The sequence below is a fragment of the Stigmatopora nigra genome, chromosome 6 (assembly GCF_051989575.1).
Source record: "Stigmatopora nigra isolate UIUO_SnigA chromosome 6, RoL_Snig_1.1, whole genome shotgun sequence".
NCBI classification, from domain to species: Eukaryota; Metazoa; Chordata; class Actinopteri; order Syngnathiformes; family Syngnathidae; genus Stigmatopora; species Stigmatopora nigra.
This window is the reverse complement of record NC_135513.1, coordinates 9,720,598-9,791,243: the sequence shown is the minus strand read 5'-3', so window position 1 is coordinate 9,791,243 and position 70,646 is coordinate 9,720,598. Positions and strand designations below refer to the sequence as shown.

Sequence of the window (70,646 nt, the reverse complement as noted above, 5' to 3'; positions counted from 1 at the left end):
TTTTTTATGACGCGACTTGAACTGTAACAGTATCTGTTTTTATTTTTATACATTTATTCAATTACCACCACTAATCTTTAAAAACATGAAAAATGTCAAATTAAGAGGTGAAATTTGCAAATGCATGGTAGTGACTCTTATCAATTTTAACATCTTCACAATGGCACTTTAATGAACAAAACAAAGTTGGGCTCATTTGCCGTTAATGCAGTCAAATGCTTTTTCTCAGTGGGTGCTGCCCAATAATCTGAGGAGAGGAAGGGCACTGGGTCTCTGGAGGGTTACAACTTTAATTGGATGATCTCAAGCTCCCTTTTTCCCAATTCCAAATGTAAACAAGGCCTGTCATGGCACATCTAATGACAAATGAACAAACCTCATAAAAATACCCTTCAGATGTTTCCCCATTTCTTTATTATTATTATTATTACTATTATTTTACATGAGACCAATGAGCCCATCATAACATACTGAGTTATGATAAAAACAAAGAAAGAAAAACATGTAAAATTGTTTGACTTAAATGCAAAGTTGCATCAAGAAGAAAAAAATCCAAAACTAAAGATGAATTGTAATTAATAAAAGTAAACTTAACCAGGAAATTAAAATTGCGTGAGAAAACGTACAATTTTTGGCGATACTTTATTGCTTATTTTTTTATATTTAGTTCTTTATTTTTTGTGATGGTATTATCCATTGCAAAAAAAAGAAATATGTGAATGCTTAATGCATTGTTAATGCTCTTTATAAATGGCCATATATTTAAAATAAATAACATTTTTTCAAGTTTAGGCATCATTTAATGCCTGATAACATAATAGTGAAAAGTTATACTTCCACATTCCAAAAACATGCATGGTAGGCTGATTGAACACTCTAAATTGCCCCTAGGTATGGACTGCATGGTTGGCCACCAATTCAGGATGTCCCCCTCCTCTCGCCCGGACTGGGATAGGCTTCAGCACCCTCCGCGACCCTAATTAGGTTCAGAAAATGAATGCATGAATACCACATTGATGCATTTCAATTTTTGAGTTGGTCTTGAACTCCTTTTGTTCTCGTGTAGTTTTCCCAGTGTGTACAAATGGGCGATTACATCGGGCCTTAAAATCTGTTTCCTTGTACTTCAGCGAATGTGTTGAGTAGCTGAGCTAAAGACTGCTGAGCTAGTGAGTTAGCTTAGCCGACCCTTGGGCCTTTAAAGTTGCTGAGCGCAGCAAGCAAGCATGCACACACACACACACACACACACACATGCACACACACACACACAAGCACACAAACATCGGGCCCTGAAAACACATAAAAAGTTTTCAACCCCCGGACACCGTTGTGTACGAAGGGCTCTATCTCAGCTGAGTAGTTTAACAAGACTTGTATCAACGTCTCAAGGCTGTGAAATACGCAGCTGACACATAAGCACTTGCTCTGAAATGGAAAAAAAAACAAAAAAGGTGCACCATAAAGTTCACGCCGGTGCTCAGTTTATTGGCTCGGGTAGGATCAGAAAGGCAAGGCCAATGGGAGCACATGCACACAGACGGCATATTAATTCACCGCTCTTCGTCAGAACCTCCGCCGCATGTGCTAAAGATGGTAATCCTAAGTCATTTATTAGTGCTGCATCAGCACATTGACTTTTTTTGAAAGCTGCTTGATGCCAACGTTTGCCCCCGAGCCCCCCGCCATCTCGAGAAAAAAAAAAATCCAAAATAAAATTAAATAACATCAGTAACAAAAACACAACATTCACTACTCCAATTTGCAATTCATACACATTTAGGCAAATGTTTAATTCTATTGCTATTATTCAACTCAGTTCATTAATTAAAAAAAAACACAACCAAAAAAAAAAACAGGAGCATTTCTTTATCTGCATTCCCGCCATCTTTTTTGATGAGCTTTCTTCAGGAGTAATTGAGTCCGTTAATTAGACAGAATTAGGCTCTAATTATTCCAAAGGCACAATGCCTAGGGGGTGTATAGCGAGGAAGCAAATGTGCCATATTTCACTGCTTTGCCACCCCAACAGCTTTCACTAAATCCCCCCCTAACTCTCTTTTTGATGTCCTCTACACCGCCACTTTCACAGGAAATGGATTGGATATCAGGCTGCCTCATTCTGCCACTCTTTTGACATTTGCGCTGCCTGATTTCCAGACAGTAAATGCATTTCATTACAATGAGGTGTTTTATTTTCTCCTGCTCGCTCTTTGTGTTATATTAAAGGGGATGGACATCTGTCTTGTTTATGTGCGCTCGCTCAGTGGCAGTCCTTGGCTATATCACGTTTTTATTACTTGAGTTTTAGGTGGCGCTTTGTCACGCTAGGGCCTCGGATTTAAAACACACCAGATGTTTTCTTTATTGCAATATTACAAAGATTACATTTTCATTTCCATTATAAAGGGCATTTATAGATTGTTATAAATCAGTTATTAATGGCAATAGAAGTCATTTGTATATCTTGTCAATAAACTATAAGTGGAGGGCCAAAAAAATCAAAAAAATGAACTTTAATGTACAGTGGAAATATTTAATAATGCTGACCCTATTAGCTGTAAGCCATGGTTGCGCAAAACGGGAGCAATATTTTAAAATGTGATTGCTTACAAGTTTATTTAAAAAAAACTAGATGATACAAGTATTCATTACAATTTTTACGTCACTGAGTTTTTTGTTAGTATGTCAATGCATGCCATATTTTTTATAAAACGTGATATATATTTATCTGTATTTATATATGAATTCGGATAAATAGGTGGCATCTGTTGTTTGTTCCTTATTGTTTAATAATTTTACAAGTTAAATCTGTTTTAATTTCACATGTTTTATGTTTTCATAGGAACTTTTCAAAGAAATTAATCATTTCAATGTTATCCTACCTTACTTCTATTGTCAATTGTTTTAATAATAAATAAAAATGTTCTGGGGTTCTGAAAATACAAAAAAAATGGCTTTCAGTTCATTAAACATTATCACAATTTACACATATAGCTAAATGTTAAATTTAAAAGATTTGTGATACGCCTTCAAGTGCAAAAAATACATTATTATGAGTTTTTCATTGTTGTTTAAAGTTGAATTTTGGGAGAAAAAAAATATTTTTGTATTTTATTCTTGGTTCTGTGTGAAGCAAAAGTCAATTTCCTAGACTAGTGCTTGGTCACACTTATTTGAATGGCTTGGACGAATGTTTGAACTCAAAACCACTCATTTTTAATTATACCAAAAATTGATGAATTGATTGAATTGCTGATTATATATAATACTGTTTCTCTATAACTGTCAAATGTTCACCAGGCGCTGCTGAATATTCCACTGTTTTGAACGGAGAGAGAGAAAAAAAACTCAAATCTGTACAAAAACGATATATAAAGTCATAAAACCTTTCAAACCAGCTGCCCCAGTCAGTGTCTATCATGCAGATGTTCTATTGGAAAGACCACCCAGAAACAACATGGCATTGAGAACCAAATGCCTTAGTGCCGCTAAACATGCCATGATACATCGGCCTGGGCTGCGCTGATCCCAGCCCAGACGATTGAGAGACTGGTGGCTCCTATTGGTTCCCCTCCAAAATTTAATGCTTGTTCCCAGATTGTAACATGAAAAAGCCCTTTAGCTGCTCCTAATGCGCTATGACAAGGAAAAGCAGAAGATTGAGCCATCTCAAGTCACCAGACCTATAATAAAGGGCAGTTATCGGCAGAGGTTGAGAGGTATGCATTAAACGACGTCCAGCACAAGGGTTAAACAAAATCATAATTCTATATAGGAGTGTTAATGGTGATTAGCAAAAGAAATGATCACTCCTCCATAGTCCATCTCGCATTTATTCTTTTGGTTGGTCTTTACTGCTGTCATTCCAACATTCCCTCTTGTTCAAGGGTTAAACTGTCACCCCCTGTGAAAAGCACAATAAACTAAATGTTGTTCAGAGGTGTTTTCCTTTATTTTCTGATGCCAGATGCCACATGTTATATGAAATGCCCTCGTCATATTTTTCATAGTGACAGCATCATGGCTTTCTCTAAGGGGGCACTGCATGCGGTTAGTTTATCCACAAATGTTGTATTACCCTTTGAATGTCTCTAAGTTAAACTGCTACTGACAGCTTATCAGTCAATGTAATGCACAATGCCTCTCTCTATGTGTGCAAACAGGGGAGTAATTCAATATCGCAATGATTCAAGGCAAAAACAGCAAAACGGATTTATTCCACTGAATGGTGGTAAAGAAGGACATTAAAGTTGGGAAGGAGCTAAGAGAAAAATCTTTTAAACGTGTCAGATTTGCACTTGTAATTCAGATGAATATTAAATTATGAAGCAGACAAATGGACAAAAAAAAAGATGTCAATCTGGAGGATGTTACTGATAAGGAGTACCGTATTTTCACGACTTCTTTTAACCCTTCTCCAAAATAGACAGTGTACCTTTTAATACAGTGCGCCTTATATATGGAGAAAATGTCATTCATTGAGGGTGCGCCTTATAATGCGGTGCACCTTATAGTTGTGAAAATAGGGTAAATAGTATTTGTACAATTATTTAGCTCTCTACCAGAAGCTTAATGTTTGCCGTTAATAACATTATATTTCATCTCATTTACAATTTGCAATCAAAAAACTAAAAATCAAATGTAACTCACTGCATTTATTTTTAATGAGACACAGAGAAAGTTACAAATAATAAAGTAAAAGGTATTTAAAATGTTGCGACACCAAACTAAAACTTTATAAGTTGTTACTTTTTCCATGTGTGAGATTAAAAAAAAAATAGCAAAAGAAAGAAAAAAAAAGAATGACTTTTTTTTTTCCCTTCTCCATATCATGTCCTCTTTGTTTGTCCAGTGTGAGGTTGCGTTTGCTTTGCACCTCTCCGAGGCCACGCTCTCTCACAAGTGGGCCGCTTATTGTGCTAGCCATGAAATCCCAGCGCCATAACCTTTGACCTCTTACTAAGCCTTCTCCCAAACAGGTCTGCATAATAAACACAGAGTATCAGGAAGCACATTGGTGTGAAGTTATGCTCACGAGGTTGCACAAGTATTTCCTATTTGCTGCTACAACATGTAATCCAATTCAAAAAAAAGTGACAGTGGACCGAAATAGCGCACAAAAGTCAAGCACACCACATTCCAGGCTTCTCGGTCATTTCCGCATGTGAATTTTTGACATTTTCCTTTTTATCTGCTCCACCTTGGAGTTTACGAGCGGGATCAACATTTTCGGCCCATTGAACGACCTTGTCCCCTGTCACGATTTCGGACTCAAGAGGAAGAAGAGATCAGAATGGGCTGCTCTCGCACCTGTTCTGCCAGATGTACTCACTTCAAGGCTCTGTTATCTATTTTTACATGCAACTTTTGCATCATTTGCAATCTCTGTTTTACCGCTAGCTTGGATTCAAAACAAGCTTGGGAATGTTTTTGAGGTTTTATCTTTGTCCTGAGAGTTCATTAGTGGTATTTCTTTTTTTTTTTTTACAGAACCGCTTCATTTTATTTGTGCTTTAATTGAAATAACATGGCCTAATTTTTTTCAAAATAAAGCGTGGCTTTTGAAGAGCTGTTTGCATTGAAAACTAATCATTGTGTGATTGAATACAAAATGTAATAAGGAAAATATTTACAAACATGAAATAAATATATAGCTTCTAAAATGTTTATTTAATGCTGTTGCTGTTTATGAAGATATAAATTGCAGCCAATAGAGAAAAAATGCAGAGTACAATATACAATAAAACGACACTTCTAGCAGCTTGGTAAGAAAGTGATAAGTGCTTTGGCCTCACAGTTCTGGAGTTGTGGGTTTGATCTCAGATCGGTCCTCACTGTGTGGAGTTTGCATGTTCTCCCTGGGCTTCCGTGGATGTTTTTTAGGTACTTTCCTCCCATATCCCAGAAAGATACGTTGTAGGCTGGTTGAACACTCAATTTCTCTAGGATCTGAGTATGAGTGAGTGTGTATCATTGTCTGTCTCCAGGTGCCCTGATTCAGGGTGTCCCCGCCTGGTGCCCGTAGTGTCCAGCACCCCCTGCGACCCTTGTGAAGTTAGGCAGTTCAGAAAAACATGAATGAATCACAGTTTTTATTCCAAAGTATCCCCAATAAACCCAGATTGGACTTTGTCCTCATAACTTCCAAAATAATGCAGCTAGCTGAACAACATTGTGATAGTTTTATAACAAATGAGTATTGTTGTGGAAAGATACAACCTTTTGGACAGGATGATGAAGCCACAGTAATTATCAACCAAATTAGGCTCTAATTAGAAATACATTTTACTAAATGAATTGATTAATTATTTAAACTGCTCTCCACAGGAGGCAAATTGCTTCTATAGAAACACAGACAACCTGTACTATCTAAGCTGAATTATTACTTAACTATATATTCGATTCCTCCTTTATGTGTGTTTTATATATATATATATATATATATATATATATATATATATATATATATATATATATATATATATATATATATATATATATATATATATATATATATATATATATATATATATATATATATATATATAGATATATATATATATATATATATATAGATATAGATATAGATATATATATATATATATATATATATATATATATATATATATATATATATATATATATATATATATATATATATATATATATATATATATATATATATATATATATATATATATATATATATATATATATATATATATATATATATATATATATATATATATATATATATATATATATATATATATATATATATATATATATATATATATATATATATATATATATATATATATATATATATATATATATATATATATATATATATATATATATATATATATATATATATATGCAGATGTTTGGGAGCAGAGGAGCAAGGTGTGTGGTTTCTGAGAACAGCTGATGAAACACAACCAGCTTCCAAAATTTAGTCAGTGATGAACTCCACATAATAAGATTAGCTCCTTTCCCTTATCCAAACATCTACAAGTGTTTCCGACCTAACCTAAGGCCACCTTTAAATCTCACAAAAATCACATTCCAGGCTGATGTTCTTTTTTTCCTCTTTTGGGTCACTTAAATAATCACAGTAACCAAACAGTGATTTCAAAAAACTGGTTGCAGTGCATGGCCAGGGGGAAAGGAGATACTTTCTTAATACAGCTGCCACCAAAGCATCATTAATTCCCTTGATGAACCTGTAATCTGAGTATCGGTAACCTGTGAACTTGTCAACCAAAGCACACAATTTGCGATTAATCATTCAAAATACGACTTATCTCTTACTTGTAATGCACTAGCGTTGAAGTGCCTTTTTTTTTTCTTGTGGTGGGATATGAGCGTAGTGCAGTCACGGGCGTTAGTGAAGGCATTAACTTAGTGCTGGAGTCAGTCCGTTTCCTGCCACGCAGGGTTACGGTGTCACGACTTGAGCTCTGATTGAGTTACGGTCATGCCGCTTTTCAACACGGCTGCCACTCACTTTTGCCAAGACTCTGCAAAACCAAATAGTCCTTGATGTGGCAATTACACACACAAAGACACGCAGGCACGAACCCTCAAGGTCTTTTTTGAACCCATATGTTTTAAAATTGTTTTCTTCAGCAATGTTATACAAGTGAGAAATGTTATGTATTTACGTATCTTACTATACTTAGCATACTCAAGTTAATGTGGATATATTCACTCCACAGTGTTCTTAATTCTAAGACATTTCAGACAGAAACATTTATGATCCTACAAAACAAGATTACAGAATTTTGAATGTACACTAATACTCTGTTTATTGCGTATCATGTAGACCAGACAACATTGACAATGATAAAAAAAAACACAAAGTAGGATAACCCTATTTTTTTGTATCTGCAAAGCACCCTCCTCCCCCACTTCTTACCCCTTTAAAATGAGTTTCGATTCTGATCACACGGCGTCCAAAGTTCTTATTCAGCCAGTCTTGGGAACACCCGGATGTGTAAGAAGCTGGTCCATCTTGCAAAAACCAAAACTGTACTTTGTAAATGACTGGGAGTTCCACAATTTGTGAATCCTTTGCAGTTATAGTTTAGATTCATAAGATTTTGGATGATTCTTTTAATTATGTCTTCTTCTGTGCCCCTTGTCTCAACTAATTATCTCACTCCATCCATTAATCTCTTATCTATGCGTTGATTAACATCTTGTTTTTTTCTCAAATAGTGTTGACATTAGATTAGTTGGTTTATTGGATCCAGTTATTTAGTACAACTTTGTTTTTTGTTTTTTTGTAACAAATACTTTCTGTTATTTTTTTTCCAGAAAAGCCTGCACTCTTTTTGCCTTTCCTGCTTCCATGCACTTGCTGTCATTGCCTCAACTTCACCATGGAGAGAGGTAATACCTTCCAAATTTGTTGGTACACTTTAGGAACACACCTGTATCTGTATGGCAATTCTGAAGATAAAGGTACCTTAGAGGACACTAATGCACTTCATTTTTTTGTTGTTGTATTTTTTTGGGATACCTTTTGGGAAGAAAACGACATCTGCTCCAGCAATATTTCTAAACAGTGTCTAAACTTGAGTCCAAATCTTGGGCTCGCCAAGTCGTATCATATAAACACAGATAAAAACATCACAGATACAACTCTGTCACGAATAGTGTGGGGTTGGAGGTAATTGGACCCAAATGCAGGTAAGCAGTCAAGGAGTTGAAATCAGTGCTTTTACAAATAACTTTTACAATAACTGAGGCAGGATTCTTCCGAAAATAACTTAGAAATCAATGACAAATTCAAACTTGACGTGGAAAGGCACGGGGGAAACAAGTACATGGAAGTATAAGTAAATATATATATATATATATATATATATATATATATATATATATATATATATATATATATATATATATATATATATATATATATATATATATATATATATATATATATATATATATATATATATATATATATATATATATATATATATATATATATATATATATATATATATATATATATATATATATATATATATATATATATATATATATATATATATATATATATATATATATATATATATATAGTTAAAAATAGAGAACACATTGAAATCATATAAGATGTTACACATCCTTATTTTAATTTGGACCTCTTTACGACCCCTGAGGATGTTATTTTAGTTAACCCCTTAATGCGAGCCCTCTTATTTTGATAAAACATTGAATGGACATGAGTTTAACCATTGATTTGTGACTTAATTCCCAATTCAAATTATCATCCAGGGTCCATACCCAAGGTTGACATGAGTCCTGAGCTTTTGTACGACTAAATTACACTCTGCTTCCTATTAGCTCGACCTCCACATCCCCCAGCCCTGCTCTCTATCCATTTCTATTACACACACATGCACACTTGCCCTCATCTTTCGCCGCCATATACTTCCCTCTTGTTGCAGCACTGGTGCTGATACAAGCAAAAATCTTGCACGCACCATCGCTCCCAGAGCACATACATCCATACACACAAATACACTTCCTCATACGCCTTCTTTCACTGCACCCCTTTGGAAAAGTCAAGCTTAGGTAGGGTAGATCTCCTCGCAATATGCTGTGTTAGCATGGAAGAAATACAGAGCACTGGGAAGCATGGGCTGGGCAAGAAAGAGAAAATAAGAGATGATCATGTTGATTCATGGGCGGCGTTTGTCCTAACTCACCCAAGGTTGTGGCCCTTCTCTCTCAATGAGGATGTAGTGGCCAATAAGTACACTGTGTTAGTGCAAAGATAGAGAGAGTCAAAGAAGAAGAAGAAGAAGAAGAGTGAGAAGAAGTACACAAGGACGAAAAGGCAAAAGGGGACGAGGAGGAGTGGATGGAGTCTGCTATTGTCTCTGCTTCATCAATATCCTCTTATATAAATGTCAACTGTACCATTTCCCTCATCACTGTTTCACCACCCCACTGGCTTTATCCTCTGGTACAAGGGGAGGGACATCACTCTCTGGCGTCTCTTTTTATGGTTTTTCTTCCTTCGCACTCCCTAAATCGCCTAACTCTTTCCCCCCTTTCCAGCCGTTTCTCCAGCGTTCCCTCTTTCCTTCTCTCCGTCAGCTCTTTATCATTCTTTATCTCTCCTTCGCTCTCTCCCTCCTGCCTCTTTGCCTCTCATAGCAATGCGTCACTAGCCTGCCCCCATGAAACAAGTCAATTTTCTGCCAGCTCGGCGGAAGAATAAATCTCCCTGGCTCTGCTCAGAGCGATGGGGATATTTATCTAAGTGGAGTGTGTCCTCCTCGGCTCAACGCCACCGACTTCGCGTCTAAGGCACTTTTCCATAGGGGTAGGAGGGAGAAATTGCTAAGGAGGTAAATGAAAGGAAAGGAAAAGAAAGCAGACTAGCAGAAAAAATGTGGGACAAAGGAGGGAAGAAAGGGGAGCACTTGAAGGTGAAAATATGAAAAAGATGGATTTCTTGGGAAGTGAAGGAGGGAGGCGCCTGCAACAAAGCCTTTAAAGCGGCGCGACAGCGGCGTAAGGAAGGGGGCATTAGTTGAGCCTGCTCGGGCTTAAACGGCAGGAACAGTAGGAGATGTGGATGAATGGCGGCCATCCTCCTCCGGGCCACGTGCTTCCGTTGGAGAGAGGGAGGGCGCTCGGCTTATTGAGCTCCCTCTGAAAAAAAACGGGGATTCTTTACAAAGAAGCGTCGAGCAATGTTCAAAGCCAAAACAATGATTGACTGATGAGCTTGCTGCGTTTTATGACATTTAATTAAGAAAAGAAAAGAAAAGGCGTGGCGGTAAAGCATTTAAAAACAGATGCAATGTTACTCTGATCAGTTGGATAATCAGCATGAGGTGAATATATTCGGGCGACAATTGTATCTCTTAAATTTTTAATGTAGAGTTATATTTTGCAGTGTAACAAGTCAGGAGATTTAAAAAGGCTTGGGGCAGCCGTGGGGTTTTTGTAAAAGGGGGGGGCTTCTCTAGCTACTAGCATTAAAGCAAAGTAAATAGCTGTTGTGTCTCATTACCATTCAATTTAAAAGGAGACTGTTAGTGTAATGAATGGCTGTGTTATTTTCTATGGACTTCTCCCTACCTCAGTATTAAAAGGAATAATTTCATTTTTCATGCTAGATAAAGTCCGAGCTAATAGATCTTTTGCAATTAAAATGGTCACATTTGCTTATGCACAACGGGTGCTGGTGTAATACCATGTTTGTCTCTTAATTACCTACAATAACCATGTGATATATTGAAAATAAAGGTTGATAGTGTACAGAACAAGATGCACAAAAAAGAGAAAAGTCATGGCAGGGAGCATATAATGTGTATCAAGGTATTTTATTTATGTTATTTCCACTTACAAAGATAAAAACTGAAGGAAACATTAAAGAGTCTCTGCAAAAAGTGACTTAATGTGGTGTGTTTGCATGTTGTTTTTTTGTTAGTGTAGCATTATAAATCCAGTGGATCAAAAAGCTATTAGCGTGCTCATTTGAGATATGTGGAAATGTTTTCAATTATATCAAGGTTAAAGGTTGAGAACCCGATTCACCCCTCTAGCCTGGGGTTTTCTCTTGTTTATTTTATCACCAATGGTCATTACCACAGACACATTTATGGATGATTCCATCCAATCCTTTTTGAATTGGCGATAAAATTAATGCTGATTCTGTTGAGTCAGCCATGCGCTTTGCTCAATTGCATTGTTTTTTTTTTGTTCTTTTTTAGCATCTATCAATTCGGTAAGGAAAACTAAAGCAGTTGATGCAATTAAGCTCACTGGATATTTTTATTGAGTCACTGGTTGCCATTGACTCGTTGCCAGTTAACATTTTCAGCGCCATTGACGATCATAGACCTGTAATCAGGGGCCTGATAGCTGTGTCTCCGGAACCATATTTGGCTCTTTTCATACTTTGGTTGCAAATTTTAAACTAGCTAGTGACTTAATAAACATCCAATCCAATTGAGGACTGAATGTGATCATGCTTTCATTCTTTCTATCACCGTCAATGAAGACAAATGAGTTATTTACAGGTGGTATCTCAATTCACACCAGTGCACCATTTTGAGTTTTCAAATAAAATAAAATAAATACTGAATATGTCATGATTTTAAAAGAAAAAGTACGAAGGAATGGGTTGTGCTACAAAAAAACAACAACAATGTTAAGAGAATTTAAAATTTGAGCTTGAATTTTCAGATTTTGAGGGAAAAATTGTTTTGTTGCAAATAAATATTAAACTGGACTTCTGTTCAGTAAAGTCAAAGCTTAAATATTTAGGTTCTAAATATTAATTGAAGAAGTGAGTATAGTCAAAATATCAAGTGATTTATTGGAAAACGAACAAAAACAATTAATAATACTAATATGTCATTGAAAACTCAATGTTTTTAGTAAAATTGACTTCCATTAAGTTGATACGACTGAAAGGTTTAAAGTATTAACTTGCTAAAATGATTTAGAAATTTGCAAAATAGCAATCTACTTGAGAAGTTTTTTGAAAGTTTTTGTTTACAATTTAAAATATACATATAAATATAATATGTCTTAATTTATACATGCTGCACATATTCAACCAGCATTAGGACAGTAATATTTACAGTATGCTGTCACAACATTAGCATGATGAATTCAAACACTTCATTAGAAACAAATGACCCTGTTTTAACACGATTATGGTAAAAACAATAACGACACTGTGTGAGCTATACCAAGATTGATAATACTGCAAAGAGGGGGGACTCAATAATGGTGAGCTTAACCAGGCTTTCCTTAAGGGGGTTTCCTTTGGTATTAGTCAGACAAATCCCTTTGTCAAGCTCTCCCCTTTCCATTTTTATTCATAAGCATTTGGCCCCTAAGAAAGACATCAAACCTGGAATACAACGAGGGGTCAACATCATCTTTGCGCAATGTTAACCTCTGCATTGATGAAGCTAATTCACATTTCCTCAGTCCAGCCTACGGGGGTTCAATAGAAAGGGGGAATTGGAACTCGGGGAGGCAGCAATGTGTGTGTGTGTGTGTGAGTCAATGTGTGTGTGTGTGTGTGAGTGAGCGTACCTCCCTGTGTGTCAGCAACCACTTTGTAGAGAGTGTCCCTCTTGACCCAAGGCCCTCCACATGGGGTTTGTATTGATAGTGTTCAGTGAAAGGAGGGGGAAGTGAATGTTGTCCAAACTGATTGGAATGACAATGGGGGCATATGGTTGTGTGAGTGTTGCTGTATGGTCATGGCAGCCACCATATTCCTCTGTGCAGGGTTGCCAGGTGCTCCTTGAACGGGCCCACTGAGAGCCAACAAATCATATACAAATGCGACAGTCTGGCTCGTGGCTGCTCGTCCCGTTGGGTGGGCTTCTCCTCTTACTCCTCATCTCTTCTGTTTCCAGTTATGTAACTCACTGGCAACGTAACATGAAAGCTAACCTGCAATCATTTACTGTTGTTTTTTTTAAAGAAGCCGCACAAAATACAGATGTCAGCAGCAGCATCCTCTTATGCACAAAGGCCCTTCTCATGAATACTCAGCTCCACCCTAATGACTATTCAATACAGTCTTCAGGCTGTAGATGAACGGCCATTCTGTAGCGGCATCTGCTGTGGGCCCAACTCGCCAGACGTCAGCCTTGTAAGAGGCTAATTGAAAGACAGAGGCCACCTCTCCATGTTTGTTTGTATTTATGCATGTGTGTGGAACTGAAAGAAGAGAAACAAGGGCAACACAAGTGTCAAAGGGAGGAGAGAAAGAAGAACAGCAAGTGATGAGAAGAAGGAGGATCCAAATTCTGGCCCCCACAGAACAAACAGCTGACCTTTTACCGTTTGTTCCCATGCGGCCGCATTAGAAAAGCCCTAAATGGGCTTTGGATGAACTCAAATCTTCATGTCGTTAGCGTGGCCCTATTGGGGGGGGGGAATATATGTTTGAATAAAATAAGATGCAATTGAAAAACGGTGTTGGGTGGCCCAGGTTCGATTCTTGAATCGTGTAGATTGCGTCAAGAAGGGCGTAAAACTTGCGTGCCAATTCTACCGCTTTGCTTTGGCAACCCGTGTGGGAATAAGCCAGAAGTCCAACATTAGCCACACATGAGTTTGACATATGTACTCTATGTTTGAAAAAAATACTTGTGAAAAAAGTGCCATAATTAATACAACAAATACTGTGCGTGTAATGAATAATAATTCCTGATATGCTTTTATTCCAATCTATGGTTCCATCGAGAAAATACATCTGTAATTTTCCTTCTATTAATATAGCAAATTACTTTTCCTGCCTTTCACCTCAAGGCTTCTTTATAGTACTTTGTATGTCTTTGCATCAAACAAATAAAGAAAGGCTGCGCAAACGAAAACTGAAGGATTGCCGTCATAATTCTCCCCAGTTCTCCTCTGGCAGTTTTTACTATCAAAGGCTGTGAATAATCTTTACCATCCAGGCCATCCCAAATAACACAATCCTTCAGCACTAGGGCTTACTGTGCTTTATGGTGAAGTGCAGATGAGGAAGGAAAAACATTGAAATGATGCACTGCTTCTGGGCTTTTGCTGCTGCAGGATAGCATTCAAATAGTCCAGCAGAGAGATTTGTGGGTATTCAAATGTGGAAAACTAAATCGGATGAACGGAATAGTATACATTCAGATGATTAGGTACACCTGAGATACTGAGTCCTGATGTGCCATTCCTGGGGTGTAAATTTTAGATTATAGCGTATGATTTATGACAAGGCTGATTATACATAGACTTGTTAATAAACAGACTACACGCTAAACTGTTCATCAGTCAGTTGTAGAACACACAGAAAGACAGACCACCGTTTTGCACCCACAATCACACCGCCATTGAGCAGGAATCGTTCATTGGTTGTCCGCACCTGATTTCATGACCATTTTAGATTTAATTTTTAGATTTTTTGATATAAATGGATTAAAAGAATCTACAATTGGATCTACAATTACACATTGGGGATCAGGGGGGTTCGTAGGCATACTGTGTCATTTCACTTTTATTCATTCATTCATTTTCAGAATTTCGTACCCTAACAAGGTACATGGGGGTGCTGGAGCCTATTCCAGCGAACTATGGGCCCCAGGAGGGAACCAGCCAAGCTGCATGTTTTTGGGATGTGAGAAAACCCACATAAACACAGGAAGAACATGTCATTTCACTTTATTAAAAAAAAAAAATCTGATGGAATGCACATAATCAAGGTATTTTCTATCTATGGGTACAAATGAATCTAAATGGGTCAACATGCAAAACATTGGTCAATATTGTCCTCTTTTGCATATTGTATGCCATTTTGTTAAATAAAATGGTTTTGAGTCAAAGATCTGAAATATTTCAGCAACAAACAAGACAACATTTCCTTGCAAATGTTTGTAGTTTTAAGAAAATAAATAATGGAGTCTGGTAAATGTGTGCATACTATATTCTTTTTCAATCAATCAAAAACTTGTTTAATGAATCAAACAGTGGCAAAATTAATCTTTGGAACTATCATTATCCAAATAATTGAAATTGTTTTGTCATGAAATTGTTGTTTTACTCCCCTTGTAAGATTTTTTACAAATGTGAATTAAGATTTCTCTCCACTCTTATCCATTCGGTTTTGATCAACATAATTGTGTTTAATTAGATTGTATACTCTTAAATCAGTTGAGGAGTTAGAGAATCATAAGATTACTGCATTATCATTTATCCTACTTTTCTTAAAATGTGGTCGAAAGAAAAATAATACAAAATAAGAATGATAGCAATTTTTTTTAAACTCCATATTGTGGGCTCTAGATAATAATTACAATCAGGATTTCTCATGTTCTTGCTCCACTAACAGAAAACACCAAACCACACCAGCATGGTCAGTTGTTAGTAGCTGGCAGGGCTGAATGAACCATATTGTGTTTATCGTGTCAAAACATTAGTATTAATTATCTTTTGGGTGAAGCTGCTTCAGAAAAAATATACAACAGTGACTTTGTCGTCCACCCAAAAAGCCATGAAAAGGTTTCTTTAAAGAGAGAGTAAGACTACATTATGCACTCCCCATGGGGCAACGTCTGTGCTTCTTGTATTTCTTGGGAGTCTGTGCACCTGTTTGTGCTTTTCCTTACATTGGGGGCGAAATGTCCTGACTTGAAATTTATTGACTGTTGTGTTCAGCTGCATTTTATGTCCCTGTTTATCCTTTCTGCCGCCTTTTAAATGGTTTGAAAGAAATCCGATCAATTTCATGTCACTTTACCATGAAGTGGATTAGTGAAAGAATCTGTATATTCGTTAACTACAAGTATATCATTGTATATGGTTTCCCCCGCGACCCTAATGATGATAAAGCGATTCAGAAAATGAATTAATCTATATAGTTTCTTTTTAACTTATTGTAGAAAAGTAATATTAATTAATTATTTAATTATTACTGGGCCACCTGAGGGTGTAGGGCACAGGTGTCAAAGTGGCGGCCCTGGGGCCAAATTTGGCCCGCCACATCATTTTGGGTGGCCCGAGAAAGTAAATCGTGAGTACCGACTTTCTGTTTTAGGATCAAATTAAAATGAAGATTATAGATGTATATTATATTTTCTGATTTTCCCCCTTTTAAGTCAATAATTGTAATTTCTTAATCATTTTTTCTGTGTTTTTAGTTCAAAAATCATTTTGTAAAATCTAAAAATATATAAAATTATTTTCGGTTTTCTACTATAATATGGAACATAATGATGAAAAGAGATTTTCCTTTACTAAGAAAAAAAAGGTCAAGTAAACATTGTTTTAAATCTATAAAAATTGAATAGTTAAGGCTTTTGCTTTTTCCAGTTCTTTTAATCCATTTATAAAAAGAAAAATCTAAATATTATATCTAAAATGGTCCGGCCCACAACAAATCGAGTTGACGTTAATGCGGCCCGCGACCTAACTCGAGTCTGACACCCTTGGTGTAGGGGTTCCCTTGCCTGATTAGAAGTGTGAAGTTTTTTGTCCTTTTTTTCGTGAGTATTTTTTTTTTATCTAATACATTCAGTGCATAAGACACAGTTAAATATTATTAAGCACATTATATTAATAGGCACCCAATAATGGGATATATAAAATAAATGTAATTATCATGTTTTCGACATCATTATTATATAAAAAATATAAATAGTATACAAAAACAATCAACCCATGGAAATATTTTGAAAGTAAAATGTTCGTAATGTGTTATATAAATGAAAATGTCACCTAATATTTAAAATAGTAGTTTATTAATATCCAGCTCACTGCAAAATAAAAGTTTGTGCCATAATTATGTAAGAATCATTGAAAGAAAGAAAGAAAACAATGCTAAAAATAGATTATTTGTAATTGTTAGAATAAGTATAAACAGAGTACAGGGGTCTTCCTCATGGTGGTTAAAAACCCTGAAATGTTAGAGGTTTAAAGTAATTACTTGCATGTCTATATCATAAATGAGAAAAGGGGTTGGGGGAGTTGAGCATATTGACTTTGGACAAGGGCAATGTAAAGGTTACAGCGGAATCCAAATAAGACGAAAGGTGTGCCGAGAGCTGCAGAGCTCTTACGAGGACTGCAGTTGTGAGCTTCCAGGAGCAGTGCCACTGTACTGCGAGGCAGAAAAAGGCGGGCCATCGGGGATTTGTCAGAGGCCTGTTATTACATCTCCAGTCACATAAAATATGGCCGCCGACTGCCAGATAAATCTAATCTCCTCCAATCACACCGGTCCTCGCGAAGAAAGCGCCCAATGGAGCACCTCAGAGAGTGACCCTCTAGTAATGACGTGTGATTTATACAGTACAGCTTTTATACAGAGAATCACAAGCCAGGCTATTACTCTGTCTCTCTATCTTTGCAATCTGTGCTGTGGTGGGAGTTGAGGAGCCTTTGGGAGAGTGGAGATCTGACACCCAACTTTGGGGTCTCACAAAATGGCTACAATGTGGATTGTTCCCCCTGCAGCTGTCAACTAACAGCCGTCTAAGTCTGCAGTGGGTGCTGCGTCTACTACTTGCATGAGGTCACTAACACATAGCACGATGGAGTTCCGAGCTAACAGACTGCAGTGTGGACGGCCTAAATCAACACCTGGTTGGGAAGAGGCGAAAGAGGCCAAATAGGCCACGCTGTGTATGAGGCGAAACCAGCACTGCGGAAAAATGCTATACAAGAATTACATGACAGTCGAGATCACGTCTCCAAAAGCATCTGATTGACACTAAGGGTCAGTGCAGGGAATTGAGTGATATTGCAGTCTCATGCTGACAACTGAGGAGCTATAAATACATAGGATAATAGTGAGGCAGTTCATAGCATATATATATGCTTACATTTGACATAAATGTATGTTTTATCATTTTTTTTATTTGATTGTACAATAAATAATGACATATCAAAATAAGCTTATATATGAATATATATGGATACGTGCTTACATTTTACATACATATATGTTTTTTCTATTCCATTATGAAATGAATAATGATGAAATTAATACTAAATTGGATTCCAAATCAATAGTTTAAATGAAAAATAATGTATGTATAAAATAGACAGGATAACAGTGAGGAAGCTCATAGCATATTTTATATATATATATATATATATATATATATATATATATATATATATATATATATATATATATATATATATATATATATATATATATATATATATATATATATATATATATATATATATATATATATATATATATATATATATATATATATATATATATATATATATATATATATATATATATATATATATATATATATATATATATATATATATATATATATATATATATATATATATATATATATATATATATATATATATATATATATATATATATATATATATATATATATATATATATATATATATATATATATATATATATATATATATATATATGTATGTATATTTTAAGTAAAACCAAAATCAAATAGTTTAAATGTAAAATATTGCATGATAAATTTCTTCTATAGGATAAAATCTACGGCTACCATAATTTTTATAGAGATTTTTTGGGGTGTGTGCCTGTATATTGCCTGCATGGTTTTTTTTTATCTGCATGTACATTCTTGCATAAACACATTTAAGTGACAAAATAGATCATATCTCAACGAAACACTATAAAATGTTACCTTGCAAATTAAACCTCAAATGCCCTGAAGAAGAAGCGACAAATAAAAATAAGTGTCACCATGTATTTTTCTCATCTGAGCAGATTATTGCATTGTTGTTTTTAGCTTTCCTTTTAATTGTTGGAGTGAAAACGCGATCAAATTGGCTCCAATAACAACGGCAACATTGTTAAATATCTGTGTTAGTCGGGGAATAAAACAGACACGAATTACTTCATTAATATTAATCAAGAGAGAAACGAAAACATCAATACATTTTTTCGTAAATACACCTGCTTTTTAAAAAAAAATACGGTACACACTCAAACAAACCAATACAATTAATTTCAATCATGTAATAAATAAATTTTAAAAAAGAAATCCCATGCCATCTTTATTTTGAAGAAATAAAAGTGTATTTATGCTGGCTGCTACGTATAAATTTCCTTTAGTAAACCTTGGAAGTCAAACCTGCCCGACGTTTGAGAGAAGATGAAGTATTTCTTCAAGTCATAAAAAAAGGGTGAAAAGAATTATTAGCAAGCTTTGAGAGGGCCGCATGCTGCTCTTCTCTAGCCCCCCCAGAGGAGGCATCATCAGAGCTGATATATAGCTCTGCTCCACTTTACCTTTACAAAAGAAAGAATCATCCAGCCTGCGTTAAGGTTGAGACACACAAAAAATCCTTGTGACTAACTGCTACCACTCAAACAAACCTGTGTCCACTCGAGAACAAAATCCAAACCCCGGCAGAATACAAAATGAAAGAAGGCAAAGTGACGCCAGTGGAAAGTGAACTTTTATGCGTAAAAAGGCTTAAATAGGTTACAGATTGTGATTTCTCTCCCTCTCTCCCTGATGCACTCTTTCCTCCCACTCTTTCCTCCCCCCTTTTCCTCTCCCCCACCCTTCCCCAATTGACTCCGTGAGGTTATTCTAGTAAGTCAGCCACCACACGACTAAATTAGACCAAAGATGATATGAGTACAACGCATGATAATTCCATCGGACTCCTCCTCCTTCCAGCCTTGCATCCTAATTAATGGGACCCCCTGCGCGCCCCCCTAGACGCAAAAAGCTCTGCGCTGGACTGCAACATAGTCAAAGAGTGAAAAGGAAGAGGGGGGGAAAGTGCTACTGGAAATAATTGATTAGCTAGCGGTCAATGAGAACTTGTTAGTGATCGTCAAGTGTTTGGAGCTCGCCATTTTTAGGGAAGCTTCACGCTGCAGAGGACCACTTTGAAGACATCCCGTTTTGGAATAAGATCGTCCACTTCCACTCGTACTGTTATGTGACTTTTGTCAGCCATTTCCCCCCCTCCCTGGTATAGCCCGACTCCTTCCCAGAGCTGCATCCCGATCGAGCCCAAATCAGCAGCAATGATGACATCCAAAGAAGTGGCCAAATGTGATGGAGGGGAAAACAGGAGGAGAAGCCCGTTGGACCACTTGCCGCCTCCCGCTAACTCCAACAAGCCGTTGACCCCCTTCAGCATTGAGGATATCCTCAACAAGCCGTCGGTCAAGCGAAGTTATACTATTTGTGGTACGGCTCATCTGATTTCGTCCAGCGAAAAGCATCGCGCCTCCAGCTTGCCTCTGTCCAGTCGGGCTTTGCTCACCCAAACGTCGCCGCTGTGCGCCCTGGAGGAACTGGCCAGCAAAACATTTAAAGGGCTGGAAGTCAGCGTGCTTCAGGCGGCAGAAGGTAATCCACACATCCATCTCTGGAGCAAATATTACTACACCACTGAATAGCTTTATGAATAAAGTCCATCTTTAATTTAAACGTTGTTTTCAATGAAGTGGCCCTATACACATAGATTGAATGCACCCATCACACAAGCATTCGCCAATGAGGCTTAATGTAAGAGATTGGTTCCGTTTTGATTGTGGTTGCTGTTTGCAGTTCGTTGCACCAGTCTTTTTGCTATTATGATTATTATTATTAATATTGCTATTGTTGTTGCTGTTGTTACTTGTATTACTATTATTATGATTGTTGTTGTAGTTGTTGTTATTATTATTATTGCTACTATTGTTTCTATTATTATTAATATTATCATGATGACAATTGTTACTATTATTATAGTTATTAGTATTATTAATAATATTATTATGATGACCCTTGTTACTATTATTATAGTTATTGAAATTATTAATAATCTTATTATGATGACAATTGTTACTATCATTAAAGTTAGTACTATTATGATTAATATTATTAAGATGGCTATTGTTACTATTATTATAATTATTATTATCGGTATTATTATTATTGTTATTATTATCGTCATAATTATTATCATAAAATATTAGATTTCCTACCAGTATAGCATGAAAAACTGAAATAGCAACTAACAAAAAATGTTGCGCATTTGTTAGCACTATCCTGATTTAACTCTTGTCTCCATCCTCTCCAGGCCGCGACGGCATGACTCTATTCGGCCAGAGAACCACCCCGAAGAAGCGCCGGAAATCTCGCACGGCCTTCACCAACCATCAAATCTACGAGCTAGAGAAGCGCTTCTTGTACCAGAAGTACTTGTCCCCAGCCGACCGGGATCAGATCGCCCAGCAGCTGGGCCTGACCAACGCGCAGGTCATCACGTGGTTCCAGAACCGCAGAGCCAAATTAAAGCGCGACCTGGAGGAGATGAAGGCGGACGTGGAATCGGCCAAGGCCGTCGGCCAGGTCCCCTTGGACAAGTTGGCCAAACTGGCCGATCTGGAGAAATGCGCCAACGGCACGCTGGGACATCCCCGAGTCGACTCCCCCACACGGGCGGGCCAGCGGGAGCACGAGCTCGGTCAGAAACTGAGGAGGTCCCCGCTGTCCCCTTTCTCAGACCACACAACGAGTAAAGAGTGCTCGGAGGACGAGGACGTGGAGATTGACGTGGATGACTGATGGCAAAGCCCGCGGAAAGGGTGGTGGGGGGCTTGGGGGGGATTCAAGCGTGCATCGGAGCACCAGAAATAAAAGAATTAAAAAAAAAGACGATGGACGCAAACACCGCCGAAGACTTCCTTGTATAACTTACTGCTTATATTGTGTACCATTTTCAGAATATGATGTACCAAAATGTAATTATACTTTTTTATGCGGGCGGACATAGTGAATAAGCATGGACACACAAGAAGAAATATGCAGTGGTAATTCACGATTTAACAGTCTTTGCAATCGAAGCAATATGGTCAAAAATGACACTTGTAACTTATATTGTTTTTTTTTCTTTCAACACACACTCTCACACGCACACACACGCACGCACACACAAACACACACACACGCACCTGTTCGTTCCATTTATTTTCATGTGGCCTCAGCCTATTATGTTTTGCATGCATATGCATGTTTTGAGTTGTGATCACTAGTCTATTTATTTTTATTTTTTTTATTTTAATTATTATTATTATTTAATGCTGTGCTAAGAGAGCCACTGCAGTCTCGCCCACTCTTTTTTACTTTGTGCCGCTGTGCATGAAGACTGGGACTTTTTTTCCACAATGCATTTGATTTGTTGGCGAGAAAACAATGTTGTTATTGCAGTGAGTTTTTTTTAATTTAGATTAATTTGTTTGGATACTGTTTGTTATTATTTGAACACCTGTAAGTGCCTTCTAAAAAAATCAGGATCTGAGAAACAATTCATGCACAGACTGCAATGTATATAGGCAACACTGGGAATAAAATGGCTTTTTTTTCCTGCATATTTGTAATTATTAACTCAAATAACTACTTTCTCGAATGCAGATGACATGCCGCTTGGCGCGCGTAAAACCATCAAAGACGTCCATTTAAACGTATTATACTACTCTATTTAATCCCTTTGTGTGTTTCTCTACGAGGATGGTCTCAACATATTGTGGCCGGGAATCTCCATCTCCTTTCACGTCTTAAAAGCGTATCATGGCTTCTTGACCCACAGACGTGTCTTTCCTTTTGGGCTAAAAATTTATGTGAGAATCACAAATCTGGTCCGGGCAAATAAAGACGAGGATGCCACGAAAACACAAAGTTTTGGCCCAGTTTCTGTTCTGCCTTTATGGGGTCTTTTTTTGTTCTTCGGGTCCGGGGCCGTAATTTTGAGCGTAAAGCATGAAAAGTGGGGACAAATGAGCAACGTTCCCCGATGGGACGAGTCACAAAAGGCGCAGGGCGGCCCCCCCGCTGCCCGCAATGCTGAGACAAGTGTGTCCCACCGCACAAAAAGGACACAAACGTTTGGAGGCCATATGGTTTTGGAAATTTCCTCACAATTTCAGACAATTTGATGGATTGAGTTAACCCTCCTTTTAAACAGTTGAAGTGAGTGAGAACAAAGGCCATAATGCATACATAGACTCTCTCTTCATGAGGGCATCTGCGGCTATTAATGTCTAGCCCTTTTCTTTGCCTGCCGTTTTGAACAAGTCAATGAATTACAATGAAAGTGGCCCTTTTTTTTGTGGCTCGGTTGTCTTTCTTCGCTTTAGCCATGGAATAATATGTTTGACTTCTGTCCAAGAAGGATCTAAACAAGAAATGGATTTTTTTGTTTTTTTGTTGAAGTGTTTTTAATGTTAAGTAGGCAGCCCATAAAGAGTTGTGACTGTGGCATTGATGCCAAAGTCTGGTTAGGGAGCCTTTTGTTTGTTTTCTTCCTTTCGCCTCTTTATTCCTTTTGTCTTTAAGGGGTTTAATGAAGCTGAAAACATGGTGATGTGAGAAAGAGAGAGTGTCATGAACACCAACTCAAAAGGCTGCCTCCCGTTTAACCTCCTTTATTCAAAGAAATGATAAGTAGGCCTGTCTCTTTGTCGCTTGTTTGCCCTTTTTACACTCAAAACTTCAATGCGTTTATAGGACTGTAGCTACTTCTCAAGTTGGTTCCAAGTCCTAATTGACAGTCAATTCATCTTCAAACCACTACATTAGGCACACCTGCAAAATCTGCACTTTAGCCACTTGTTCGATGCAACTCTAATAGACATCTATTATTTTCTGTTCAGTTCGGGCTATTCTGTTCTGTTTTCTACTCTATTCTATTACATTCTATTACATTCAGTTACATTCTGTTCCGTTCTATTCCGTTCTATTCCATTCTATTCCGTTTTACTCCGTTCTATTCTGTTCTATTCTGTTCTGTTCTGTTCCATTCTGTTCCATTCTGTTCCATTCTGTTCCATTCTGTTCCATTTTGTTCCATTCTGTTCCATTTTGTTCCATTCTGTTCCATTCTGAGCCATTCTGTTCCATTCTGTTCCATTCTGTTCCATTCTGTTCCATTCTGTTTAATTCTGTTCCATTTTATTCCATGCTATTCCATTCTATTCAATGTAAATTCCATTCTATTCCATGAAAAATGAATGTAGGTGTCCCTGTACTGGCCAATGAGTTGTTTATGTCTTCAAACGCTATTATAATCATTTTACGTGTGGAGGAAGGGGAAAGTGTTAAGGCAAAAGTTTATGGATTTCACTTGTTTATTTTATGAGGGCTTGTCAGGAGCCCCCATGATAAGTAATATTACAGTCTGCGGGACTACTTCATGGTAATTAATCTGGAGGTCTTAAGTGTATTTCAGTATTTCACTTCAAGATGGGAAAAATCACTACTTCAATCGTCCGGAAAATTGAAGTTTGATGCATGAGTCCCTACTGAAACAATAGTAAGGTCCTCCTCCCTTCAACGTCACCCCCTTCCGACACCATCAACACCGCCACCGCCCCTTTTATTTTATTATTTGCACCTCGTGGAAAACAGTCTCAGGTGCGAAGCTAAATTAATTTGGGAGCCACTGATGGCCAAATGACAGCGTTGCAGTACAGCAAGTTAAAAGATAAACTCTGTTTTCAATGGTTTAGAATGAAATGAACAGCAAAAGCTGAAATTGTTAGCAGAAAATGTAGCAGCAATAACAATTATCATATAGAAGTGTTCTGACAATTAATGGCAGTGTTATTGTTGTAAGCAAAATAGACATCTAGATGACTTTATATTGCACAGTGTTAAATCACTCTATATCTAAATGGAGTGGGATTGCAGAGTTTTAATCATAGCCTTCCTGCAGAGCCAGTTAATACTTCAAACTTCAATTTTACGGGCGATTGAGCTAAGCATGTTTCTGACAGAATTGATGTATGTATTAATTTCCTTTAACTGTTGATTAATTAGGCTGTGCTGAAGGCTCACACGGAACGGTTTGTTGGCAAATTTGCATATTAATCAAATTCTAGTTGATCATTCAAATAATATATTGTTGGACTTTTGAAGAAGCTTAAAAGCATGGAACGACTACCTTATGTTCACACATTGAATATAAAAAAAGGGTTAGCAGTTAATACACACAAAACCCTATAAACTAGATAATGTTGCACAAAATAAACAATGGTAAACAACTAAATTCCTGAATGAGATTTGATTTAATGTATCCTTTTTTTTAAATCAACATATTTTATTCAATTATACTACATGTGTTGTGTTGTTGGTCCTTGTGAGGATAAACGGTTCAGAACATGAATAAATGAATGTTGCGTTGCTGCTGCTATTGTAATAAAATTAACCAAGGAAAATTTTAATTTCATTTATTACAAGTGCAAAAATTGTAGTCAAAACAGTAGTAGAAGTAGAGTTTTGACCGTGATAAATACCACACAGATGTATTGATTTTTTTTTATTCAACCACAAACTGTATTTATCCAAGTAAGGCAAAGGGGAAATGGGTGTAATTTGCATTCTCGACCTTACAGTAGAGTAATATATAGAAAAACAAATCAGATGAATAGATTTGGTTGAGAGAGACACAATGAGCTCTGAAAATTGTGTTGTAAATGTGATTCATGTAGTAAACATGATCAAGAGAGGAGGCCCTTTTATTGTAAAATAAATAAATATATAGCATAAAATTAATCAGTAACACGTAATTATATATAAATACTGTACTTATTAAATATTTATGAATTAGTAAAAATGTATCTTTTGTCTCTGAAGTGTACGCTATTTTATTTATGTTCAATGCACTAATATAACATTTAACTCAAATATCTCATTCGTACTGATTGTAGTAAAAAAATAGAGATCCTGTAGACCACGATAGATTTATCACACACACGCACACACGCATAAAGTATGTGATTCAAGTACTCTTCGTTTACAGTGAAACAAAAATACTTTATACACGTATATATGTTTGTGAAGGTGATTAAAAGAGTAAACAGAGTCACCTAGCGGGTAAATTTAGAAATGCACATGGCGTATATTGAACGGCCCGATAAACACTGTTTTCTTTTCATATCAGTCTTTTTTATGTTAATGACTGATACTTATCTGAAGTTATTCAGTCAGTACAATACATATATATATCGTATATTTAAAAATAAAATTTAAAAAAAGGCTGCGCAGCCCTACGCAGAAGGTGACCTCATCAACATTCGACCCGCCAAAACTGTCGCGTTGACTTGCGTCATCATTGTTGGCGGCAGTTTGAAATTGAAAAGTGTTGGTAGTGGTGTAACGTCAGTTTACAAGTTCATCAGATATGGCAAGTTTAAGCTCTTTTTGTGTTAGAATTGACTAATATATTCTAAAAATCAATTGGGTTTCGTTTCTGTTGATATAACAAACGTCCCGTAATAATTGATTGTAAAAAAGCCCAACCTGTTTTAAGATACGAGAATAAATCGTAGCCTTTCGTACTTACTTAAGCAGACATAAAACTACATTAAATTATATTATATAAAGTTAACCAGATCCTAAAGATGAGCAGGACATACATGTTAAACTTTTGGCGTGAGTTTGTTTCAATAAATGTTCACTTTTTTACAATTCATACGTCAAAAAATTCAACACCTTTTCAATCGTTCATCTTTCTTAGTCTTTTCTAAATGTATCTTTCTATATGTCTTTTATAACCTTATCTTGACTAAAGAGTTCCTAATAGTTATCATTTGTTCTTCAATATCTATGCCTTGTGCCGTTTAATTTGACTTTGTCTTTCTCTAAAATACCATCTGCCCAGGATGACATTAACCATGACGACCAGGCAGAATTATCAGAAGGTGCCTATCTGGAACTTGTGGACCAGTTTGAGCAGCAGTTCGTGAAGCTAGAAAAGGTGATTGATACTAACCTCAATTTCACTCTAGTTCATCTTTTGTAAACCTTCAATTAAACAAAATGTAATAATTTGCAAGTCCCGTTCAAGTTACACGCAAGAGAATGTTGTTTGATTCGAGCATCCCATAATACAGGGGTGGCAAAAAAGTTAGATACACAGCAAAAATTTTAAACTGTGAGAGTCAAAGACACATCATCTGTGGAAATCTAAATAAATATTAACCTTTTTTTCAGGTTCAAAATGAAGTAATACTACATGAACCAGACCAATTTGATAACTCACAGGAGCAGGTACGTAGTGTACATATTTTATTTGTATTTTTTTTTAAACATGCATTGCAGTCATGTTCGTTCTTTATTTTTTTTTTTCAAACGCACTAATTTTTAATAATGCGTATCCTTTCTTTAGTCAGTTCATCAAATGCTCGCCACTGAAGCAGAACTCAAGCAGTGGCTTACAGTGGAACCAAGCCGTAAGTTCCCCCATCTGAAATGGATTGATGGTTTAAAGGGAGTATTTGAATTTTAGTTTTAAATAAATTACATTCTCCCATGAAGTGGCGGAAAGTGAAATGGAATTTTCTTCAATTCATCACCGCATCTCCAGTTTTCCAGTAGCATTATTTTGATAACCAACAAAGAAAAAGTATATACATTGTGTTGCATCATTTTTTATGTATTGTATTTGTCTTAATTAATGTAGTTCTGGCAGAAAACTCTGAAGTGTTGCTGAATGCTGGAAAAGAGGAGGTACGTGCTTAAATAAATGTATTTGTTTGGAAAGATTGCCTGCTTATTGCATCTTGACTCTGTTTTCCACAGATGCTCAAAATATGCTCACAACTGGAGATTGTTCTCTCGTTTTATAAAACAAAGCAAGATAATCTGCGAGAAATTGAAGAACGGTGTGTCTGGTTTTAGCTGGTGTGCGTACGTGACTTTCTGCTTTGACTTATTTTGTGGATTGATGGATTTGTGTCAAATGTGTGGTTCAGGGAACTGAAATGGTTGAAAGAGAAAGCACAGGTGCTAAATGCTGCAACTGAACATGCTAAGCGACTACAAGAGCAACATGAGAAATTCTCTGAGCACAGGTAAGTACCGTATTCCCTCGAATTTCGCGGATAATATAGACCAGACAACTGCAATCAAAAAAAAAACACGAATTAGGATCACCCCTGTTATTTATACCATACTGCATTATTTCCGCATCTATACAAAAATACAACTAATCAAGTATATCATTGATAAATTTACAGTTCAAGATTCAGATAATGATGTTTTTAATCCTAGTTTTCTTTTTAAATTGATTTATTCAGAATATTGTGGTTTGTGTGTGGATTCCAGCATTCTGATTGACACCAAGGAGAAGATTAATACAATGAAAGCATACAAGGAGAAGCTAATGGAGTCTCTGGGAGAAATCCTAGAAAAACATGTTCCTCCTCCTGGTATTCAACCCAAAACTAACAAGAAGGTTCTTTCATTTTTCTGTTATGTTAAATCTTGGACATAGACAGTATCTATTACAATATGTTTGCAAGTCTTAAAAACTTAACAACGTGTTCCATATCTTCCCAGAATATTCCAAATGAAGAAATGATTTCCCTTAGTGATATTCTAGAGGTAAGTACTTTTCCGACACCCAACATTTACTATTTAGGGACAGTTGAAATCTGAGTAAACTTTCTTTCATTCAATTTCAATAATAGGGCATATATTGTTGATTGTTGTGTTTTTGCTTCACGATTTATTACTCAAATGTCTCGGACAAAATGGATAAATGCCTCTTAGCTTCAATTTGTGAAGATGGCATGAAAGGTCAAATTATATTCAGTGCATACCTTAAACATACCGTCTTCCACTGTATCCTACAGATGCTCATGAGCAAATTTCTGAGAACGCCGCACGATCCTTATGTGACGATTGACTCCACTTTTTGGCCACCTTATGTAGAGGTGCTGCTCCGACATGGCATGGCTGTAAGACATCAGGAGGATAACTTCAAAATTCGTCTGGAAGCATTTTTCTAAAGTTTTAGTATAGTTGGTATTACTGTATATTATTTTTATTGTTTTTCTATTGAAAGAATTAGCATAATGTTTTCTGTATATGTTATTTACTTGTTGTAGCTCCGTGCAGTTGTTTTAAATAATATACTTTTTTGTCCTGCTCAGTAAGTGGTTGTTGTAACTTTTTATATTTTTCAGCAGTGTAGCTAAAGTTCATTTTTCATTCCAATTTTTTCCATTTGTATAACAAAATTCAAAAACAGACACAATAACCACATACATATTAGTTGGGACACCTACCACCTAAAGCTAGATATCCCTGTTGTAAAATGCCAAAGGCTTTTGTTTGGTTTTTTTGATCCCCTGTATGCATTTTATTGTTGTCATTATTGTAATTTGTATAAAAGTTATGTTCAATTCAACTTCCTGAAGCCATTCGAATGTTATATTCAATTAAACTTTATTTCTGTTGCAAATTTTGTGCAGATCAAAAAATAATCTACAATTTAAGAACCATAAACACAGTGCAATTCAAATTTACAACATGGAAAATTCAAGTTAATTGGAATTTATTCAAAAGCACAGCTTATAGTGGCTAAATGCACCCCTTTCTCGATTTTATTTTACTTTTGGCACACATAAGGCCCATGTCTAGATCTGAGTGACCCACATGAATGATATATATGTAATAAGCATTTTGGATATATAGTGGGGTGCCATAACATTCAGTGATTTGTGAATGAGGAAAAAAAAACATCCTCTGCTATATATATTATATTCAATTTTATTATTATTGATTGTATTAGGATTCAAGTAGTGGTGTTTTAGATGATTTGAAGCCAATTTGTTGTCTTCTGGAAGTCACATAGTGGTGTACATGCACATTTACAGTGCTTTTATCGACTCCACCACAATGAATGAATGCGGTTTAACTCGGCTTACAATAAACACAATTGGGTCCCCTGCAAAGCAAAGTGCTGCCAGGTCATCTCTCTAGAAGTTGGTGTTGTAATTTTGCTCAATCTTGGCATATGATAACATTGGTTGCCAATGATGGAGGCAGACGTCCCGGAGACAGATGACCCTAATGAGGATAAAGCAGGTTCACAAGATGAGGTGAGATGATGTCAATGTCGGAGAATTAATTAACAAAAATATTTTCTGTGGAACTTTTGCACGACATTAAGTTGTTATTGGTAGCAAATTTTCCAAGTTACGAACAAGGTTCTGGGACCAATTCATTTCTTAAGTAGAGGTTCAACTGTAGTACTATATAGTACACAGAACATTGAAACATAGTGCGTCACAAACGTCATCGCATCTGACCAATCCAGTCTATCCGCCGCGTCATCTCGAAAATTCCTGTGGGCGGAAAAGCGATTCCGGTTCCGGGTGTCTTCATAGTAGTCGGAGGCGCTCGCTTCCCTTATTATGTTCTTTTATCGGAAACTTTTCTCAACCATCGACAAAAAAGTGTAGGTACTCTGTTATTATCGGACAGGTTTAACGTGAAAAGGTGAACATGGCGACCCGCTCCGAGAGAGAGAAGGCCCAAAAGCTGAACGAACAGCACCAGGCCATCCTGTCCAAAATGCTCAGGGAGGAGGACAACAAGTATTGTGCCGACTGTGAGGCGAAAGGTGAGACATTCACGTTGTATAGTATCTGTCACGTTTCGACACACAGATCTCTATTTGTAGATCGCCGTATGTGCTTAGAACAATCGTGCGTGTGTTAACATGACCGGACACTGAGGTTCGGAAGCGGCTCGTGTAGTCAGCTGACGCCGCGTCGCTTCCAGCTAAACTAAGTGGCTAGCGAGCAGGCTAGTCTTTTATACCCACACTCGTCTTTCACAACGACTCCATCTTTATGTTTATAAACGTCACAAGATAGGTTTCTCGTCTCCTACACCAAGGGTTGGGAACCTTTTTTGAATTAGACAGCCAGAAATAAAAAAAATACTCTTATCTCATCTTCTGAACCGCTTTATCTTCATTAAGGTCGCGAGGGGTGCTGGAGCTTATCCCAGCTGACTTCGGGCCAGAGGTGGGGTGACACCCTGAATTGGTGGCCAGCCAATCGCAGGGCACAAGGAGACACGCAACCATTCACGCTCACACGCAATTTAGAATGAGAAATCAACCTACCATGCATGTCTTTGAAAACCCACATAGGCCCGGGAATAACCGACCTGTATTTGAACCCAGGTCGCCCCACTGAAGACGACGTGCTAACCGCCGGACTACATACAAAATATTTTTAAATGTTATTCCTTGAGAACCATACTTAAAATTTAAAAGTCAAAATACATGAAAAATTGTACTTTTTAGTCATTTCTACATTCAAAGTCAAAAAAGGCTTAGAATTATTTGAACTGCATTATTATACTATTGCTATTCAATGAGCATCAATGATTAATTCAAAGGGAAGACTAATGAAAAAAAGCCTACAGGTGGGTGGAGACCGGAGAGTCATATGCAGCCATCAAAAGAGCATGCATAATATTACCTTTTGGTGCATAATATTATCTTTTGGTTTACAACCATCTCTTATTAGTTCCATCCACCTTTTGTTGCCAGGTCCAAGATGGGCGTCTTGGAACTTGGGGGTGTTTATCTGCATTCGATGTGCGGGCAGTCACAGGAACCTTGGTGTCCATATCTCTCGAGTGAAATCAGTCAACTTGGACCAATGGACCCCAGATCAAATTCAGGTGGTGTTAACTTTTCTGCTTAGAGTTTTGCAATGTTTTAACCACTCCTGGGTTTATGAAAACAAAACTGACCGTGGCTCCCATATTGTATGAATACAGTGAAGGGGAAGTGAATTCCACCCAGTTTGCCACACTTGTTTGCCATGAGATACATGGGAAATTTACAAATATTACTTTTCGTTGTCCACATAGTGCAAATACATTTGTTCGTCTAGTGAGGCGGGGATGAGTGGTTAGTGAGTTGGCCACACAGTGCTAAGATCGAGGGTTTAATCCCGCATCCCCAAAAACATGCATGCAGGTCGTTTGAACACGGGTTATGAGTGTGAGCGGCAATGGTTGTCTATCACCTTGATTGTTAAAATATTTAATTGCATAGAATAATTTTAAATTATTTTTTATTTTTATTTTTTTTTAAAGTACTTTATCAAAAATAGCTAGTAATTTTAAGGTTATTCTGGTGTTGTTCCAAATAAAACTTTTGAACAGCTCTTAATCGCTACACATACACATGACGATTTGCTAACTGAAGAAAGGTCTCTTCTCTTTTCAGTGTATACAAGATATGGGAAACACCAAGGCCAGGCAGCTCTATGAGGCTAACCTTCCAGAAAACTTCAGACGACCTCAAACAGACCAGTATCCTTCGCTGGCTGTCTTTCAGCCACCCAACTGCAAACTGTCGCCATTGTTTCCTCTCTAGTTTTTTTATTTATTATTTTTTTGGTTTTGTACTGTTTGTCAGAGCAGTATTTTGTAATAATGAATCCTACTCGATTGACCATTTTCCATTCTAAAGGTGTAAATTAATAGTGGGACCAATGTGTGTAGCTACTATTTTCCTTGACTCTAGAATCAGAGCAGTTGAATTCTTCATTAGAGATAAATATGAGAAGAAGAAATACTACAGTAAAAACGTGACCAATGGAGGCAGTGTAATTTCCTTTTTCTTTATATTTTGATGTTTCTATTTGACTTCACTACATGCAATGTCTGGTAAATTATTTTTTTTTGTTTTCTTATTCATAGCCAAAAGATTGTATTACAAAAGAGAAGGAGACAGAGCGAGGAAGGAAGGTCTCTTCTTACACCAAGGTAAGTTCTCATGTACACATTTGCACATAGCCAGTCTCAGCTTTCACCTATTTATTTTTTACTATTTTATAGAAAAGTGAAGAATCCATGGCAGTTCCTAAAATCAGTCCAGTTAAGACTTCAGAACCTTCAGTAAACCTACTAGGACTTGGTGAGTTTGTTTTTCTTGGTATTAGAACTTTTCCCGATTTATGTATCACTTGTGAAGAGGTTTTTTATTGTCATAGCTATCTGAACTTTACACCAGTGTGGGGTTTGAACTACCGAAATGATGGAAAAACACAAATAATCCTGAGTTTTACATGTTCTTACAGCAAAATTCAGCTTGCTTTTGGAGTGTGGCAGAGTAAACCCTGATGGCAATGTCTGTTAGCTATGTTTATAATCTGATTCATAATGCAGTTTAACCTGCTTATGCATTCAACAAAGGGGAGGTTTGGAATTGGATACTGTGCAAACACCTTGTAGTAAAGTACATCAAGCAATTTGTATATTGCAAGATAAGGACTTGTTGTAAGACAACTTTACATTACTAACAACAGCTGGCATGCAACGTTTATCATTGCTGCTTTCATGCAAAAAGTTACCTCATTGTGCTAAAATGTGGAACTACATCACCACTTTAAGCCTTTTCTTGACTGGAAGAGGAAGTTGCTGATTCAGTACTTCTTGCTGACTGAATATTGTTGTTGTACTTGTTTCAACATTACCTACAACTATTGTTTGTAGGGCTGTATCATGATTTTAACTTGCCATCGTTGTCTTGTGGTTAACAATCTCACAAAAATTTAATGCATTTATTTTGTGTCAGCAAAAGTAGGACTGTTTTATTGACGAACATCAAGTTTTAGGTTTTTAAATCGTTTGTTTGAAGATATTTTTTTTTATTTATGACCAGTATTGTATGCGCCTGACAATGTCTCTTAACCTTTTGTGGTTATTTTCCACCTGTAAAACCTGTCTTTTCACTTTTCTGTGGTAGACGCTCCAGCAGCTGCACCTAGCAACAATGGCATAACGATCACAACCCAGAACAATAATGACCTGGACATATTTGGTCCAATGGTGTCCAACCCACTTCCTTCGTCAACATCGACTACTCAGTTTCCTCAGGTAGAATTTTATGTTTTTCTGGCATTGAGCTCACTCCTCAAAAGTGATCAAAAAATGTCACTTCAGGGGGGAAAAATGAAAAATACTCATTAGGTCAATTTACAATCCAAAGTCAAAGAGAGCAAGCCATATTCAACATAATTATTCAATTATGTAATGATGATGTACTCGCATTACACGCTATCAACATCGATGGGAGAGGCAGGGAATGTTGTGAAAATCCCCCACAGCTCTGGGGTCCAAATCAGATCACGTCCACCTGTGTGGAGTTTGCATGTTCTCCCCAGGCCTGTGTGGGTTTCCTCCGGGTACTCCGGTTTCCTCCCACATTCCAATAAACATGCATGGTAGGCTGATTGGACACTCAAAATTGCCCGTAGGTATGAGTGTGAGTGGACAACGTTGTCCGTGTCCTTGTGCCCTGCGATTGGCTGGCCACTGATACATGTGACTTATAGTCTGAAAAATATGGTATTTTTTATGGTATTACACATTGTAATTGTTTGCACTTTTTCCCCTCTCTAGGCGGGCTCGAGCAGTGCTGCAGGCACACCCACACAAGCCCAGGGAGCAGCGACAGGTGGAGCTGGTTCGAGGTCGGGTCAGGGTGACCTTGACCTGTTCAATGAAAGTAGCAGCACAACCAAGACCGACGATAGTGCAAAGAAGCCATTGTCCAAGGATTCCATCTTGTCGCTATATGGAACAAACAACATGTCGCCACAGACTCCGGCCGGTAAGAGGATGGAACATTAAGAGTTTAAGACCATGTTGCATATCATTTTAATGAAATCTAGATACGGTTGTCATAATTAAATATGAGATAGTGCACATGCTAGTATTTGTCTCTATTGACTATTACTATTTTATTGCAGTCTGTCCCGAAGTGGCGCAAGCCATTCATCATTGAAGTCAGTTGGAGAAAGTATTATACACAGTAATCCCTCGATTATCACGGTTAATGTAGGCCAGACATGGCTGCGGTAATTGAAACATCGCAAAATAGGGTCATCCCTATTATGATTGCCTTTTTTTTTTTCCCTCTTCAGGGCTAAGTACTAGTAGCAAGAGTGGCTTCCGCTTCCGAGTTTCAGCGTGGATTTTTGCATTTTTATGAACTTTAATTAAAATAAAAGTAGTACAAGAAAAACAATGCGAAGAAGTGAATTCACGATAAATGAAGCAACGATAGTCGATAGAAGACTATTCTCATTCATTGCGTTTCCCTTTAGAGTCGTGTAAGGTTCTTAACCTCTCTGTATGTCACAGTACATTTACATAATTATTTGCATAATGCTCTCTCCCTTGTTGTTATGTGTCCTTTTCCTATCAGCTGGCATGTTTATGGGAGCCTCTCAGATGCAGTTTCCTGTCCAGACTTCTGCTGGTTATCCGGCCTTCCCTGGCATGGGCACCGCCATGCCGCCTACAACCGTCATGGGTGCCATGATGGCACAGAGTGGAGCAGCCATGATGGGCCCCAGTCCAGGGATGATGGTTGGGATGACCATGCCTAATGGCTTCATGGGAAATGCCCCTGCTAGCGGCGTGATGGGCATGGCCCCCAGAATGATGGGCCCACATAGTGGTGCCATGCCTGCAGGGATGGTGCCTGCTCAGGGCATGTACGCCATCCAGCCTGGCCAACAAGCTCAGTGGAACATGGCTCAGGTGTGTGACATCATAAAATTGCCATAAAATACAGCAAACTGATATTTACACTTTTTGTATGTATATATGTAAATATATATACATGTACATATGTATGTGTAAATATATACACATACATATACAGATGTATATGTATGTGTAAATATATACACATACATATACAGATGTATATGTGTAAATATATATACATATATACGTATACACGTATATGTGTATATATATTTACACATATACATATATACTTATACACGTGTGTGTGTTCATGTTATTTTTCCAACCACCCCACAAACTTTTCAGGAATTAAAAGTTTTAATATGTTCGTGTGTGAAACAAGCTGGAAAATACCATCATATACCACAAAAAAAGATGTGTTACTTGATGTAACCATGATACATGTCTTTTCTTGCTAGGATTTAACCGTGTGGGCACGAAGGGGCCTTACATTTTTAGCTCATTGGTTGCCATTGACAGTAATAGACTTTGATTAGTAGATCTGAGACGGAATTCACTACCAGACCTCTCAGTTAATAATTGATATTTCTACGTCACTGTCCGTCAATGACAACCAATTAGATTTATTTATATTCCACCAGGTTATTGTTAGATTTCAAGTAAGTTTTGAGATTGTTGATTTATAGTCTTTTTGTGACCCCCAGGTGAGCCATCAGATGTCAGGGCTGCATTTGAACGGCGGACACATGGCGTTCACTCAGCCTCCAGCTACAATGGGTGGTTGGGCCGCGCCCGGATCTGGCCAAACTCTTAGTACACAGTTATGGAAGTGAGATTTAGGTGGGACAAGGGTCAGACAGAGGAAGAGTGATGGTTGTGGAAGTTGCAAAATATTTTTTGTTCTCTTCTGCACCGCACTTTGAACTGATTTCGAATTCCACTTTGGACCAGCCTTCAAGAACATGAAAATTGTCTGTAGTTGCCCCATTTTCTTGTACTGTCACTTTCTCTTTATTGTGAGTGAGCGGTCTTTATGCACGCACACGTCTGCATTTTGGTTACGGAGGCGTGCTAACTTCCAGTCGCTAGGCCAACACACAGAACAATAACAGTTTTTGAGCTTCTCAATTTTAGCTCATGTCAGAAGGAATGGCAAAGTTGGCATGAGTAATGTAATGTATTACTCTTCCTAATTGCCATTTTAGGAACTATTGGTTTGTTTACTTTTGTAGCCTATTGATTTGCTGGCGTATGAGAAACAGTACAACTCCTAGTGAAAGCAGACATGAGGGGTTGGTGCCTAAAAGAAAATGTTGATAATATAGAACTGGTTTGGGTTTGCCCAATGTAACAAAATGCAGACAACTATTGTTTGCAATTGTTGTGCTGAAAAGCTTGCCAACTCAGAAAAGGCATTATACCTTTTTATGGCTAACTGAAGAGATGGCACCTCATGAGTTAACTAGCCACTAATATATTGTTCTTTATAGGCAAACAATTCAAATGCAAATATTAAATGAGTAGATGATAATAACCCTTAAAAAGCATATATTACAAATAAAAAGTCACTACTTATCCCCTGAACCATAAAAATACCGCCAAGTAGTTCATTCTGTGAAAATGCTTCTCCTCACTAGAATGACGGGGGTGCTGGAACTTATCCTAGCTTACTGGGAACCAGGTGGGGGACACCCTGAATGGGTGGCCAATTGCAATGTCGTCAAGTATTTGTTTTAGTTAATACTAGATCAAATGACTTTGATTTCTTTATTGCATAAACATGTATAATATGATGTGTAAACATCAAGACTGGTTATAGGCATATACCAATATTTTTTAAATTATCAGTCATGATTGTAATGCTTAAAATGAAGGAAGCACTTAATCTGAAATCTAGGTTCTTAGACTTAATGATTGTGTTGCACCCCATTTGGCACGTTCTTCATTATTTTATATCCCCCATTTCCATGCTAAGTTCTTTGTTTATTTATAAAAGACTACAGCATGGCTGTACATGAAGGTTTTACATGAATTTAAAGCATTGTGATTGGTGCTGAGACTAAATTTGGGCTTATGGAAACAACTCAAACCTATGATAAAATGACAAACATGCACTGTTGCCAGCATTAATTTTCTTGCGGAACCAGTGACACAATGCAGGGTTTGCTATTACAGTGTTTAAAAAGTGAGATGAGAATGTATACTCCGCGAGATACCACACCAATCAACCTTGAATAAATTCATTTATCCAACTCGTCATCGTATGTTTTAAAGAGTTAGGTTATTTGGCTGACAAAGGGCATCCCATTAGTTTGAAATAAGTGCACACCGGAAAGTGGTACGCCTCCGACAATTCCTAATGTAAATGTCTAATGTGCTGCCGTGCATATTGTTCCCTGGAAACTCGCAACCTGGGAGATTCTGCCAGTCTTATGGTTTTTGATGATTTTCTTTTCTTTTTGGGGGGGGTTGGGGAAATTATAAGGAATATACATCCCAACAAAAATTATAATCACATATCATAAAAGCTGCAGGACCAGTTACACAAACTTTTATTGTATCACTGTATCATTACAAGAATATAGAACATTAAAATGAATAGTATTTAAAGGAGAAGACAAGGGAGACTAATCTAGTCTGTCTGCACTGCTCCCGAGTGTACAGCGCTGTTTAACTTTTAAAGTGCTTGTGGTTCTGCGATTCAAAAAATAAAGTCTTAAATGCAATGTGTCATCTGTTCAATGAAGTTCCATTTTAATGTTACCATGCAATACAAATGTTGGCTTCACAATTTATTGTGTTGCACCTGAGCAATTGAACGGTTTGTGTCATGATTTTAAACCACACATATAACCACTTCATTAGCATATTAAACGTTACCCTTTTCATATCTTGGCTTTAAATATAGTACTGGGAGCATTTAATTTTTGTTTGAATTCCCTCACTACTTTTGATTTTACTTACAATTCATGATGACAGTATCACTTTACTTTTTCATAAACAACCTTTTAAAACCACATATAAGTATTGTTCAGTGTAATGCAATGTTATTATTGTACATAATGTATTATGTGAATTGTTGTTTAACACAAAACATGCCTACTGTGCGTTAACTTCCCAATTTAAGAACTTCACACACACGCATACATACACATTTACACATATACACGTATTCACTCATTTTCTGAACCGCTTCAAACTCACTCGGGTCACGGGGGTGCTGGACCCGATCACAGCTGACAACGGGCCAGAGGATACCTAGGGGTGATTTAGATTGTCCAATCAGTCTACCATGCATGGTTTTGGAATGTGGGAGAAAACCCACACAGGCCCAGGGAAACTTGCAAACTCCACACAGGTGGATCAACCTGGATTTGAGCCCAGGGCCCCAAGTGTCAAGCCGCCGGGCCGTCTGTGCTTTATATTTGTTTTTAAAAAATCAACTTTAGTTAAGCTTTTTCTGTAAGAAAATAAAATAAAACATCATCTATAGTAAATTTATTTTTCAGGTTTTTTTCTTTCCACTGCTATAGAATAGAATCCCAAAGAAACCTGACAAACCAATTATCACGTATTACTAAAATGAACGTTAGATGGCGGTATTGTATTTACACTGAAATTGCTCTATTGCATTTCCTTGATGGGCAAATTTATACAAATATGGGGGCCCTATTCCAAATAACCAATTTCTAATTTCGTTCTTAAATATTCTGAACTACTAAGTAAATTGATAGGACTGTCTTATATAGTTAAAAAAAAGAGTATGCAGTTTACTGGTACAATTTCACTTCTACCTAGATTAATACCTACTAACAAATGAAAACAACAAAATTGTCATCTAGACACATATTTCACTCCATATAAATGTTCTATGTACTATTGCAATAAATGTTGTTTTTGTCTTGTTGTTAGCTAAAATCTGCACTAAACTCCAGGAAAATAAGAATGATACATCTTATTCATAATCACAGTTAGACAGGCAGAAAAAAATATTTCTCATGTTGCCTTAGTTTCCTCACATAGCAATGAGAGTCAGGTTTGTCAACAAAAGTCTGAAAATACATACTACGGCAATGTTTCTCCACCCAGTTCATACTGGAATGTGTTCCAGAACAAATAAACCCACCCCACTGAAGGCTTGCTTTTACAGGTGGCTTTGGCATGCTTAGTAATCCAAGTCAATCATTGTGTAAACCATCACTTTAGTGATATCACGTGTTGTGTGTAAAATGCATCTGATTTCTTCAATTCGCCGTTAACCCTGCCCAGGTATAGTAGGCCCATCCTGCTCTTGATTTCTTAGAATTAAAAGTGGGTGTGATACACTAAACCAGATCTACCTGTTGAAGTCCCACCCACCAGCCATCCCACACTGCCCAGTCAGCCTTGAATGTTTTGTCCATGTTGGTACAAGTGTACTGTAATGCTGGAAAGGGACAAGAGGCTTGCAAAAGCCTATTTTATACTGGGCAAAGCCTGAAAGCATTTTTTTGAAGGGGTGTTGTTATATTCCAACCTCTCCTCCATGGAGTCATTGACCAATGGTGGAATTTCAGGGCCTGCAAGGCCTTCTCTGCTGGCTTGAAAAAATATCCGAATCACAGACCGATGTTAATTATGTTTTGTCCACAAATACTAATACTAAATGATTCCAAATTTCCTGTCTGCTTCCTTTCTTTGCTTTTCCCCTGGTTGCGCTGCTTCCAGATGTATGTTTTCATATGTATGCATATAACCAATCACTATAAATCACAATAAAAACTTAGGCCAGAAATACATCAGGACAGGCTCGACTTTCAGCTTAAGCTTCGATGGCGATAGAAAAGAAGGAGGAAAAAAAGGAGAATGGATTTTGTGTAAAGATAAAAAGGATTTTTGGTGAGTAGAAATTGGCTATATTCCTAAATAATATTTCAATTGTATGAGTTTATTATTGATGCTTTTTTTTGTGTCGCAGCTGTAGCCGCAATAAAGGTTTTATAGCCATAAAATAGGTTTTGAGGGTTGGATTGATTCAGATATAACACTGTAGGCGTTGGTATGAAATTCACGGCCCGCCACTGGGAGTCACACTTTGAAAAGTTTCACAGTGAGGTTTGATGACCCAAGCGTTTACAGGGAGGTTATGCATTCCTCACAGCTAGTGTGTCAAAGCTAACGTGGCTCCAGAATAGAGTTCACCAGCCAGATGAAGAATGCTCTTACCCTCGACTGCAGGACCTTGACACATTCCATTGCTTACAGCATCAATCTTTTGTAAAACTTTGGCCAGCATGACTCACTCATAATTAAATATGTCACTGTTATGAGAGACTGATTTAAAATTGGAGAGGAAAAAAATTGAGGACGTCATTTCACAGGCTAGTGTTTCAGAGAGAACATTTCATACTTGGACACTGAAGGATAGGGGAGCCTAACACACACTGGAAATATTCCAAAGGGATATTTAAAAAAGACCAGAGAAGCCATTGAGATATAACGCACGATTTTTGCGTTTTACTAAGCACAGTTCTGTGTTCATAATACCAAATCATGAATGTCTTTGTGTCTGTGATCCCTCAAGGCCGCCTGTGTGGCAAACCGCCACAAACAGGCAGTCTATTAACACGGTTTCCTCCTTTTTCTTTGTCTGATTTCCCACAGACTTGTTGGCCAAACAAACTTTTATCAGACTCCTTATCATTCTGTACTTGGTTTGGATTACAAATTAGTGGATAATGGTATAATGGAAGATTTTTAAAAACCTGTGATTGGCTGGAGACCAGCCAGGGGTGGACTCTGCCTCCCACCCAAAGTAATTTGTAACTAAATTCAAGTCAACTTTGAGTTGTGCTCATGGTGAAGGCAAATCTGACGGAAAATTAACAGTGTAAACATGAAAACATGAAGATTTTTCCTGGCCGGAGCTATTATTTAAGTAAAACTGTAGAGATGTATTTCGGGGCAATTATATTTTATAAGAAACATGTCACAAACATTATAAATGATAGTAATTACAATAAAATGTGTGACTGTTAACATAAGAAAATTGCAGTTATTCAGGAAGCGGAACATGCATGAATGCAACATGACTTGTCTGCCAAACTCTTCATCTCACTTCAGTGAGTGTGATTTATAGTCCAGAACATACAGTTCATTTAGGTTGTAAGCTCCCGATACACAGGTTCCAATATTTGACATACATCTTCTTTTGGTTATCACTAAAGTTATCCCTCGATTATTGCGGTCGATGTAGACCAAACATGGCAGTGATGAACAAAAAACGAAGTAGGGTCACCCCTAGTTAAAGAAAAAAAAATATTTGTATATATTTGTATTTGAATCAAGTTATATGTTAAATTTCTAAACAATACTTATATTGCGAGCCACGACCTCATTGTTGATGTTTCTTTAACTACCAGTTCAATTTCGACTAGTACCTGTCCTACAACAGCCTGTCTAATCGTTTATACAAAGGAAATGTTTTTACACTATTATCACCACGGCTTTAAATTATCCAAACAATCAGTTTACTTTAGCTGAGTGCTGAAGAAAGATCCAAATATGGGCCCGTAAAGTTTCACAGTGGGGGTTGGGTTTTGCACTCCCACCCTTAGTAATCGCTGCGTCTAAACCAAACATTACACCATTGTTTGAAAATTCCTCATAAAGGGATTTTGCTGCATCCATTTCTCAACTGTGGTAAGGGTGTCACTGTATTCTCCTCACATATATACACTTACTTTTATTTTCCTGTTTCTGTTTCTTGCGAAAACATCTTTTGTCATAAGACTGATTGCAGTGATTAAGAAGCAAAACTGTATTCTCACCTGTTTTTTTTATACATGGTATACCATAAATGAGGCCAAAGTGCAGTACTTTTACCAGATTTTAACAATGCCTGTCTTTGTTCACTTAGCACTCCCATTTGGTGTGTTTATATTGAAGCATGTGTGTACTTGTTACTAGGTAACAGGGGTTCATGTAGCAATGTTGAAAATCAACAGGGCAAAGATTAGTCAGTCCTCAGGGTGTGTCCACCAAACCAGAGGTCATTAGCTCCTTTTGATTCCTACGCTTGTAAGACTTTGCACACAGTGTTTTCAACATCAGTACACTTGACTATTGTCCAACTTTTTACATAACACTTATTTCCTTTACGCCATAGCCCACCCCCCACAATGTAACTGTTGCCACGACGACTTCCAAAACACAATGATGTCATTGCATAAAGATTGAGTGCAAAAATCACAGTTTTTATACGCCAGCAGTTTTATTTTTTTTGACAGCACATGCAAAAACATACATACACAAGTGTCTTCGTTGTTGAACTTTAGCACAATCTTTCGTCTCCTTTCAGTCTCAAGCGCCTTCTTTAACGATCACTTTCCGTTAGTTTTCGTAGATTTTCTTTGACAGTGTGTGTATGTCTGAGCATGTTTTCTCCGTCTTGACGGCTGGACCTTGTTGCCTTTTAGCTGGAACTGCGCACGGTGGTAGTTGTGACTGTGGTCTTACTGCTCCCTGTGAAACATTCAAGAGGAAAAAAATATGGGTGTGTTTCAAGTCTTCATGCAGATATGCGATATTTCATTATTAAACTTAAGCTTACCTGAACCAATAGGTCTTGATTGTGGAAGGAAAAAAACAGAGAACAATGAATGGAGTGTTAATAAGATTTTTATATAGATTTTTTTTGTGCAAATACAGTAATCCCTTGATTATCGCAGTTAATGTAGACCAGACATAGCCGCGATTAATGAAAAAATGCAATTTTTTAATTGAATTTTTATTTTTTATATATTTTTTAACTTCAGTGCTGAGTCCTAGTGGCAAGCGGATGACAGGGGAGTGGCTTCCGCTTGCGAGTTTCAACGTGGATTTTCATATTTTTATGAAATTACACAAAAAAATGTAATAAAAAAACAATTCCTTCCGAAAAAAAATCTGCGATAGTTGACGCCGCGATATTCGAGGGATTACTGTATGTCTATTTGAATTTACCTGGATTCCTCTGTGTCCAGCAGGCTTCTGTAGGTTGCAATCTCCTGTTCCAGCCTTGTCTTGATGTCCAGCAGCATCCTGTAGTCCTGGCCCTGCTGCTCAATACTGGCGCGCACGTTGGCTAGGTCTACCTCCAGCATGTTGATTGTGTTCTGGAAGCCGGCGAGCATGGCGCTGTAACGAGCCTCTGTTTCTGCCAACGTGTTTTCCAACGCCCCTTTCTGTGGAGGGTAAGAGGGTACACATGTATATTTACGCCATGAAGTTGATATAAAACAGACCAGCCACAACCTGGATTGCATCAAGATTGTGGTTAAACTGTTAAAACCTTGAATTATGGTAAAGTTTTTCTTTTTTCTACATTTGACTTTTTGACTTCTAAGGATCAGTGCGGCTTACAACACCATGATGTCATGGATTCCTTTCCCTTCAAGCACTTTAATATCTACCAGAATGTTAAATGTTTCCTTCTACCAGACCCCCTGCCCCACCCTTCAAATGCATTCTTCAGTAAAGCCCTCCTTCTATAACCTTTATCACTGTCTTCAATTCCCTGGACAAGAGAGGCATTGGGGAATTTTGCTCATATAAGGCATGATTGTAAAAACGCGATCTGGCTTTCGTCTCTCACCATGCTGAGTTGAGACTGCAGCTCGATCTCCAGGCCCTGCAGCGTACGTCTCAGGTCTCCGATTTCTGTCTTGGATGTCTGGATGGACTCTGTGCTGATTGTCACCTCCTTTGACAAGATAGCCGACTAGGGAGAGAAAAAAAAACGTGTTACCAATGCTTAAATTTAATCCAAAGCGGCGTTGAGATTTGATTGTTATTTTTTTTTTTTACCTTCTCATTAAACCAAGCCTCCTGGTCGCGGCGGTGTTTATCTGTGATAGTCTCATACTGGGCGCGGATCTCCTCCAGGACTTTGTTGAGGTCCTGTTGGGGTGCGGCATCAACCTCCACATTGATAGTGCCGGACAGCTGTGATCGCATGGCTGCCAGCTCCTGAGCTCCGCAAAACAAAATGTTAGCACTCTAAACTTGCCATGAGGGAGAATTCGAGAATTTTCCGATACCTCTGCGTGGTTCTTCTTGAGGTAGGCCAGTTCGTCTTGCAGGCCCTCGATCTGCATCTCCAAGTCGGACTTAGTCAGAGTGGTCTGGTCGAGCAGACGACGCAGGTTGGCGATGTCGGCCTCAACAGATTGGCGCATCATCAGCTCATGCTCGTATCTGTTGCAATTCAGCAAAAAAAAGGCAATTAACTCAATGTTTGGAAATAGGTTTGCTCCATTTAACCTGCAGAAGTTTAAAAGTTTTACTCACTTGGTTCTGAAGTCGTCAGCAGCCAGTTTGGAGTTGTCAATCTGGAGCAGGATATTGGCGTTGCCAATGGTTGCGCCCATGATCTAAAATGGTACACACAATGAGAATTGGTCAGATATCACCTGTGTTAATTAAGAATTGAACAAATCATGATGAGAAAATGGCAATTTTAATATGCACGGTTTTGTGTCAAATCGTGTCTGCATAACGGGATAATAATTAACAACGTGGTCCCCGACCCAGCATACCTTGTCCTTCAGGTCATTGATAATGGCCCAATAGTTGCTGTAGTCTCTCTCGGCCGCGGGCCCTTTCTGCTCGTAGTACTCTTTGATCTGCTTCTCCAGCTTGGCGTTGGCAGCCTCAAGAGAGCGCACCTTGTCCAGGTAGGTGGCCAGACGGTCATTCAGGTTCTGCATGGTGGCCTTCTCGTTCAACTGAATGGAAGTCTGGTCCAAGGCATTGGACAGGTCGAAGCAGCCTGTTCCATAGCCGCCACCGAATCCAGATGACACACCGTGCATGGTGGAAGAGGAGATGCGAGGACCTCTGAAGCTGAGTCCAGACAAGCTATGAGCCTTGGGCGCGGCTCTGGACGAGTAGCTGTAACTCTGCCTGCTCATGGTGATGGGTCCGCCGGAAATGCTGTAGCTGGACTGCATGGCTGTGATTCTTTGGAGAGAGGAGACGAGAGGAGTTGAACGCTTGAACCAGGAGTGGAGTTTGCTAGCGAGGGGTCAGCTCCTAATATAGTGCCAGTCCTGGGGCGGGCCTGACCAGGGGGAGGGAGTAGAAGGAGGGATTCAGCACTGCCTTGACACAACCACCATTTGTTTTCCTTAAAGGACCAATGGTTTTTCCCCTTCCTTTCTATGAGGGCACTCTCATGGAATGTGCAAGTGTGTTTCTGTCTTTGTGTTCATGTTCCAAGGGAGCTCAGGTTCGGCTAACGTGTGCGCGTGTGTGACACCTCTTTAATTTTTGTATTCATCTTTCAAAACCTGCTGGTTAACTGTCACACATACCAGGTGATAACTGACTCTAGTTTTGTGACAGGTGAAGAATACCAGGCACTTTTCTCTATCAAACACAATACACTCTTCCTTGGACTTTGTGGGAGGAAGGGACATTTTGGAACTAATGATGTAGTGGACATAGAATGAAAAAAACATGTTTCTTACTTTGTACTGGCAAGCCCATGGAAAAGGAATCTGTGGCCCTATTGTTCACCATATCACAGTTGACATCCCCTCTCAGTTCCTGTGTGTGTGCACTCACATGTGAGTGCGTGTTCTTGAGTTTATTTATTTTGGCCTGTTTTTGTGAGGAGAAACAGCGCATATGGGGGGATTGTATGTTTTCTTGGATGTGCGCATGCTTGCCTGATCAAGTCCAAGTGGGTGTAGTACTTGGTTATCTCGGTTTTTGAGATCCTAGCCAACTTGCTGGTGGAAATGAGAGAGTTGTGAGGGGGTCATCAACTTTCAGCTAACGGGAAAAGTGACTCATGCTTCTTATTTGTTATAGAAGTCGTTCTACTTCTACTCAAAAGTTCATGGAATCCTCAGTAATTTTGAAATTGGTTTGATCTACACCGCAATATTACTGAGTGAGAAGACGACAAAGTACTTTTTTTACTTTGTTGGAAGATATGTGGAATAAAGTTAACCATGCTTGCTTGCTTTTGGCATTGCAGGGTTGCAATGTTGATTTCAACATTTGATATATATATATATATATATATATATATATATATATATATATATATATATATATATATATATATATATATATATATATATATATATATATATATATATATATATATATATATATATATATATATATATATATATATATATATATATATATATATATATATATATATATATATATATATATATATATATATATATATATATATATATATATATATATATATATATATATATATATATATATATATATATATATATATATATATATATATATATATATATATATATATATATATATATATATATATATATATATATATATATATATATATATATATATATATATATATATATATATATATATATATATATATATATATATATATATATATATATATATATATATATATATATATATATATATATATATATATATATATATATATATATATATATATATATATATATATATATATATATATATATATATACTGGTAAATGATTGATAAGAAATGGTATGACCATAATAATTCAAAGTAAAATGCAATATTACAAAAAAGAAGTAATACCAATCTAAAAATGACAAGAAAACCTTTATTATTATAGGTTCTATATTTGCAAACATTTCATATTTTAATTCGGATTATTTTTTTTAAACATTTTTGTAATAATTTGACCAGCGTATAGTAACACAATAATTTGCATTCGTTAATGCTACTCATAGGCACCACAGTGGAATAAGTGGTTGGTGCATTGGTTTCACAGCTGTTGGGTCCTGGGTTCAAATCCATTCATTGCAGTGGCTGACTGAATTGCAGAACCTTGCATTTTATATTATATATTTTTACTCCAAATATTTGGAGAATGTTACATGGATTCTTCAATCAATATACGTATACTCTTACAATGCTAAAGGAATGATGGCAGTATGGCTGAAAAGTCCAAGAAACAAGCACATAAGGTATGCACTGAAAAAAAATAAACTGTAAAACACGTAAGGTCTCAAAGAATTGATGTTTCTGAACTACATAACAGAGATTCTGATGTATGTCTTTCAAGTAAGGCAACTAACTCTTGCCGCAATAAGATTTGGTCTAAGTTGATCAGTCTGTCCATTGTTTTGTCATTTACAAAACCCTGTGAATGAATGGGAGGAAGGAACATAATTGTTGGCTTTTGTGTTTCACCTATAAGGGAACGAACATAAGCTCAAAACAGTATCTGTTATCTTGTTGTATCCCAGCAACAAGGAGAGCGTGTCAATCACACCTTGCTTGAATGGCACCCATTGTGTATTCCAGTCTGCTTTCATTCGCTCAAACATTCTTGAGCATTGATCCTTGCACATGAATCTTTTTTTTTAATGTTAAAACGAACTGACATTTCAAGCAATTTTATCATTGTTTATTTTTAATAAGATTTTTTATTTATATATATTTGAATATTTTTTATAGTAACTACTATATCTATGCTGTATACTAACACGATGACAGAGATTTATTTTCCACCAACTATGTAAGTTGCAGAGTTAGCAGGTCCCTATTAGACCAAGAGTGAATCATAGCCGTGTATTGCTGTCCACTCCTTGAATCCTCCTGTCAATGCACCACACCCCACCACAGGGATTAACACATCCTGTTCAAATATTCGCCTTGCAATGTGCAATAATCTCCCGGCATGCAACATTCATGCCAAAAGTCCAAGTCAAAGTATGAACTCAACCCTAATGTGTGCGTGCATGAGCTATATGTGTTAAAAGTGTTAAAAAATACCATCACGCGCATTAAAAGTTCAACCTAGCCTTAATATGTAGTAAAATAGGGTTTATGTTAGTATTAATACATATTTATCTTAAATCAATGGTTATTCAATAAAAGAAAAATGTCAGATGGTATGGGCTTCGGCACCCCCGCGACCCTAGTGAGAATAAAGCAGTTCAGAAAATGAAAAAATGAATGAAAACATATCAGTTCATGTTTATGGTTGCCACAGAAGATGGAATATTTACTTTTAATGCTTAATCTATTCCTTAATTTGTCTTTAGCAATATAACATTGTGGGATGAGATAGGAAACATTAATTTGACCTCAAGGTCAAATTAAGTTTTGATATTTCCTCAAAATGCTTTTTTTACTTGAAATTTCATTACTTACCCCCCAGTGTCACTTCCGTTTGATGCCTGAACACAGGAGTTTCAAATATATATGGATGAATGCTTACTGTATAAGGCTATAAGCATAAGGTGTACATCATTTTGATTTATTATTGTACAGCTACCTCTAGTGGCTGGCAGTACGTAGAATGCAGGCAGAATCTCAAAATGGTACTGTTTATTTTAATCCGGCTGAAAAACGAAGCATTCCATGAGTAGAAGAGTTATGAACTTCTACATATTAATCAATAACAGGTAGAAAAAAATGCTTTACTACTTCATCCTAGAAACGATTGGTTATTTTTTCATATTGATTTGATATTTCAATACAATGGTCCCTGTACTTACAAAATGGTATTTGTTCCAGAATTTGCTTCATAACTTGGATTTTCCATAAATAAAGCAGATTATTTGTCTAACTCTCTCCTTTTCTGAACCGCTTTATCATCATTAGGGTCGCGGGGGTGCTGGAGCCTACCCCAAATTGGAAGACAGCCAATCACAGGGCACAAGGAGACGGACAACCATGCGCAATCACACCTGTACCTATTTAAAGTGTCCAATCAGCCTGCCATGCATATTATTGGAATGTGGAAGGAAACCAGAGTACCCAGAGGAAACCCACACAGGCCATTTTAAATGTGTCAAATAGGTCGAGGTAAAACAATCCCATTATGCTCCAATTTATCGACCTTATTTCACAAGTAAATGCTTTAACTTCCCACCAAGGAGGAGAACCCACTGTGGAACATATAAAGTCACTCATGTGGAAGCAAAGAAGCATGCTTTTCACTCTCTTCCCACGATACACACGGATGCACTTAAACATTGGAGTTTTTCCAAAAACCCAAAGTCTTCGCGACTGCAAAACCTTAACAAGAGGCTGCGAAACGTGTCTGAAGGAGAGAATTAAGGGCTGAGAAGAGAGAGGCCCAAATCGTCTTTTGTTTCGGTTTGAGTAAGCATTAATGCTGTTCCTTTGTGCAGAAGAGGAAGAGTGGGAGTGGAGGACTGCGAGGAGGTATCAACACACACTTTGTCAGGATTGGTCACTGTGCTATTGTGACATAAACGCCCCTTTCTAACTTTGGACAAGAATCATGAGTGAATAAGGTCAGTGTGTGTGTGTGTGTGTGTGTGTGCTTGTGTGTGTCTATGTGTCGGTGTGTTTGTGTGTGTGTCTGTGTGTGTGTCTGCGTGTTTGCCTGTGTGTGTGTGTGTGTGCGTGTGTGTGTGTGTGTGTGTGTGTGTGTGTGTGTGTGTGTGTGTGTGTGTGTGTGTGTGTGTGTGTGTGTGTGTGTGTGTGTGTGTGTGTGTGTGTGTGTGTGTGTGTGTGTGTGTGTGTGTGTGTGCATGCGTTGACCTAAAAGGAATTTTAGAAAATGTTCCACCCTTCTGCACACGAAAGTTATTACTTTATAGTTGAATGATAACTATCTGAGAAGCTAATTAAAATAGTTTATGGTCTATATGAATGCCAACTTTTCTACATTTGGCCCAAAATGTAAAATTACTTGCTGTGCGAGATGTCTAATCCATTTTGGCTGGGTGGCTTGTCAATGGCAGTGAAAGATGAGCATCAATGAAATGGACTTCTATTATTGTTAATAGTAGGGCAATGAGTGAATTCTGACTAATATATAATATTAATTGTAAATATGTGTTACATGCAAAGTGAAAGAGTATTGGGAGGTCTCATACTTTGTCAACATGACTGAGTTGGAAATGTATGTCTTCTGTCTTGCCATGTTCCTGTGAAGGTCACGGATGGCACGCATGTTGTTGCCATAAAGGAGATGGCTCCTTAAATGAATTTGCATCCACATGTGAGACACTAAAAACTGATTAAATGAACTCTTTGGCTGCCACTGACTGTGATTATATTACAGTACATTTCAACCAAGAGAGTCCAGCAGTGCATGATCCTGTTTCATTGCCCTTGACATCCAATGCCTTTTGACTGTGAGGGCTGGTAGTGATCATTGGCTGCCAGCCCTCAAAGTCAAAATGGAATGTACAACTATCACCATCAGTGGTATTTCATAAGATAATGCCAAATACTATATTAGCTGTCAATTGTATCGATTCAATTATACATGGATGTGCCAAAGCATTTGCACCCTCTGCTTATTCATCTGATTGGGTATTTTGAAATATTCATTTTCCATACCACTTCCACAAGATAGGTAACTTCTGCAGACTCTGACCGAGGTAGAGAATAGGCAGAGTCACTCTTCCAAGCTTATCCTCACAGTTTCTCTGTAGTCTGTAGCTGAAGACAACAGGGTAGAGCCCCTCGACTCCATTCCTCTAAAGATACAATCTTAATACAATCTGGGACCGAGCTCATACGTCGATTTACTCGTATCTCAAAACACGGAAACCAGAGTAATCCCACGCAGGCTTTTACAACTGCTATTATAACTTCTAATAAAATTAAGACTTTAATCTTTAATACTATGACTTTGTCCAATTTTTAATTCCTTTGGAATAACTGTTGTATTTTTTACCTTGCTGCGGTAACTTTTGATGCTGACAGGTCATAGCATCAACACATCAGGATTGTATTTCGTCACCTTCATCCTAACAAAAGGGTGTAAACTGTCATCAGGAAGCTCAAGAAACATTAGTTGGGTGACAGTGGTTGTGAAACCCTGTCGTAAGCAACAAAAACAAAAATGCTTTTATTTAAATGTGACGACAAGCAGGGCAACATTTTTGATGCGAGAAGCTCACAGAACAAAAGAGCCAATCAAGAAAGCTGCTTCACGCGCCAGCCATGTCTATCCGGTTTCTGCATTTGTAGAGAGCATACATTCAGACAACAAACTGTGTTTCAAAAATAGAAGTTATAAATTAAAGAATGCATGGAAAACGTAAACCACAGCTCTCACATGGAAAAGCTATTTTCCTAAATTAGATAAAAATCCAAATATTGATTTTGCAATGTCATATATTTATTTACATCCTGACCCTTATGTTAGCAAATGTAAATGTGGAAATTAGTTCTCACTTCCGATATGCTTTCTTCCTACTTTTTTCCCCACCATCTTGATTCTTGTGTATTGTTTAATAAACGAAATAAATAAAATTGGCTTTAGTTTGCAAATTCCTCCTAAAAAATGTTGGCCACAATTGAAAAAAAAAACGCTTTAAAGTATATTTGCGCGACCTAAACATTTAATGTCTCAGCGGCTTTTTTGTTGAGATTCCAATGCTGCTCTTACTGTTTCTAGGCAGACACAGACGTTGCCTAGGTTAATGTAAATTATGCTTCCGTTGTACAAAGCTCCGAAACTCCTGCTCTCTACGAATGAATAATTTGTAGCCAATTCACTAACACTCAAAGTAAGAGTCCGTCTTTTGAAAATAAACATATCATTCCATGATGACCATTAGTCTATGTATGTACTGTACAAACACATTTTTAAACAGTCACTCAACTGACACCATGTAAATACTATTGTGGTCATAATTTAGTGTTCTAAAAATGTATATATTTCATTTACACCATTAACAAAAACTTGGCAGAACAAGGACAACATGTGAAGTGAAAATCAAGAAACAATGTATTAACAGTTTCTACAGTTTCTACATTAATTTCAACTTGTCGTAAGGTTTTGACTCCTGAGTTAATAAAAAAGGTGCTATTTAACCGACTAGCTTCATCTCGTGCTAAAGATGACATTATACAAAATGTAGTCTAGTCTGTGTTTAAGATTATTATGTGGGTCATATTCAATGATTTTTTTTTCATATTTTGCTGTGGGCCAATAAAAACTAAGCAGCGGACCGCAGTTGGCCGGCGGGCCAAAGTTTGGACACATTTAGTTGACACACCTGTCATCCCGTGAGACATCACCTTATCTATCAGATAGACAGAAAATGCCAAAGGGGACAGTAAGCATCAGTCAAACAACAAAGCTATGCTGCTAAACAAGATAAGGTGTAAAATAAGGGATCATTTTCCACTAGAGACAGGATGTTGTTTCTGGCAGGTGCAGAGAATTTTTACAACCATTCAGTGAGTCGACAATGTATAATTTGTAAAAAGAAGTACAGTGCCTGGCCTTGTGTAGTCAAATTAGAGTATGAACTCTTTATAGGACAAACAAATCATTTAATGTCGGCACTTTTAGACATAAATAAATAAGTAATAAATAAGCGTGTTGCTGAAATATATATATATATATATATATATATATATATATATATATATATATATATATATATATATATATATATATATATATATATATATATATATATATATATATATATATATATCAATATACAATATACATAAATACACAGAGATGCACACGTATACATATAGTTTTTCTGGTAATATAAAATCTTAGTGAATTATAATCAATCATTCAATGCATGTGTCGCGCTGTTTGACTTCTCTCATACATTCCGAAGCCATGTACACATTCAATGACTTCTAATGCATGACAGGAATCTGTGTTTAGCTTAAGGTTACACATTGTTTAACATTCACAATTGTAGTTATTGTGTTTGCCTGTCATTTAGTCTTGTGTGTGACGTCTACCAAACCTCTGTCCCAATATGAGGTGGGTCTGTGACACCAGGATGTAAAAGTATTTCAACATTCATGAGAAATGACTCCTCAAGCATCGGTAAATGCAATCTTGCTCATTTCCACGCTCGTATATTCTACTTCAATAACCTTGATGTCAACCTATACCTTGTTTGGTTGATGTGAAATTGTCACCGTCATGTGTCATTTCTGTTATGTTGGTGGGGCAAATGTTTTGAGTGAACATTTTCCTACATCTCTCCTCTTAATGTGTTACTTCAAAATGTTAGTTTTGTCTGGAAATGATACGAAGGGTGTCAATTACGAAATTTAGCATTTGGTGGAGAAGTATTTCAAGAACGCTTCCTCAGTGACAATAGATAAAATGCAGAATCTCAAGTTTGACCTGTAATGAGGGCCGATGAACCCCTCACCCACTTGCTGATGTAGTGATTACATGGAAAAAAATGGTAACCACATTCTTCTCTTTCAACGAAAGCCCCTCCCATTTTGCATCCTATATAAGCCAGAGGGCAAAGTGATGCTCACAACTGCAGATCATCTCCACTATTTCCGCTCGGACCACAACCAGATCCCCCATCATGTCGTTGAGAACTAGATCCTACGGCCAGAAAACCCTTAGCGTCTACGGTGGAGCCGGTGGCCACGGAACCCGCATTTCCTCCGCTCAGGCATGTTACCTACCCGCAGAGGGTTTCAACTTAGCCGACGGCCTGGACCTGCATGTGGGCGCCAACGAGAAGGCCACCATGCAGAACCTCAACGACCGCCTGGCCTCTTACCTGGAGAAGGTGCGCTCCCTGGAGATGGAGAACGAGCGCCTGGACAAGCAGATTAGAGAATGGTACCAGAGCAGATCTGTCATCACCCACGACTACACCAACTACTTCGTCATCATTGATGATCTGAAGGAAAAGGTGGGAGGAGTAATAGGATTATCCACTACATGATATGATGGCTCGTATTTTAACAGGGAAAAAAATGTTTAGAAGACAGGAAGCAAACACTTATCTTAAAGTGCATCACATCCCAGTATCATTGGGTTCAATCTAAGCTCCCACTAAAAATATCCCAACAGGTTTCTTCACTTTTGAGTCAATCTATCAGATATATTGCCATGGTTCTCACTCAAAAACAACTTGATAGGCTCCAACCCACCTGAAACCCTCAGGACACCAAGCTGTATAGGACATGGCCAGCTTTTATGACACTATGATAGCAATTCTTTGAACAACAATACTATATCTGTTGATATAACAAAGGCTGCCACAATTAGATTTCAATTCATGGCTTGATCAATTCATTATGATATGTAAACATTTAACAAAACCAGTTATATTTTAAATAGATGAGGGTCCTCAATCAATGTCTCAATCCAGATACACCCCCTTGAACTATATCGTTACACCCCTAATTATTACACACATGTAAAATCGAAATTATAGCAGCAAACTCTTAACAACTATTTCCGCGTTTGAACAATGACTTAATGTTGTGGCATGTCTGACATTCTCCCAGATCCGGATTGCCGCAAGGCTCAATGCCAAGACGATCCTCGACATCGACAACGCAAAACTGGCTGCTGATGACTTCAAAATGAAGTGAGTGTTCTCTCCGTGCACATCCAACAGGATCCACCTAAACCCTACCAAACTATGCCAATCTCTTAGATATGAGAATGAGCTGGCGATGAGAATGGCTGTGGAGGGCGATATCGCCGGCTTGAAGAGGGTACTGGAAGAGCTAAACAGGGCTAAAGTGGATCTGGAGTGCCAAGTGGACGGTTTTAAGGACGAGCTCATCATGCTAAAGAAAAATCATGAAGAGGTAAGGATGAAAGAAAATGAGTAACTTTAGCTCACTAGGTACATTCCTATGGGTAGCCCACGCCCATAAAGTATTTACACACCATTCTTGACCTCAGTGTGTATATCTCCATTCTTTTCACAATTCACCCAATGGTATTTGACAACTATCACCATTTGTCAAAGCCTATTGTGACTTAGGACCGTCCTAAAGTACACAGGACCACACTTTAAAAACACAAAGAATCTCAGTGTTAGGTGATTTTTGAACAAACACTTTTGCTCTGTTAAACACTGCCTTTGACTAAATTCAGTTTCTTGAATTAATTTCTGCTGCTTTTAGCTCATTGCTACAGTTTGTACCAAACATGTGAAAAGAACACAACAAAATATGAGTTTTTTAGGATTCCATCTTTGACTTTTTACAGGAATTGGCTTTACTGAGGAGTCAAATGGGCGGTCAAGTTAACGTGTCCGTGGATGCGTCACCCTCTCCAGACCTGAACCAGGCCATGACAGAAATCAGAGACCATTATGAGGCTCTGATCGCCAAAAATCGCAGGGAGCTCGAATCCTGGTACCAGACCAAGGTAACGAACAAAGCCAATGATAAGATTTGCTCAACCAAAAAATTAAAAAATCTATATATTTTTTTTGCCAAGATGGTAGCAATAGAACAAGAAGTGATCACACAAACAGAGTCCCTGGTGACATCCCGCACAGAAATCAAAGACCTGAAGACCACTCTTCAGAGGCTGGAGATTGAACTGCAGTCCCATATTAGCATGGTATTCCACTTTATTTTCCCAGCAACACATGGTCTCACTTCAATGTTGGTTCATCATATCTTCTTTTCACAAACCTATCAGAAAGCATCCCTTGAGGGCACCCTAGCAGAGACTCAATCCCGTTACGCTGCTCAATTGGCCGGCCTGCAAAACATGGTGGAGGGCTTAGAGGCGCAGCTTTCCCAGATCCACGCAAACATCACCAACAATAGGCACGAGTACGACATACTCTTGGACCTTAAAACCCGACTGGAGCTGGAGATTGCAGAGTATAGACGGCTGCTGGATGGAGAAGAGGAGAGGTGAGAATATGACTAAATATTGTGAAGAATCCCGAAAATATTGTTCCTTAAATCATTTAAAAAAAATAATATTCATCACTTGTAATAATATGCTCTGCTCTTCTTTTTGAACAGCTCAAGGCAAGGTGAGTTTCTTCAGACACAACATTAAAAATGTAATAAGGTTCAAATACTGAAATTAGCTTTCTTCTCTACAGTGGTCACCAAAGTCATCACAGTTGTGGAGACTGTCGTAGATGGGAGGGTGGTTGAGAGCAGCAAGACTGTCGATGTAGACGTGGATGAAGTTGAGTGAAACCTTGGAGGACACTTTGAATTCAATAAAGATGGTGCAGTTAATGCTTGCTTACTGCCATTTCTTATTCTTTTAAAAAATAATGAATGTTAGGCATGCCAGCCTCACAGCTCTGAGGTTCTGGGTTCAAATCTAGGTCATGTACAGCTATGTGGAGTTTGCATGTTCTAGCCGGGCCTGCCTGGGTTTTTCCTCCGGGTACACCGGTTTCCTCCCACATTCCAAAAACATGCATAGTGAGCTGATTTGACGCTCTAAATTGCCCCTGGGTATGGGTGTGGGTGTGAGTGTGCATGGCTGTCTTGCTCCTTGTGCACTTTGATCGGCTGTCAACTGATTCAGGGTGTCCCCCGCCTCTGGCCCAAAGACAGCTGGGATTCGCTCCAGCACCCCCTGCAACTCAAATGAGGATAAAGCGGTTCAAAAAATGAAATGAGATGAGAATATGTGCTGTCCCTTGTTAAGTAAACCAAACTCAACTCAAACTCAGTTCACATGTAAAAGAAACCGAGACCACCTTTCTTACTAGGTTTCGAACCAGCAGTCTGCTCTTCTCTATACTAGGCTGGTTTGTATTTACGGCAGCCCCCAAGGTATGCACTACAAATTTTGGTTTTACTCTGGACCAAACAGTATGGAATAAAAAAGTCTGAGAAGTGGTTGTTGGCAACCGGTTGGATTTGACCAGAGAACCACTATGTCAGGTTTAAGAGATTCAAATATACAGTACTGAGTCATCTAAGCCTGCATCTAAGGTCTCAGAACAACTGGATTCAAGTTATAGGAGGATGTGTTAAAGTAAAACTACATCAGTTATTAGAAAGTATGTTGTCATTGTGATAATATAATTTAAAGCCTATGCAGTTTATTCCCTTTCATATGTTCATCCCTTTGAACTGAACACAGTCAAGCGCGTGATTAAAGACAGACACAGGGAGTAGGTTGGCAGAACGTAGGGCAGCCTTTTATTACATCGTTTCTTCAGTTTGAGAGGAAAAGGTCGACTTCAGGCGTCACACCTTAGCGCTGCCGCTGCTGTTTGAGGCAGCCTACTGAGTGGTGGTTGTAGATGACACCACTTTGCCATCCAGGATATCCTCTGTGATCATGATCACCCGGGCAGAGCTGGTCCTGGTTGCGCCAATGCTGGGGGAGACCACGATGTATGCGTTAAACATTAAATGTGGTTGGACTCTTGTGACTGCAATTTGCTGATTTTCTCTTACCTTCCTTCTCCGTCCATAAGTCGCCTGTATTCAGCAATTTCCTGTTCAAGTTTGGTCTTAATGTCTAGGAGCATGCTGTATTCGTGGTTCTGGTTCTCAATGTCGGCACGCAGTTGCATCAGTTGGGATTCAAGATTTGTCACTTGCATTTGGAGGCCTTGGAGTATCATAGAATATCGTCCTTCGGTTTCTGCTAACGTGTTTTCCAGGGATGCTTTCTATAGGAACGCGGAGGAGAGAGAGCCCAGCATTAAAGAATTTGCAGATGGAGACATTGTGCCCAGTAGAAATTGTTTTGAGAATGTATCACTGAAAGGTTCATTTAAATGTACCATGCTTAGTTGAGACTGGAGTTCGATCTCTAAGCCCTGCAGGGTGCGACGGATCTCGGAGATTTCTGACCTGGAGGTCTGGAGAGTTTCTGTGCTGACGGCCATTTCCTTGTTGAGTGCATCGGTCTGCAATAGATGATTTGATTTGTTAGTTTCATGGTCCACTACTTGCTTTGTAACAACCAAAAAAAATGTTCTTTTGGGATTACCTTAGACTGGAACCAGCTTTCCAGATCTCTCTGGTTCTTTGCGGCGACGCTCTCGTACTGCTCACGGATCTCACTGATGACTCTGGTCAAATCGATTTGTGGTTTGGCATCTACTTCTACGTTGATCTGTCCAGTCATCTGTACCCTCATGGCTGCCATTTCCTGTCAAATAAAAATATTTGTTGGATGTAGGACCCAGAATATATCTTGTAATGAGATGTGAAATTCTTTGCTACTCACTTCATCGTGGTTACGTTTCAGGTAGCTAAGTTCTTCCTTGAGGCCTTCAATCTGCATCTCCAGGTCTGAGCGGACAAGTGTCAGCTCATCCAACATACGCTTGAGACCGGCAATGTCTGACTCCACTGAAAGACGCATAGCCAACTCGTTCTCATACCTGTGAGGCAATGAAAGGTCATATGCTGTCCCGTATAGAATACAGTTTACAAATGGTTTACAAGGGTTTTCTTCACTGTCAGCCTCTAAGCTTACTTGGTTTTGAAGTCATCGGCTGCCAGTTTAGCGTTATCGATGGCAAGATAGATTCCTCCGTTGATGCGTGTGGCGTCCTGAATCTGTGTGAAATATAGAATGACTGTAACTTTTTGTGAACGCAAATAGAATCAGATGTATTCTTACCTTCCCCTGCAGATCGCTGATGGTGAGCTGATAAGCAGAGTAGTCACGGGCAAGTGGGGAGGCCTTGTTCTCCAAGAACTGGCGGATTTTCAGTTCCAGTTCGGCATTGGCCTTCTCAAGGCTGCGCACTTTGTCGAGGTAAGTGGCCAGGCGGTCGTTCAGGTTCTGCATGGTGGCCTTCTCGTTGGCCCCAACATGGATATCCAGGCCTTCTCCCAAGCCAAAACCTGAACCACCTCCCATGCCAAAACTTGAACCTCCTCCGATGCTATAACTACTGCCACCTCCATAACTGCTGGAGATTCTTGAGCCACTACCTCCCGCACCTCCATAAACACTCAAAGCTTGGCCCCTGCGGATGCCACCACCCAGGTTTCCACCTGCATAGGAGCGGCCAGAGAAAGATGTCCTGGAGAGGGTTGACATTGTGTCGATTGGTCAGTGGTGACTTCCTTCCTGAGGGAGATGATGGACTGAGATACACTGTGGCTTCTCTGTGTCCCTTTTATGCTGTGGAAGGCGGCCTCTGCTGCAAGTAAAGGCGTGCTGAGACGAAAGGAGGAGCATTGCTTAAAATGCCAGGCTCCACCCCTCATCCTAATCCCTCAGGTTAATTCACTACAAGTTATCTGAAGGAGAAAAGGGGGACTTGGAATCTAAAGACATTCAAAAAATATATGTACATGCCCATAAACCTCACACAAGACATGAAATTCAGACCACTTTCTCCCCTTATTTCTTGAACTACCATAGTCCATGACTTTGGATTGTAATCACTATATTTGTTTCAAAGTATGAATAGTGAAAGGTTGACGCCCTTGTCCTCTTAGCCTGAGGCTGTGAAGTCAGATCCAACCAGTTTGAAGTGTCATGTCAGTTCCCTGACAGATGATATATCATCTATGAATTACTGTCATTCTCAAACAAAGCAGCCAAACCACTTGTGCTAAAAGCGAAGGACAGTTATATAAGACATAATTATGGCAAATTTATTGACATTGATTGGTTTCATTCAACTTCATCTTTTATTTTGCACAAATATGAGATTAATCTTCCGTCACCATTTTGGTGACCTCAGCTGTCTAAATGCTAACTTTGTGAAGCCATTTCCTACAAGTTGTTGAAATACCAATTTCCCAATCGTCATTTAGAGCTTCTTATTTTAAAATTGAAACGCTCATCAGACTCAGATTTTGAAGGATGTCTATCCATAATCAGTTGGCAATGGTGGTTTGTGTTATTTAAACATTATTATATTGATTCTATGTATTCTGCTGTGACTTCACTGCATTGTGTGTCCATGCTTTGCGCTTTCGTAAGAGGTGCAACATGATGCCATTGCCGTGACTACAGGGTGTGGCGGAGTGGCAATAGGCTTATTGGAACATGTTGCTGCTCTGGTCAGGTTGGTTTGAAATTCAATTAAAACAACGAGGCTGCAAGTTGGTGCCTGAAAGATTAGTACACACTTTGCAACTCTGTGCAGGTTATCTGCACAACAATTCGATGCAAACAGAAAAGTCACTCTTGGTTTAAAGAGTCAGTGTGGGACTACGACTGAGAGAATCTAATCGAAAATGATTTATTCTGTATATTTGTTTTTTTTTAGCCATCTCTTTGCATTGGTGTGCCAAATTGGGGTTTAAAATGGATTAGTGAATGCAAAAAAACTAAATGAATAATGTTACTGGGACAGTAAATATAGGAATATGTCCTGCATGGTTTGTTAATGAAAATATGCATTTTTGTGCCGCGTGGACATACACACCTTTGAAAATCTCTGCGTGTCATGATGTCCAGGCAACAAATGGTGGGAAACATTTAAATGTATGATTTAGAGTTAGCATTCATTACTTAAAACGATGATATCGAAGCTGCTAAATATTGTTGTGTTAAAAAAAGGAGACTTTATTTGAAATGGTGCCTTAAAGCCAGGGGTCTGCAAACTACATAAACTACTTACATTTTAAGACTATATAGGTCGGAATGTACTCATTTAATTTTTTATTTGAAATATTCATTATATGCATCATTAGTACAATTTTTTATTGCTAATCTGGCAACCAAAAACCGAAGGAATGTTGTGTGCTCCTTTCGTTCAAATTCACAAAAATTGAAAGAAGTTCTTTATCAGTTTCAAAGATTTATCTTGCAAAGTCTTGAATCTTAGATAAACTTCCGATAAGGACAACTTTATGCTTAATTGCATTTAATTTCACATTGTTTTATACCATTTTAAATGGTGTTTGTTGTACCAGTCTGCAGGTAAAAGGACACAGTGTCTTTAAACCTTGAACATGTTCTTGCTTGAACATACCAGGTCACAAGGGAACTGGGAGTTTGGTATGTGAAAGACTAGTTCAAGGTGTGGCTGCAATCTCTGAACAAAGCACACTGGAAGTTTGGTTTGAGGCTTAAAACATTTTATCCGAGAGGATTTCTATTTAAGTGAAGAAACTTCTATTTGAGTAAAAAAAAAGGTGGATTTGAAGGTTCATAGCTAATAATTTTGAAATATTACTGAAGTTGCTAAATATTCTAGTAAATGTGCAAAAACAGGGACTCATTTGAAACAGCATCACAGCACTGGGTTCAAATCGAAGTCGGTCCACCCGTGTGGAATTTGAATGTTCTCCCCGGGCCGGTGTGGGTTTTCTCCGTGTACTCCATTTTCCACCCACATTCCAAAAAGTGTGAGTGAGCATGGTTGTCCGTCTCCTTGTACCCAGCAATCTGCTGGCCAACGATTCAGGGTGTCCTCGGCCTCTGGCCCTAAGTCAGCTGGGATGGGCTCCAGCACCCCCTGCGTCCCTTGCGAGGATGTAGTGGTTCAGAAAATAAATGGAAAAAAATATTTAGTATTGTCACAAGGGTTGAAGTGGGGTGCTGGAGCCTATCCCAGCTTACAACCAGCCTACCTTGTGTATTTTTGGTATGTGGGAGGGAAGCGGAGTACCTGGGGAAAACCCACGTAAGCCCAAGGAGAACATGCAAATTCCACTCAGTGAGGACTGACTTGGGATTGAAACCTTAACCCCAGAACTGTGGCCAGCGCACTAACCATTCGGCAACCAGCTGCCTGATTTGTTCACTTCTACCTCTTAATGGGAAGACTCAGTTCAAATGACTTTATAGACAAATACTTGGTTGACAAGAAGTATTTCAGCTTTAGGGGAAAGCAGTTATTGCATGTCAGCAAGGTATACTTTGTGCTCAGACTAGTGAATGCCTAAAGTGCTTTTAGTTGGGTGTGGAAATGTTGGAATTTATATGACCCTTGTCCACTCCACAAGTCATACTTTTATTAATAACACTTGAAATAATTTGCTTGACGCAAATGCAATGAAACAATATTTCATTTACTGACTATTTTGGCGTGAAATAAACATATCAGTCCTGCGCTTAGTTTTCGGTGGTCTTTTCTCAGGCTGCTTGAATTCAGGTTAGGACAGGTTTGTGTGGTACACGTTGACTTAGCCTCCAGGTGTTGGCTCCGCCCTTAACTACAATCAAAGGTTATGCAACACACTTGGCATTCTTTCTCTCAGGTCTGGAAATTTCCAGCAGATTTTGCAAAACATGTGAACTGTCCATCTGCAAATAGTGTAATTGGATCTCTGTAACCATTTTCACAAAGTCTGCTTAATCCCATTGCTTGACATTATACATACAAAATGTACCGTGACACTGTTTGTAGATTTCTTTTAGGTTTTTTTTGCAGTCTGATCACTGTTGTTTGCAGTCATAAATGTAGCATGCATTCTTTTCAAAACTCCCGAGTAGGTGTTTCAAGTGCCTGCAGTCCCATTTTGTCAATAAACATTTCTTCACTGTTTTAATAACCACCTTCCACCAATTATCCTTGTTATCCGACCAGTCCATGCAATAAAAGATTCTATTGGCACGTTATCTTAGCTTACTAGTCAAATACCAAGTTCAGATGGTTACTAAGTACTTGGAGTACTAAATGTTCATGAGAAGAACATAATATACTCTTATTAGTAGCGTTACTGTCATGTTCTATTTGCTTCACTACTACTATTTTTGTTCAATTAGTATTCGAAAAGTGTTGTACTATTATACTGCAATTTCATAGAGAAGGGGAAGGCAGTTATGGGGAAGAAAAAAAAAAAGGCCAGCCAATCACAGGTCAACCATGCACACTCACACCCATACCTAGGGGCAATTTAGAGTGTACAATCAGGCTACCATGTTTTTGGAATGTGGGAGGAACCCAAAGTGCCCACCCAAACCCAGGGAGAACATGCAAACTTCACACAGGTGGACCGACCTGGATTTGAACCCAGGACAACACCCTTACTTACTAATTCCAAAATTGTTTTACAGTTGGCAATGGCCTTAATAAGAAAACAAGGTATTTCTACCAGAATGTCAAATTATACATTAAAAATTCAAAGTCCTATATTACTGAGAAGTTTAATGGTAGTGTTTAATTGTGTACAAGTCGTCCAAAAGAGGGCGAGTACTTAGCGCCTCAGTCTCACAGCTCTGGGGTCTTGGGTTCCAGTCCAAGTCGGTACACCTGTATGCAGTTTGCATGTTCTCCCTGGGCTTGTGTGGGTTTCCTCTGGGTAATTAAAAAAAAATGCATGGTAGGCTGATTGGACCCTCTAAAATGCCCCTATGTGTGGGTGGTATGGGAGTGAGTGTGCATGGTTGTCCGTCTCCTTGTGCCTTGTGATTGGCTAGCCACCAATTCGGGGTGTCCCCCACCTCTGGCCCTGAGACAGCTGGGATTGGCTCCAGCACCCCTTGTGACCCTAATAAGGATAAAGCGGTTCAGAAAATCAGATGAGATATGAGATGAGTTCTCCAAAAGTGACAGTAGAAGGAGGGTGGGGGTACTTAATTATTTAACAATGGGGACATGATGGATGATGGTTATCATATATAATTGTGAACATGTTGATTGTACTCTTCTTTGACCAAAACTTTGGTTGTATGCTTAAGTATAGACAACTTTTCACAACATACACAAATATGTGAATATATGGAACTTAAAATTTTTTACCTGTTTGCTTGGCAGCGTCATTTGTCCTTATGGGGGGTGGGGTTTGGATCTAACCATGTTCATAATTTTTCCACATAAACTGGGTGTGGCTGAAAATATTAGTCTTGGAAATTGGAAAGACACAGACGCCACCTAGTGTCTAAGAAAGAAATTGAATAGAGAGTAGTAAATTCTTATAGCAGTTACCCGACTGTACCATCAATGTCGATAACTGACTGATCAAAATGGACTGGACGTGTATTGTCATTAATGACAACACAGAGCTCCAGGGTCCTGGGTTCAGTACCTCTGTGTAGAGTTTGAATGTTCTCCCCGGGCCTTCGTGAGTTTCGTCCGGGTACTCCGGTTTCCTCCTACATTCCAAGAAAAAAAAAACATGCATGAACGGCTGATTGGACACTCTAAATTGCCCCTAAGTATGGGTGTCATTGTGCACTTGTGTCCGTCTCCTTGTGTTCTGCGATCGACTAGCCATCGTTTTGTGGTGTCTCCCATCTCTGGGCTGGAGACAGCACCCCCAACGACCTTAATCAGGATTAAGCGGTTCAGAAAATGAGGAAACAACCAGAGCTTGCTGCCCACATGCGGTAATTTCAATGTTTCCCATGGCGTAATAGTAGAATCTGTTTGTAGTACTCGTCATAGTATTAGTAGTCAACGTCAACTCGATTTCACATGGGCCAGACCATTTTAGATATAATATTTAGATATTTTTTTTAATAAATGGATTAAAAGCCCTGAATATTCATTTTTTAATAGATCTAAAACAATGTTTATTTTAGCAATGTTTTATATATATCTTTAGATTTTACAAAATGAATTTTGAGCTAAAAACAACAAAAATATGGAAGAAAAAATTACAATAAGATTTAAAAGTGGGAAAATTTGGAAATTTTATATACATCTATAGGCTTCATTTTAATTCGATTCCAAAACAGAAAGTCGGCATTCATGATTTACTTTCTCGGGCCATACAAAATGATGCGGCGGGCCAGATTTGGCCCCCAGTCCGCCACTTTGAAACACGTGGTATACGTGGAAAAATGAAGGAACCAATTTAGAATCAAATAAAATGCATACACATCAGAGCTTGCAGGAAAACCATTTTAATTTGTATCGCCATCATTTTCATGTCAGGAATTCAAATTTTCCATTCCAAAAATTGAAGACATCCATTTGTGTGTGTCATGTTTAAAAGAATAACCAAAAGATGGATTTTTGGCACTCCCTATGACATGTTCCTACTGATTTTATCATTACTTTTCTCCTGATATTGAGTTCAGATCTTTTTTTTCCTCCATAATTGTATTTGTAGAAAATAGAAGCGCATACAAGATTAAAACTGTTGTTTTTCATTGCCTTTTAACGGGGAAAGGATAGATGCAAGGTTATTACAATGGTTCATCTGAGGAATATTTTCAACCATTTAATAATCTTGTCTCTGGGTATCCACGCTGGTGGACACCACCTTCCCATCGACTATATTTTCCACAATGGTCCTCACTCTCCTCTCTACTTGGGGCTTGTGTTCTGCAAAGGTGGAAAGGTGAAGGAAACAGGTTAGGACAAGATTCACATGGTGATTTCACGAATAGAAGACTGCTCGTGGCTTACCTTCCACCACCACCTTGCTAATGACCAATGGCCTTTAAGGAAAGACAACAGTGTAAGATGAGTAAGGTCAAACATGTCATGTCATGATTGAATTCAATGGATGATATCTCACTTTTTCTGTTCGTAAGACTCTCCATCCAGCAGACGGCGGTACTCTGCAATCTCCCTCTCCAGTCTCATTTTGATGTCAAGGAGTAGTTTGTACTCTGTCTGCTGTTGCTCGATGGAAACCTTCAGTTGCTGTAGCTCCACCTCCAAACTGTTAATGGTTATCTGCAATTGGCTGAGCTGGTTACTGTATCGCATCTTGGTTTCGGCAAGGTTCTGACGGAGGCATTCGATCTGTACGCAAGAGAATGGAAATATTAATTAGTGGAAAAGCCAAGTATAAAAAGTTCATGGGGGAAATGACTCACCTCGGCGAGGATTCCCTGGTAAGTGATTTCCAAACTCTGGTACGTCCGCTTCAGCTCCGAAAGTTGGGAAGAAAAGGTCTTTACTTCTGTGCTGAAACCTTTGATTTCTGACTGGAGGGAATCCATCTAGAACAGAAAAAAACTCCACAATGAGTTCGTCAAAGGAGTACTTTGCAATCCAAGATGATGTTGTTGTCTCCCATCTCACCTTAGCTTGATACCACCGTTCCAATTCCTGCTTGTTCTTCACCGCCATAGATTCATACTGCTCCCTAACGTCTTGAAGGATTTTGGAAAGATCCACAGATGACGGGCCGTCCACTTCAACGTTCACGTTGCCATTGTATTGTAGCCTTGCTGCATTCATTTCCTATTTGACAACCCAGAAAATACTTTTCAATTCTGTGAAGATTTAAAATAATGAACAGATAAGGTGTTTCATTTCAAAATACACTAGCAGACCTCTTCATGGATCCTCTTGAGTTGTGCCAGTTCGTCCTTGAGATTCTCTAACTGCATTTTCAGGTCGCTGATGGTAACGACCATGTTGTCCCGGACCCCTCGAAGACGGACCAAATCAGAATCCACCATGGCACGAGTGTTCATTTCCAACTCATACCTTGCAGAACACATACGTCGCATTTTGAGGCTCAGAAATCTAGAAAAATACAAACGCACTTTTGCACCATTTTCTTGGAACTCACTTCATTTTGAAGTCATCCGCCGCCAGTTGAGCGTTGTCAATCTGCAGAATGATGCTCTGATTCTCTGCATACCTTCTTGCGATCTAAAGCAGGAACATTCACATGCAACATTGGGTTCACTGTGCGCTTTGTCCAGTAGGTAGCAGTATAATCTACATGTTCATTTATAGGGGCAAGCAGTTTCTCTCAAATTCAATTGATAGCAAACTTTTCGTTCAAAAAGGTATACATACAAAAAAAAAGCAGAAAGTTGCAGTGGCAGGGTTGTTTGTCCCCAGCTAAATCTTGAAAAGTCATCATATTTTATTCCAATTTTGATGAATAGGGTTGTACCATTATTTCTAAAAAAATATATATTTTTACAACCAATAGGGACCGGTTGGTTCCCATGACCATGGCGATGTCGCAATTATCTGTGCCTGATTTTGGTGATATTTTCATTTTTGCCCAAGATGCTCCCTCCCACTTGGCGTTCAATTCATAGTCTTCAAATGGTTAAGAAAGACAGGCAAATTCCCTTGACCTCACAGCTCTGGGGTCAAATCCAGGCCAGTCCACCTAAGTGGAGTTTGCATGCTCTTCCAGGGCTTGTGTGGGTTTTCTCCGGGTACTCCGGTTTTCTTCCACAGTCCAAAGACATGCATGGCTGATTGGACATTCTAAATGGCCCCTATGTACGAGTGTGAGTGTGAATGGTTTGTCCGGCAACCAATTCAGAAAGACTACTCCCCATATTTGGCCTGGATAGGCTCCAGAACCCCCTGTGGCCCTAATGAGGATGAAGCGGTTTAGAAAATGAGATGAGGCTCCAAAACCCCCGAAAACCTTCTGAGTATAAGTTGAACAGAAAATGAATGCATGAAGGTGATAGACTCCAAAGCACATGATCGCTTTCAACCCTCCCAGTCAAAATGGATTGGAAGTCTATTGGCATAAATGGCACTGAAAGGTAATCATTTACTGCAAGCACTCCCTGTTTTTTTTAAGTACACAATACAAACAGAAGAAGTTAGGGTGTTTAAATATGCATAAGAAAAACAGGTGGCTGAGAAACCGCCCTTCAACCGGTTCCTCGAGAGGTACAATGGCTGTTAATGAGTCTAGACTTCAGTTTTTGATCCTTGTCTATTGCACAGCAAGTATAGTCACCTGAGTTCGCAGTTCATTGATGGTGACGAAGTAGGCAGTGAAGTCCCTGGAAATGGGAGACCTCTTCTCATAGAACTCTCTGATCTGGATCTCCAACTTTCTGTTGGCAGCCTCCAAAGAGCGTACCTGAACACAAACAATTCCAATTACAGACAATCATCATGTCCTCCACAAAATGTCAAGGAAGATCATATTGACGTGAAGCATCGCATTCTAAAATGCAGTTTTACGGCTATTAGAAAATAGTCATTTAAATAATAATTAACACTAATGGAGATTTTTATCAAGAACCTCATACTACCATAATTCTTAATTAAAGGTTGTTGTCAGGATAGTTTTGACGTATTACCCATATATTTCATACAATTACAAAAGAAATGATCTTAAAGTTTTGCATGATACTATTCACATTTTCAATGAAATCATGTAAATATTGCAACTGCAAAGTAGAGGTAAATCAGAATCTAACCAGACTTTATACGATTGTAGCAAATGTATTTTTGTTGCTTGAATTTTTGAATCCGAGATTCAAAATGAATGATCCCTATAATGTGGGAAAAAGAGGACTTTCTCAAACTTATTTCTTACCTTGTCCAGGTAGCTTGCCAGGCGGTCATTGAGGTTCTGCATGGTGCCCTTCTCGTTGGACCCAACTGCGTCAAAGCCGTATGAGGTGAGGCCGCCATAGGACAGGTTGGCGCTGGCCTGGGAGATGCGGGTACCTACGCCCCCTGCACCCGCGTAGACGCTGGGTGTGCGGCCCTGGTAGACGCTGGAGATACGCTGACTGCTTCCGAACATCTGCGCGCCCCCAATGCTCATGGTGCTGGCGGAGGAGATGCTGCGAGACGTGACGCCTGAGCGGCTCATGATGAGAGACATGGTGAAGAGGTACAGACAAAGGCAGATGCTGCAGTTGACGAAGAGTGACTGCTACTGGCTCCGGTGGACATTTTATAGACTGTCCTTGCAGACGCTACAACTATGTCGGGTATGCAGATAATAGTTTTTTTTTTGTGCTTTAGAGGTGTGACAAAAGCTGATGACAGGTTGATTATCAAGTTGAGCAGCTTAATGGTTGCATCTGATAACCTCAGCCAAACACATTTAAATATCGAGTTTCTTTTGCCTAAATAGAGTAATTTAAAAAAAATAGTCTGACTGGTTGGTTAAGACAATAAAAAAATAAAAAAATAAAAAAAAAATATATATATATATATTCAATTTATTCTTCTCCCTGAAGAAGAAATTATACGCTGTTATTTTTTGTCTGCTTTTGATAATTTAAAAGACCTTAAAAGGCCTAAATCCAATTTAAAAAATATCATAGAATGGCATGTTAACTTCTTCTTTCTTCTATCTTTTAGGTCAGTGGTGGCCAAGTACGGTCCTCGGGAGTCTGTTTTCCATATCTCCCTCCTCTACCACACCAGAATCAAATCATCAACAAGCTGTCCAGAAGCTTCATAATGATCCCAAATATTTGACTATTTTTAACATTTTAAAGGTGCATTAAGCGAAACAAGAATGTGAGAAGTATGTCTGCCGTGTGGCACACCCGATTGGAGAAAATAGAGCTTGTCTAAATGGACTTATTTGCATTCTAATCAACCATTTTGGAAAGTTTGTGGAAAAACATGCAGAAAAGCTGATGACAGGTTGATAATCAAGTTGAGCAGCTTAATGGTTGCATCTTTAAAATACATATCTATAAAAACTGAAATAATAGAACACTTATTTATCACTTCAATGTATTAATGACTAAATAAATAAATTTTGTTGATTTTTTTCTCATTTTTATTCGGTATATATATATATATATATATATATATATATATATATATATATATATATATATATATATATATATATATATATATATATATATATATATATATATATATATATATATATATATATATATATATATATATATATATATATATATATATATATATATATATATATATATATATATATATATATATATATATATATATATATATATATCGAAATTTGTCTCGTATCTAGAGATAATTATTTGCTCGAAATTTTACTCGTATCTCAAATTGCTTGTATGTCGGAGTGCTCGTATGTCGAGGTACAACTGTAAAGCCAATTACATTTTATGATTGTGCTCTCAAATGATGTGTTTGTTGCAATTACATGAGCACATTATGTGGAAAACATTACACCATATTTACCAGCAGTAATGACAATTGCAATGATATCCATGACTCAAGGGTGAAGAGACATCTGCCCTTTAAGAGAAGAGTTATTTTTTATTGGACATTAAGTTGACATAGTAATGAAAACAGCTGTAGTGCAGGCAGAAATACCTGATAAAATGTGTGCGTGCATTTCTCACTTGGCAACAGGTCAAGGGAAAAAAGCTTCTTTTGTTTGTTGAGATGGATTAGATTTTATAGATGGGTGTGTAAATGACTTTCGATAAAGATTTATTTGCAGATTCTAACTTGAATTAGTCCCTAACTTTCATTTATATGTGTATTTATTTTCCGTAAGGCTTCAAAATGCTTTCCCGTTAACAATAAAGTGTTTGG

At 38.1% G+C, this 70,646-nt stretch overlaps 7 protein-coding genes across 7 annotated transcripts; 4 read left to right on the top strand and 3 right to left on the bottom strand.

Annotated features, from left to right (window-relative positions):
- Nucleotides 1-20,284: 20,284 nt before the first annotated feature.
- Nucleotides 20,285-22,433, top strand: lbx1b (ladybird homeobox 1b). Its single transcript, XM_077719303.1, has 2 exons — nt 20,285-20,876; nt 21,592-22,433. Exons 1-2 carry the CDS (start codon nt 20,549-20,551, stop codon nt 22,077-22,079), a joined length of 816 nt encoding a protein of 271 aa, XP_077575429.1. The 5' UTR covers nt 20,285-20,548; the 3' UTR covers nt 22,080-22,433.
- Nucleotides 22,434-26,577: 4,144 nt separating this feature from the next.
- cenpk (centromere protein K) lies at nt 26,578-30,140 on the top strand. The gene is made up of 10 exons (XM_077719226.1): nt 26,578-26,694; nt 27,172-27,267; nt 27,504-27,560; nt 27,679-27,742; nt 27,973-28,019; nt 28,092-28,174; nt 28,265-28,363; nt 28,617-28,746; nt 28,851-28,895; nt 29,147-30,140. Exons 1-10 carry the CDS (start codon nt 26,692-26,694, stop codon nt 29,300-29,302), a joined length of 780 nt encoding a protein of 259 aa, XP_077575352.1. The 5' UTR covers nt 26,578-26,691; the 3' UTR covers nt 29,303-30,140.
- A 462-nt stretch (nt 30,141-30,602) lies between these two features.
- LOC144198473 (stromal membrane-associated protein 1-like) lies at nt 30,603-38,554 on the top strand. Its single transcript, XM_077719503.1, has 10 exons — nt 30,603-30,921; nt 31,864-31,997; nt 32,551-32,636; nt 32,857-32,932; nt 33,027-33,092; nt 33,165-33,243; nt 34,075-34,205; nt 34,731-34,941; nt 35,539-35,876; nt 36,533-38,554. Exons 1-10 carry the CDS (start codon nt 30,804-30,806, stop codon nt 36,659-36,661), a joined length of 1,368 nt encoding a protein of 455 aa, XP_077575629.1. The 5' UTR covers nt 30,603-30,803; the 3' UTR covers nt 36,662-38,554.
- A 4,646-nt stretch (nt 38,555-43,200) lies between these two features.
- LOC144198048 (keratin, type I cytoskeletal 13-like) lies at nt 43,201-45,870 on the bottom strand. The gene is made up of 8 exons (XM_077718848.1): nt 45,386-45,870; nt 45,138-45,220; nt 44,888-45,044; nt 44,655-44,816; nt 44,443-44,568; nt 43,812-44,032; nt 43,420-43,433; nt 43,201-43,331 (listed from the first exon to the last, which is right to left on the bottom strand). Exons 1-8 carry the CDS (start codon nt 45,797-45,799, stop codon nt 43,282-43,284), a joined length of 1,227 nt encoding a protein of 408 aa, XP_077574974.1. The 5' UTR covers nt 45,800-45,870; the 3' UTR covers nt 43,201-43,281.
- An 8,217-nt stretch (nt 45,871-54,087) lies between these two features.
- On the top strand, nt 54,088-56,805 carry krt98 (keratin 98). Its single transcript, XM_077718233.1, has 8 exons — nt 54,088-54,488; nt 55,090-55,172; nt 55,242-55,398; nt 55,805-55,966; nt 56,039-56,164; nt 56,246-56,466; nt 56,581-56,591; nt 56,664-56,805. Exons 1-8 carry the CDS (start codon nt 54,153-54,155, stop codon nt 56,759-56,761), a joined length of 1,194 nt encoding a protein of 397 aa, XP_077574359.1. The 5' UTR covers nt 54,088-54,152; the 3' UTR covers nt 56,762-56,805.
- An 893-nt stretch (nt 56,806-57,698) lies between these two features.
- Nucleotides 57,699-59,657, bottom strand: LOC144197694 (keratin, type I cytoskeletal 50 kDa-like). The gene is made up of 7 exons (XM_077718232.1): nt 59,168-59,657; nt 59,021-59,103; nt 58,769-58,925; nt 58,529-58,690; nt 58,320-58,445; nt 57,988-58,205; nt 57,699-57,907 (listed from the first exon to the last, which is right to left on the bottom strand). The coding sequence occupies exons 1-7, from the start codon at nt 59,591-59,593 to the stop codon at nt 57,811-57,813; spliced, it is 1,269 nt and encodes a 422-aa protein (XP_077574358.1). The 5' UTR covers nt 59,594-59,657; the 3' UTR covers nt 57,699-57,810.
- Nucleotides 59,658-65,289: 5,632 nt separating this feature from the next.
- On the bottom strand, nt 65,290-69,057 carry LOC144198516 (keratin, type I cytoskeletal 20-like). Its single transcript, XM_077719567.1, has 9 exons — nt 68,671-69,057; nt 68,083-68,208; nt 66,934-67,016; nt 66,692-66,848; nt 66,438-66,599; nt 66,230-66,355; nt 65,926-66,155; nt 65,814-65,845; nt 65,290-65,729 (listed from the first exon to the last, which is right to left on the bottom strand). The coding sequence occupies exons 1-9, from the start codon at nt 68,962-68,964 to the stop codon at nt 65,626-65,628; spliced, it is 1,314 nt and encodes a 437-aa protein (XP_077575693.1). The 5' UTR covers nt 68,965-69,057; the 3' UTR covers nt 65,290-65,625.
- Nucleotides 69,058-70,646: the final 1,589 nt, after the last annotated feature.

Excerpts from the sequence above, each read along its gene's own strand:
- LOC144198516 (XM_077719567.1), bottom strand. The coding sequence starts at position 68,964 with ATGTCTCTCATCATGAGCCGCTCAGGCGTCACGTCTCGCAGCATCTCC. Across the intron at positions 66,849-66,933 it reads GCGGATGACTTCAAAATGAA|GTATGAGTTGGAAATGAACA; the intron begins GTGAGTTCCAAG and ends GTGTTCTGCAAG. Across the intron at positions 66,356-66,437 it reads AACGGTGGTATCAAGCTAAG|ATGGATTCCCTCCAGTCAGA; the intron begins GTGAGATGGGAG and ends TTTCTGTTCTAG.
- LOC144198473 (XM_077719503.1), top strand. The coding sequence starts at position 30,804 with ATGGCGACCCGCTCCGAGAGAGAGAAGGCCCAAAAGCTGAACGAACAG. Across the intron at positions 31,998-32,550 it reads GGACCCCAGATCAAATTCAG|TGTATACAAGATATGGGAAA; the intron begins GTGGTGTTAACT and ends TTCTCTTTTCAG. Across the intron at positions 34,942-35,538 it reads GTCGCCACAGACTCCGGCCG|CTGGCATGTTTATGGGAGCC; the intron begins GTAAGAGGATGG and ends TTTTCCTATCAG.
- lbx1b (XM_077719303.1), top strand. The coding sequence starts at position 20,549 with ATGATGACATCCAAAGAAGTGGCCAAATGTGATGGAGGGGAAAACAGG. Across the intron at positions 20,877-21,591 it reads CGTGCTTCAGGCGGCAGAAG|GCCGCGACGGCATGACTCTA; the intron begins GTAATCCACACA and ends CATCCTCTCCAG.
- LOC144197694 (XM_077718232.1), bottom strand. The coding sequence starts at position 59,593 with ATGTCAACCCTCTCCAGGACATCTTTCTCTGGCCGCTCCTATGCAGGT. Across the intron at positions 58,926-59,020 it reads GCCGATGACTTCAAAACCAA|GTATGAGAACGAGTTGGCTA; the intron begins GTAAGCTTAGAG and ends ATTGCCTCACAG. Across the intron at positions 57,908-57,987 it reads CTTATGGACGGAGAAGGAAG|CATTGGCGCAACCAGGACCA; the intron begins GTAAGAGAAAAT and ends GGTCTCCCCCAG.
- LOC144198048 (XM_077718848.1), bottom strand. The coding sequence starts at position 45,799 with ATGCAGTCCAGCTACAGCATTTCCGGCGGACCCATCACCATGAGCAGG. Across the intron at positions 45,221-45,385 it reads TCAATGACCTGAAGGACAAG|ATCATGGGCGCAACCATTGG; the intron begins GTATGCTGGGTC and ends GTACCATTTTAG. Across the intron at positions 44,033-44,442 it reads TGCAGTCTCAACTCAGCATG|AAAGGGGCGTTGGAAAACAC; the intron begins GTGAGAGACGAA and ends TACCCTCCACAG.
- cenpk (XM_077719226.1), top strand. Across the intron at positions 28,020-28,091 it reads TGAATGCTGGAAAAGAGGAG|ATGCTCAAAATATGCTCACA; the intron begins GTACGTGCTTAA and ends TGTTTTCCACAG. Across the intron at positions 28,364-28,616 it reads GAGAAATTCTCTGAGCACAG|CATTCTGATTGACACCAAGG; the intron begins GTAAGTACCGTA and ends TGTGGATTCCAG.
- krt98 (XM_077718233.1), top strand. The coding sequence starts at position 54,153 with ATGTCGTTGAGAACTAGATCCTACGGCCAGAAAACCCTTAGCGTCTAC. Across the intron at positions 55,399-55,804 it reads TAAAGAAAAATCATGAAGAG|GAATTGGCTTTACTGAGGAG; the intron begins GTAAGGATGAAA and ends GACTTTTTACAG. Across the intron at positions 55,967-56,038 it reads AATCCTGGTACCAGACCAAG|ATGGTAGCAATAGAACAAGA; the intron begins GTAACGAACAAA and ends TTTTTTGCCAAG.